General features: G+C 34.0%; 1 protein-coding gene across 1 annotated transcript; it reads right to left on the bottom strand.

Moving 5' to 3' along the window:
• Window positions 1–13059: 13059 nt before the first annotated feature.
• Window positions 13060–67872, bottom strand: LOC128553376 (GDP-L-fucose synthase-like; the record flags this gene model as incomplete). Its single annotated transcript, XM_053534515.1, has 7 exons — window positions 13060–13247; window positions 17407–17586; window positions 21118–21249; window positions 21487–21620; window positions 39683–39756; window positions 63062–63190; window positions 67758–67872. Coding segments are annotated over 7 exons (820 nt in total), but the record flags the coding sequence as incomplete, so codon positions are not given.
• Between the last annotated feature and the right edge of the window lie 4217 nt (window positions 67873–72089).

The raw sequence follows: 72089 nt of genomic DNA, 5'->3' as shown, positions 1-72089 counted from the left end.
AAAACGAACGCTTTGAAAAGACGCATGTTGCTTCTGTGTTACAAATAGATATGTAAGCAGGTACAAATGAAAGCATCCCCTGGAATTTCAGTTTCCTGATCTCAGTAAGTATAAGCTTTATCTGTTGTTACGAATGTCACTGGGAACGATGGCCAGTCGGGCTGTCTGCCTGCATTGCATTGTTGATCAAACTAGTAGAAACTTTCACATAAGCATTTTTATGTGAAAATAAATCGCCGTCCCGTTTTGTAATTCCAGTTGGAGTTGACTAAAAACAACTTTTGTGTCAACATGGAATAAAAAATGCAAGCATTAAAGGTTATCAAATGGACTCTTGCAATTCATAGATACTGATAATTATATCTATTGAATGATGTGAAAATTATGACGAATAAAATGACATGTGGGCAGGGATGACGACATCATTTAAGTGTCAGAACGCACCATACTCATTTCGTCGCGAAAATATGGTTATATTCGTTAAAATCTATCTCCTAAATTAAAATTTAATATAAATGCAGGGGTTTTCATAGGCCGTCACCGTTGTCAGGCCAATCCTCACCTCATTTTGATGGATTGTCTTCAAACTGACATACAGTAATGACATAAGTACGGAAGATTTTTATTTCAAGAGAGATTTTACCTGTCACAAAACTTCAAAAGCACATAAAGTGCAGTAATGGGATCTAAATAACACTTCCCAATTTTATTTCTACCAAAATGTCAAAACTACATCCACAGTATAATTTAAACCAAAGCTAGCTTTAACGTAAGCACTGTAGCCATCATTGTTTATTTTGAAAAACTAGTGTCCCATAACCTGTCCGCCGTTATTATGCTGAATTAGTGTTCTATAACCAGTCCGCTATTACGCAATCCTCCGTGTTAGAACTTGTTAAAAATGCACAATAATTCTTCTGTACAGTTTTGATAAAATATGTGAAAGTGACGTAACAGTCGCGTCGTTAAGCTTTTTAATTTTATTTTATTCTTTGGACTTTGTGACTGAACAAGTTCTGAACGATATATTTGCCACTAAACGTTTTAGTTTTTTTGGTTAAACAATCTGAAGAGTTTCTAGAATTTCAAATCTTGCTGTCAGTATAATATTCTCTAAGATTTATTGTAGACAAGTAAAATATTCATCATAAACGTCTCATCTCTTCACGTTAAAATAAACATAATGCATCTCGGCTTTACATTCAGTAGTCCTGTATTAAAGTATGAAAATAGAAAACTAACTGTAAATATGGATTTAAAATTATCCAAATCTCATAGATTAATCTAACTGAAATATAATAAATAATATCAGGGTATCAATATAATTTACATTATTTCGTATTAGAGTTGCCGAATATTCCATAATAATTATGTAACAGTGTATACATGTCTAATCTGTGGTAAAATGAAAGAAATGGTACTAGTTTGATTGAATGTTTGAAGATCGAATTTACAGACATACTCGATTTCTTTCCTAACAAATGACTACTTTGTTTTCAGAATGATTGATTTTGTACGAGCGCATGTCTATCCGTGCACGTGAACAGGCCTGGCTAGAGTAACAGAAAAACGGTGGACATGCAAAGATAGACCTTCCCGCGAGATGTTTATTGTTCTCTCATTTTTTTTTCATTTTGTTTTTCGAAATATATAGACCCTAGGCAAATCGGCTTTAATATTCCTTAATTAATATTGAATTTCTTTAAATGCACAGGATATAGGGCCTACTTGACGATAAATATATACAAATGACAGCTGTTATTTATGAATACAGAATAAAATATTGAAAGGAGGTTCGATCAAAAAGCAGAATTATCAGTTCATCAAGGATATCTTTCAGTGTTAAATGCGCGATAAATATACAAATTTCATCGTAAAATGTAGTTAAAACATCTAATTCTCATGTGTTTCCGCAACATTATAGTCTGTCAGCATACGTAACATATAGACCTTTAATTTTGAGATATCTAAAAAAATATATATTTTTTTTTTGTTCTTGTCGGACGATCTGGAGGCCAGTGCCTTTTCTAATTATTCGTTTAAGAATTGCGTTATTTTTTAAAATTTATTTTAGTCCCAAGATTGCATATAGTTACATTAAAAATAAAATAATTTAATTGTGTCAAATGTTTATTCACCCTTTAAATTTCCTTTTATATTACAATATTGCCTGGAGATAAGAAATATCCGGTCAGTGTTGTTTCAAGCTGGGTCATAAAAGTATGTTACCCCACTTACTACAAGTGATAGGTACTTTTATGGTTTTTGCGTTGTAATACATACATATCACTTTCCTTCTTCTGTCTTTATATCGTCTTTTTTTCTTTCTCTCTGGGATTTAGTTTTTATGACTTTTACACATATGTCAAAAATCTTATGACAGACAGAGGAATCAGTACAAACTATTACCTAGCCTTAGAATTAACAGTAATAAGTTATCGTAACGGACTTGTTAATAGACATTTACGGATTAAGTCTACGTGGACTGTGAACACCTAGGACGATCGATTTTTCAAGGGGACCGTCTCAACATGATAATTTTAATTTATGTTTGGTAGGAAAACATTTCTATAATGATGGTAAGGTCTGGCTTAATATGTCACTGCACAGGATAATATTTGGATTTGTCTGTCCGTCCGTCTGTTCGCCAGAGAAATGTTTTGTTATACATATCGCAAAAAGTATTTGATCTAGCGTCATAACACTTTCCCGAGATGTTCTTCAATATTATAAGTTGCGCATCTGCGACAGAGTTGAAAAGATGAGCTAGTCTGATCGCAATATATCCGTATTCCATCGTCGTCGTCGTCCAACATGAAAAAATCTAAACTGGGTCAGTTGGGATCAAAATGTAGGTCAGCAGGTAAATCATTGTGAAAACTGTAGAAAAACGTAATATCTTGCGTCCCCATTCCTTTGTTGTTATTATACGCCCGATGGGACGTATTTTGGGATACCACAGGTGTTCATCTGGCTGTCTGTCTGTTTGTCTGTCTGTCCGTCTGTCCGTAAACAATTTCGTGTCGACTCCGCTCCTTGAAGGATTTTAAACAAACTTGAAACAAATGTTATCCACATCAAGAGGACGTGCAGAGCGCCTGTATCAGGTGGTTTGCTTTAAGGTCAAGGTCACACTTAGGGGTCAAGGTCATATTACTTTGTTTCGTGTCCGTTCTGTAACTCTTGATCTGTATGAGGGATATTAAATAAACATTGCACAAATGTCCACCACATCGAGTCGACGTGCAGAGCGCATGTTTTGGATGGCTAGATACAAGGTCAAGGTCACACTAAGGGGTCAAAAGTCATATAACTTTGTTTCGAGTGCGATGTGTAACTGTTGAACTGCTTGAAGGATTTTAAAGAAACTTGGCACAAATGTTCACCACAATGAGACGACGTGCAGAGCGCATGGCTCGCTTCAAGGTCAAGGTCACACTTAGGGGTCAATGATCACATGACTTTGTTTATGTTGCTTTGCACTGCGGTGCTCTTGGTTTTATTTGGCATACCCATTTTTTGTTCACTTACAATATATTTTTATTGAATTACTTCCCTTTTATGTTACTATAAATAGTTTATTTTGTAACATTTTTATTATTGGCCGTAGGGAAAAAGCCGATACCACTTTTCTGTGGTACAACATGGATGGTACCTGCAAAGTTAAGGTGTATTTTGACATATCTGTACCTGGTAATGATTTTAGTGGACTTAGAGTTTTTCGGTGAATTTCTTCCCTTTGTTCGGGCTTCAACAGTAAAGTTCTTTGAATTTTTCTCCCATCCCCTGACATAATCCTTCGGGCGTATATTGCCCCGCTTGGCGGAGCACTTGTTATATCTGTATTATCCGCGTTAAAGACTTTGTATTCGTATAACTTTATTGTTTTAATTTGTCAGTAGTGGATGGATGAAGAGATGGACAGCTTTTTTTACTAGATAAATGAACGGAAGATAGGAAAATAATCAAAATAAAAAATCTTCCGATTTATACTGTATTATGGCATAAACATGAATTAAATGAAATTCATTTCTTGTGACAGTTTTCAGTTTATACACTCAATCCGTTAAGTTTTCTTCTACACACAAGGGATGCACAGACATGTACGTAGAAACTAGCCTTCAGACTGTTGGAAAGGTATTTCTAGATATGACCTATCGACTGACTTTATATCCCAGATAACTGTATTTTAATTTTTTATACATTAAAGAAGAGAAATGTTCTGTCTTTGGACTAAATTTCATAAAGAAAATATGGCATCTAGAGTAAGTATAACGTTTTCAAAAAAGGTAGATAATTAAAAAATGGGACGACCTAGATTATGGTTCCTTGTCCCTACACTCCTTCTCACTGACTTCTATCAGTTTGTAAAGTATGAAATCTATCTTGCATAGTATTCGATTTATGCCCCAAAGAAGGTTTAAAAATGGAGATTATTAAAAATGGGACCAACTACAGTTATGGCTCCTTGTCACTGCACTTCCTTTCAATGAGTTCTAACATTGTATAAAGTTACGACTTGGTATCTTCAATACTTATTTAGTTTATCATCCGGTCAAGAAGTGTCAAAAGGGAGATAATTCAAAGGTGTGACCACATAGAGTTATAATTTCTTGTCAAATCAGAGTTATGGGGATTGATTTTCCTTGTGTAGACTTCGATAGTAAATAACTATTTAAAGTTTCAAGTCAAAAGCTTTAATAGTAACAGAGATATTTGAAATTATCAAACATTTTAACAAAATGATCTAAGTTAAAACAGGGCATAATTCTGTCAAAATCCAAATCAGAGTTATGGGGATTGCTTTTCTTGGTGTAGATTTCGATAGTAAATAACTATTTTAAGTTTCAAGTCAATAGCTTCGATAGTAACAGAGATATTTGCCTTTATCAAAAACTTTAACCAAAAATTCTAAGTTAAAAACGGACATAATTCTAACAAAATTCAAATCAGAGTTGTTGGGATTGTTTCTACGCGTGTAGACTTAAATAGTAAATTAGTATTTTAAGATTCAAGTCAATAGCTTTGATAGTAACAAAGATATTTGACTTGATCAAAAAAATTAACAGAAAATTCTTAATTAAAAAGGGGCATAATTCTGTCAAAATCCAAATCAGAGTTATGGGGATTGCTTTTCTTGTTGTAGATTTGAATAGTAAATAATTATGTTAAGTCTCAAGTCAATAGCTTTGATCGTAACAGAGATATTTGACTTTATCAAAAACTTCAACCAAAAATTCTAAGTCAAAAAGGGGCACAATTCTATCAAAATTCAATCAGAGTTATGCGGATAGTTTCTCCTGGTGAAGCCTTTGATGGTAAATAACTATTTTAAGTTTCAAGTCAATAGCTTCGATAGTAACAGAGATATTTGCCTTTATCAAAAACTTGAACCAAAAGTTCTAAGTTAAAAAGGGACATAATTCTAAACAAAATTCAAATCAGAGTTATGGGGATTGTTTCTACGCATGTAGATTAAATAGTAAATTAGTATTTTAGATTCAAGTCAATAGCGTTGATAGTAACAAGATTATTTGACTTGATCAAAAAAATTAACAGAAAATTCTTAATTAAAAAGGGCATAATTCTGTAAAAATTCAATCAGGGTTATGGGGATTGATTTTCCTTGTGTAGACTTCGATACTAAATAAGTATTTTCTGTTTCAAGTCAATTGCTTCCATCAACAGAGATGTTTGACTTTATCAAACATTTTAACCAAAAATTCTAAGTTAAAAAGGGACATAATGCTATCAAAATTCAAACCAGAGTAACGCAGAATGATTTTCCTGGTGTAGACTTCGATAGTAAATCATTATTTTAAGTTTCAAGTTAGTAGCTTTGACAATAACAGAGATATTTGACTTTATAATAAAATTTAACAGAAAATTCTTAATTAAAAAGGGGCATAATTTTGTAAAAATTCAAATCAGAGTTATGAGGATTGTTCTTCCATGTGTAGACTTCGATAGTAAATAACCATTTTTAGTTTCATGTCAATAGCTTTGATAGTAACAGAGATATTTGACTTTATCACAAACTTTAATCAAAAATTCTAAGTTAAAAGGGGCATAATTCTATCAAAATTCAATCAGAGTTATGGGGATTATTTCTCCTGGTGTAGACTTCGATAGTAAATAAATATTATAAGTTTTAAGTCAATAGCTTTGATAGTAACAGAGATATTTGATTTTATCAAAAACTATAACCAAAAAATGCTAAATTAAAAAGGGGCATAATTCTGTAAAAATTCAATCCGAGTTATGGGGATTGTTCTTCCTTGTGTAGACTTTGATAGTAAATAAGTATTTTAAGTTTCAAGTCAATAGCTTTGACAGTAACAGAGATATTTGACTTTATCAAAAATTTTAACCTAACGGAGACGCCGACGCCGACGCCGACGCCGACGCCGGAGAGAGTGCAATAGCTCTACTTTTTCTTCGAAAAGTCGAGCTAAAACAGGCACATCCAAATTTATATCACCTACCGCATAGTGATGATATAATAACTCAAACCCTTTTACCGTTATAAACACTTTTTCATATCGCGCATAATATAATTAAACTATGTTGAGACGGTCCCCTTGAAAAATCTATCGCCTTAGGTGTCCACAGTCCACGTAGACTTAATCCGTAAATGTCTAATAGAGTTGCATATACTGAGTGAATAGCGAACAGTAAAGATTCGGGGCCCGGGTTTTTACGAAAAAATTTACGGTATCTTTTTTTTTTTACTGGGTTTGGGGGGAGCGCAATGGTAATGAGCGAAACCTAAAACGGTGCCCCCCCATTTTGTTTTTTTATTTATTTTTTGAAATCGTAGCGAAGAAAGTATGTACGTTTTTCACAATTGTTAAAAAACTTGGGAAGTTTCTTAAATAAGGGTCTTTACGAAAGTTTTTGGGGTGAAACTCAATCGTTTTCGTGTTTTGCGTTCAAATCGTTTGCCTCCAAGTGACGTTAATTAAATTTGACAAATTATATACTTTGGAGGAAAATTTTAAAAAAAACCAATTTTTTCCGAATTTTTTTGTACGTTACTTTTTAAATACTCATTTTTGGCTCTGTGAAAAAAGACGTTTGGGGTCATATTTGAATTTTTTAATGAATGAATGAATGATTGGGTTTTATGGCAAACCCGCAAAAAAAGGTTTATATCGCCGAAAAAAAAAGAAAATGGACACGCAATTAAAAAGCATATACAAAACTGTTAAAGTAAAAAATATAATATATGTGAAAAAAAATATTAGAAAACATAAAACGGAAAAAAGTTGGGAAAAAAAACAAAAAAAAAAAAATAAGGTTCAGATTTTATATAAAAGCCAATTTTTTTCAAAATTGAAAAATTTTGGGTGTCCAGGAATTTGCTAAACAACTCCTTTAAGGGATTAACATTATGTATGAATTGCGCGTGGATCGAGTCTACGCATCGTTAAAAATTTTTTTAACGAAGCGGGGCTTGAATGGTAAATTCGGTTGTTTTTTATTGTTCTAAAGTAAAAGTCAACCCGAGTATGACCAATTCGACAACGAGAAAGAACAACTTCCCTCCCGGAAAAGATCTTTTTCCCTTGTTGCCATTCACCAAAGTGGGTTTTAATTTCACGAAGTTTATTGAACGAAGCATTGTTCCATGAAGACTGCCTTTAGTTTAAAATGTATTTGTTTTATATTTGGCCTAAAATCGTATATGGTAATTTCAATTTGTTGTTGTAAAAAGTGATTTCTTTGGGGGGCATCGACCCTCATTTCCATAAATCCCGACAGGCTGGGAAACCCAACAAAATAAGTGGATTTCTTAAAAGATAGTTCTTTAAACCCTGGTGGGAATATTTTGAATAAAAAGGGTTTTCCGTATTTGGTTGTAAATTGATTGTAATACTGAAAGTGGTCGGAAAAGATGATAACTTTTCTTCATTATATTCTGAAAAAAAATTTAGGGCCAAATAAATAGCTTTTGCCCAGTAAAAAAAAAATTTGAGGTTTTTTGGGCAAACGTAATTTTAAAGATTCTACAGCTGAAAAATGGAGAAACAAGAACTGAAAAAATTTCCTAAAACGGAATATCAACTTTAAGTTGTAAAAATTTTCTAATGGTCATTGGAAAATCGTCGGTGTGGCTATTTAAAAAAACAGCTTAGTGTGAGCAATTACTTATTTTTGTGTCTGTATGGTCCTGAAAGTAATGTTTGTTTTAGTGTTAATATGTAACGTTTTCAAAATATGTTAGATTTTTTTTCATATTTCAAATATTATTTTTATTTTACAATAAATAATGTATATAAAATTGACTTGTTTGAATTTTTTTTAAATTAAAATTAAACCCTGATTCAAGTACATCGTTTAGTAAAACCGTCTGCCGTAATGCATTGATAAAATTTAATGACCAAAGCTATTAGTTTCGACCCCCACCCCCCCACCCTGTTGTACAACAACAACACCTAGGCGGAAAACGAAGACTTGTATTATTTGTTTGTTTACTTTAATGATAGGTAAAGCTGTCCCCCCCTTTTTAAAAATGTACAAAAGTTGGGAATGCAAAAGATCTTTTGTATGTATGTATTTTTCCGTTATTTAGGTTTTTAATAAAACAAAAATTTTTAAAAATTTCAGATCAAAAATCAGTTCAATAATATAAATTTTTTATAAACCAACCCCTTTTTTTTTTAAAACTTTAAAAATAAACGATACAACCGCTTTCTTTTTGTCTAGAAAAAGGCGTTTTTTTGTCATTTTATACCCCCTTTTTAAAGATAAAATTTTTGTAATTATTAACTCCTGATGCTTTTCCCGAGATTCCAGTTTTGATCGAATGAATGATCTTCTTTCCGCCTTGTTTTCTTTTAAAGAAGCTAGCCTCTGCTATAAGCTTTTTCGAATAAATTAAAATTTTTTTAAATCAAATTACTTAATAGGAAGAACCGTGTTTCGATTAATTGAAAATAATTTATGGTCTCTTTTTTATAAAAAGAATTATATTTAGAAAAAACGGGCAAATTCAGTTTTTTAAAAAATTTAAAACTACTAAAACAAATAAAAATTTTCCCCCTGTCTTCCCTTTCCCCCCATGCAAAAATGAAATTATCGAGTCGGTACTTCACCGATGTTACGCCCCCGGAAAAATGAACGGCGCAAACGTTTCCCCACTGATTGGGCGGAAAAATTATCTAAAAATCATGCATTAAAGATCCCCCTTAATTTTCGCTAAATTTTTGTTAATTTTGGGATTCATCAAGGGTTTTGATTCCCAGGCTAGGGTTTCATGGGCTATGGTTTTTTTATTTATCCTCTAAAATTTGTTAAATGCAACAATTATTATCACTTAAAGTTGCAGTAAAACTGTCCCCCATAAATTATGTACAGTTTATTTTCGTGGGTGGGTAAATCATGTAAAGCTTATTAGCTTTTTTGAAAAGGTTTTGTTATCGATTGTGTTTTTTTTCATAAAATCAATTTTGTCCTAATATTGGTCTTGCAGTCATTAATCTTGCAAAATTTTTCGAGCGTTTTCGTTATTTACGCAATATTGTATTTTAAAAGTTAATCCCTGTCACGGTGGGTTGACTTCCCCCCACGTTACCCCGGTTATCATTTTTTTTAAAGTAAAGTAATGAAGTTTTCGCTACCTGTTTTATTTTTATGAATTTTATTTTTTTCTCTTAAAGTATTTTTTTCAGTAAGCATGGCAGGGAAAATTTTTTTTTTTTTGTCCAGAAAATTTTTTAATAGTCCACTTTTTTTACAAGGTTGAATATATAACTTTTAAAAAAAAGAACCATAAATATCCGATACGTTTGACAAATAAGTGGTAAGTTTGCAAATAAAATTTTGGGGAAAAGGTATGGCAAAAACTCGAACCCACTACCCAGATATTGGCAGCTAAATGCTTTGTCCGCTCAGCAACCTGCACATGCGACAGTATAATATCAACTAAGAATTATATATGTAATATTTGTATCGCTATCTATGTTTGGACATTGAAAATAAATTTACGAAATATACGAAATATTCATGAGTGCTAGGTCAATACTAAAGGACACTACACCAACGAGAAATAAAATAGCCTTGAAACAGTGTATACTACGGTGGCACAGAGGGGACATAGGAAACATTTTATTTATCACGTGCGCACGTGTTAGCACCACATTCGCACATGTTAGCTACTACATGCGAATGTGTTGATTAACACGTGCGCACGTGATAACTATCTTAGCTAACACGTTCGCATGTGATAGCTATCACGTTCGCAGTTGTAAGCTGACACGTGTGAACATGAAAAATGACCAACGAAACTAGTCGAGATATCAGCCTTTTTTAAAAAAAAAAAAACAACAAAAAACAAAAAAAAAACAACACTTACTTCGTAAATTACAGGTAGCTATTAAATAACACTTCCTTATGAAAAACATCCATTTAGAGAAAAATGCAGATCTTTCACGCTTTTTCATTGGTCAGCTAACACGTGCGCACGTGAAACATATACGGGAAATATACGTCCCGTATTTTCGCAATATACGAATTTATGTATTCCCGTACACCAGACATATACGGGAAATATACGGTGTTGTATACGATCAGAATAGAATAACCCTTTTTAGAAATTCCCGTATTTCAATAATATACGGGGTATCGTATACTAAGAATTTCGTTTTTCATAGTATACCGAAATCCGTATTTTATTAGTATACGGACTTTTAAATATACAAGCCCCGTACACGCCCGTATTTTAGTTTTCCCGTATTTCTTCCCGTATATAGGTAATATACGGGATCCCGTACACTCCCGTATATTAACTCTCTTTTCGCAGTGTATTGGATAATAAAATGTGAAAAGATCCTTTGAAAGCAAAGAATGCAGTCAAGCAGAATAATAGCAGACTCGGTATGATTGAGTGTGTTCAAATCATTGTAAGTTATGTGTGCATCTATATCTTCTCTGCACATGGAATAAAAATAGTCAAATTTTTAAATAAAAAAGGAATTTCAGAGAAACCTAATTACAATAAAATAAGTCTAAGAGTATCTTATTTCAACTATATACAATACAACAAAATTTCTATGTAACCTCCGTAAGATAATATCTTCTCCGTAACAGAATAAAACAAGTGGTCGTCAAAAACACTTTTTTTTAAATATAAAGTTTTAAATATTACATAATGACGAGGACATTACTGGAACCGGAAGGAGTCATATAGTGCACAGTAACTAAACAAGGACAACATGAATTCTATCTCACTATCTCACCGTAACTGTATTGTGGGGGGTGGGCGGGAAATCAAAGCCTGTATCACTTTCCTACGGATAAGATAGTCAGAAAAATATATATTTCACGAATCTTTGTCAGATTTGTCATGTCTCTTTCGCCAAACTTGTTTGAAATTTGAAAGTTGCACTGGAATTTACGAACACGTTATCTCTTCCGTAACGGACTCGTTTAAAGAGGCAGACTTATTGTATGTTATGCATTGTTTTACATTCATTTCAAACTGGAAAGGCAGAGAAAACACATTCTAACACCGTAAAACCTAATCGCATGCACATCATGTATTAGAATTACTCTTTTGTATATATTTATGAACTTACCTCATTTACTGGAAATACTCTTCCGTCAATAATTTTCAAATTACACTTAAACGTCTTTGCAGATTAGCCTCTGCTTCCTTCGTGACTCATGTGAACGACCTTTTTTGGTGTGTGTTTTTTCGCATTTCAGTAGGCATTTAAAAACGGCTAAGATGTTATATTACGGAAGGGATAAGTTACGGAAGAGATAAAATTATTTGAATACCTGATACCCCTTAGACCCTTGATGGCGTGTACTGAAACCTAGCTTTCATACTGATGCATTCAAGGTATATGATACAGACATAGAGGGAAAACACCATTGTTATCATATTGGAAGAAGCCCCCGTTACGGAGGAGAAATTTTAAATCGCGACAAAATATAGATGAACTTGAAACGATTGTATCAGAAATATTTACTCATCAGAAAGTAACTAGGGAGTTGTTTTAATAAAGCAGAATAATTTGACGGCAGTTTGTATCACTTTTATCTCATCTATACCTGTTTCAAAATACTTTGTAAATATATTAGTTACGGTAGGTGAGACTGTTTTGGGCGACAGTAATATGTATGACCGTGATGAATGCATTTTGTGTTTATACTATTGAAAATGTCCTTCCGCTATTACAATAAACCCACTTTCAAAATACTGCATGTAGGTTTGGTGCACCGATGTACTCTTGTGCTATTAACAGAGTTAGTATTTGGTTCAGTATACTTGGCGACATAGCAGAAATGAGCAGAATGCTTATATTTTACATCCTACTGCACATAGAAAGTAGAAAAATAGATCGTCTGAAGGTATTAAAATATAAATCATACACCATTGCAAGAATGCAGGCGACAAGGGATTTTCTAAAATGGGTCAAATTTTTGGTTTCGACTGGTGGAATTTTTAAACAAATTTATTCAATTGTTTTTAACTAGAAAATTAAAATTAGTTTGTAAAGCTTTCAATTTTGTCTTTGAAAATTAAATATGTCTTTTTTGTTAAGACTGGACGAAAAATAAGCATGTGGGCAAGTTCTGAAAATCAAAGATATAAGGTCGTAAAAGGATATAAGATACAATTTGTACAGCTGTAGCCGGATTTTAGTCAATAACAGCAACAATTATTTTGCAACGAAAATAAAAAAAATTGAAATTACCGAAAACTTAGACAGCATTTTGCATGGTGGTAATCTTTAATGAATTGTTAAGTCATGGGAAAGATAAAACTCATTTGTTGATTAGGAAGCAAAATGATTGTCTTATTCGCTGTCCTATGGCTAAAGATATTCCTTTTGCTTTCAAAAACATAAATGAAAATACTCATTCTGGTGGTAAAATTGAACATATATGGGGACCCTTTCTTTGATATAGATTTCACATATATTTTTAATTATCTAACATATGAGCTCATTTCTTTACTTTTGCTGCAATGGTAGAATATAATTTTATTAAGAAAAGTACAGTGCTGCCCTTCAAACTTTTGTTTTGAAAATATAATGAAAACTCTCCTAACATTTCCTACTTCATATCGATAATGTCTACATCAATAATTTTACAGATTATAGGGATCCCAATATATACATTTCATCCTCAGTCCATAGATAACACAACAGCAATAAGTTCACTTGTATAAATGTGCTTCTATTTTCTTGCCTGATTGTAGTTTTTAATGAACCAGTCACATGTTTCTTTCACAGCTGAAAAACAAAAATCATCAGTGATCAATTTTAAATGGTGAAAACAAGTGAATGAGCGCAATACAAAGTCCCCTACTGGAAGGTAACTAATTGTCTTTACTGCAGTATAAAATAACGATGCAATATTTGTCAATGATGTTTTGTTTGCTTAGGATTTTACGCCATTTTTAAACAGTATTGTAGTTATGTAAAGGCAGTACATTAGCCTAACAAGTGGTCCTTGGTTCTGTACCAGTACAAGCCTATTCTCCGTAAGTAACCACCAAGTTCCTTTCATGAATCAGAAGTGAGGCGAAGGATTTCAGACACAATGTATATTATCAAATCGTTACGCCTCGACACCGCAATCCAATATGTGATGGCCCTATTGAGCTTTATAGATAGATAGATAGATAGATACACACTGATGAGCCATTCGCGGCGAAACTAGTTTGTGACTATTCTATCAAAATTTAGGAAAATCCAAGCGTATCTACAAGTTGTCATATATATATATATATATATATATATATATATATATATATATATATATATATATATATATTGTAGAATGCTTTTAACATCTATAAATATAAAAGAATATTTGATTTCCATTTGATAACATTTCTTGTAGTAAATGTTGGGACAATATTAAAGATTTAACAAATCATCATATTAGAGGGAACTTATTCTGAAGAAAATAAACAAACAAATAAATAATTTTAATTGGGTCCATATGTCACATGAGCTTATACGAGTAGGAAAATATATCTATCAACCTTGGACCTCTGACAGTGTCATTGACCTTTAAGTTAGGGATAAGGTAATATTAATCCCTTAATGAATGACATAATTTTTGACCACTTTCCAAGTGTGACCATGACCGTTAGTAAAGGATCTGGGTGTAACGCATGACATGTCGTCTTTTTATGGGGTATAGTTTTGAAAAGGTATATCAAAATCCCTTTAAGAATTGCGGAGTTACAGACCGGACAGGAAAATGCCCTGCTTGCCTTTGACCTCCAGGTGTGACATTAACCTTTCAGCAGGTTTCGCGCTCGAGACGTCAGCTTATCCAGGGAAATAGTTGTGTCATTTAAATTCTGTTTTGTATGACAACGTTATGGACCGTACAGGAAAAACAAACTATTGAAATTTGATTTCCAAGTGCGACCTTGACCCTTGAGTAAGGTATCTGGATTTTGCGCATGTCACGGGAATATGCCATGTGATATTATACTCTTTTGAGGGATGACAGAGTTCTGGACGGGACACGAAACATAACCTATCTATGCTATCTAATGCTAACATTTGACTGCCAAACGTGACATTGTCTTTTAAGCTAGGTGTCTGAAAGTTGTGCATAATATATCGGCTTATTTTTGGATACTTTTAAGATGAAATAATTATAAAATTGCTTCATTGATTGTTCAGTAAAAAAGAACGGACAGAAAAAAAAAAGTTGCAAGAATTTGACATCCAGGTGTGACCTTGACCTCTGACCTAGGCTTCTGTGTTTTGCTCCTGACACGTTGTCTCATCTTGGGAAACAGCTTCGCCCAGTAATATTAAGGTATGGCCAACGTAATAGTGTACCCCCTTTTTAAGAGTATTCAATTCCTACAATAAATCTACTTTGACTAAACATTTTCAGGGACCATAGGTTCAAGCCCAACGGGGACCAATTTTCGCCCCCCCCCCCTTATATTCCTTTCTTCTAGTAAGTGTTTACTTTTGTCAAGGCTTAATATTGATTTATTGTACAAAAGTGAAAAAAAATGATAAGTGATTTCTTGCTGTTCAAAGTGAATTTACCTCTGAACTAGAAGGGAGCAGAATTAGACATCTTAACAAATACTGCGTTATATACGGTAAAAGTTCTCTATTTTGCCTTTACTCTTTAGAATACATATTGTGGAAGAAATATAGGTAGGTGTTATTTTGAATGAAATTAGCAAAATTTAAAACAGTCAAAATAGCAAAACTGATAGATATAAAGTGGCACGGTAAAAGCTGTTTAAATTTTGCGTACCAAAAAAACAAAGACAAATATCAAACAGGGAATGCCACAGCACGCAGACGCGCACACCACAAACACACACACGCGCGCACAAACAAAGTCAACACACGAGGACAAAACGAACAACCAAAGGAACACAGTGGGGCACCGCCTTGGAACGGACAGTGGCAAAAACAACACTGGGGAGCTTAAACGGGTTTATGGTGCGCACCCAACCTCACTTTTAACGCCCCCCCCCCACCATGTTCCAAAGACACGGGACAGTGTAAATAAAAGTAATCCCCTCCAGGTGAATCTCTAACACACGTAATGGAAACAAAAAGGTATGGCATGTAAAACACAAAAATGCTCGTGTATAAATATATAAAAATCAAACCTTTAGAACCAAAAACGTATGTACACAATGCCTTTTCAGAAGACAGAGCAACAAGAGAAACACCCTTAAGGGCCCGACGAAACAGGCCAGAAGACAGATATCAAAACAGTTCAGTCCTGGTTAGATTTAAAACTGCTTATCATAGAGTCCTCCCCCTCTTCCGTCAGACACAATCAAAGAGGGAAGCGTAGTGTCCAACTGTAAACGGGTTGAACACTAAACATGCGGTATGTCTCAAAACGGTTGGGTCGTAACTTCTTTTAATAAAACGTTTTCTAATTTTACCAAATACATTTGGAAAATTACCATGACCCAATATCTTACGAAGTTTAGAAATACCTTCTCGCAGAAGTGTCTTTAAATTACTATTGAATTTTAAAACTAAATCAGAATTACGATAGTAAAATTTAGCAAAATATTTACGCAATTTGTAATAACGGTAGCCTTGCTGAAGAAGTTTACTTGTAATATATAGATTACGTTCATTGAAATGCTTGGCATGACTACACGCTCTGGCAAACCGAAATATTTGAGAAATATATACCCCATAAGATGCAGCCTGAGGTACATCCCCATCCAAATGAGGAAAATTTACAATACTAAAGTTAAAATTATCCCTCTTGTCATAAATTTTGGTATGTATAATATTGTCATAAATAGAGAGATGTAAATCTAAAAACGAAGCACCATTATCCGAATTGTTAGTTTTAATTAACTGAAGCTCCTTAGGATAAATAGTACCCACCAATTGACCAAAAAACGGATTATCCATATTAAGAATATCATCCAGATAACGTGATGTATTATTAAATGCAGTTATAATATCTGCCTGCGTATCTGGAGAAAGGCTCAACATAAAGTCTCTTTCATAACAATATAAAAACAAATCTGCGACAAGGGATGCACAATTTGTTCCCATGGGAATACCAACTACTTGTCTAAAAACTGCATTCCCAAACCTGATGTAAATGTTGTTCAATAAAAAGGAAAGGGCTTTACAAACCTCGTCACAGGTCCACATTGTATAATGTTTAATAATATTGCTAGTAAAAAAAGCTTTACAAGTCTCTCACTGGATACAGTATATTGCTGTGTAACATTGTTTTGAACATTTAAAATATTCACCATTATGTGGGTCATACCTTCAAATCCCTTGATGAATAAAAAAGTTATTGACCGGACACAAAATTGCTCACGGACTGAAAAGCGATAACCTATAGTACCCAAATGTTTTACTCATAATTTCAATGATTTTTCTTGCAAACTGTCACATGTGTACACAAAATAAGATGTGCAATAATCTCAGAAAATGCCTATATTTCATGAGTCTATGGTATGCTATTAAAGGATAAAGAACTGGATTTGTAACTCTAGCCAAGCTGTCAGAAAAAAAATCGAAAGTTATAACAGTGTCTAAAATATTTACAAAAACAAAGGGTCGACCTATTAAAAAGTAGCAAAGCTTATATCTCTTTATCACACAGAATATGCATCGCTGAAATAATAAAAATAATGATAAAATCTATGTATATACATCATTATGTACAATCGCATAACGCCCGACACCTTCTTCAGTGTATTGTTTTGGTAATATTCAGATATGATCTGCAAAATTAAGGTTGGCATTTATGGCTCTTTTTTTTTCGTTTACGATTGCAGTGTAGTGTCTGACTTGGTTTGTCCCTTTTGGGATTTTACCTAAAATCACAAGAGCTCTTTCAAAAAATTACTGGAACAGTATCATTGCTTGAACATGTAAAAATATCTGAATAACTGAGACTGACCTTCATCAAATGAAGTAAATTCAAAATTCGGAAGGTATCGTCTAAGCTTAGCATTCGATACTGTTTTTCTAAATTGACCGTCACTCTTGCTTGTGTCATAAATTACTTTCCCATTAAACTGCATATGTTTTATGATATAACAGGAAGCCTCCTTTATGCTGATTTCGTCCTTCTCTCCAACTGTAGAATAAAGGAAAGTATCAAAGTGAAAGAATCAACACTACTTTTGTTACACGACATATTTTGAAAACACCATTCCTTTTAACATCCAATCACACAATCGTGAAGGCTGGAAAGTATTGCTAAATATGTTTTTTTTTTCTAAAATTGAAAAAGTCAAAATAAAATATGTAAATTCTCTTTTGCATTTTCGGCTTAACAATAGAGCAGACATCTGGTTTAATTGCTTACGTTAAAGATATAAATATTTAAAGAATATATCATTGGTCGTCGGTGAAGATCGTAAAATCCCGACCCGAGGGCGCACCGCTCAAGTCGGTAACGAGGCTGAGCCGAGTTTCCTATTTGAGAGGTTTCGCCCCAGGATTAGGATTTCCGATCTCCACCGAAGACCAAATGATGGATTCTATTTCTCACTTACCATAACAGAAACAATAAAATGTGGAACTATTTTATGTCGCGCATTAAGTCATAACGTAATGAAGCCTAATTACGCATAGATTCGACTGTTTAGTGAGGTCAACAGTTAATTCGACCATTTTAAGAAAAAACAAAACAGCGTTTAACGTTTGAAATATGTAACAATCAAAAAGAAAACACGTCATGCTATGCAACAACAACTATGCTCTTGGGCGTCAGATATGAAATTGATGTGTTGAGTTATTTTTAGATTACACGGCATATAATACATGAAGATCTACAGCTGCAAACAACATAAACGAAGCTGAATGCTTTCACTGGTCAATGTGTGGCCTCTTTGGCTGGTCAGTATGCAGAGTAATATTGAATGTGCCACATATATTCGAATTTCCAAAATTGGAGCTCAGTGCACGGTTGTTTTCAATGTTAAACGAGGATGTTTCTTGCGACTGGGATATGTGTACTTGTGAGCTTCGCGTTGGTGTTGAATGGTGGAGATCTTCTGGCTGATTTAAACTGTAACTATTGATTCTAATAGATTCTCTATAAAGTCATGGCCACTTGATGACAATATTCTGGACATATTTTGCTGATGCCTGTAGTTGTTGAGAGAACGTGGATTTTTATGACCAGTTACATTGGCTGCTTGATCTTTTGGAACGTAATTGTTCAAAAGGTTCTGGAACAAATGCTTTCTGACACAAGTGTTTGTCAGACGTTTGTTTTTACAACTAGGTAAGTTGGCCTTTTCAGTCATTTTTGTCATAAGATTGTGTACTTTCTTTACTCCAATGGAATGTGAAATGAACCACCTTTCATGCTCTGCTTGTTGCTCACTGTTTGTTACTGTAGCTAAATAGAAGGGGTTGTCATCACTTTGCATTTCATATTAAGGTCGTTTGCTGGCATACTTCTTTTACATCATTACGGGGGACCTGTTTTTATGTCCGGTAGCATATATGATTGGATTTGTTGCCCTGACATTTCGAATGTCTTCACCAGTGCGCGTTTTTTGTTTGGCGTTCATAAATTTCAATATAGTTCTCGAAGTTCAAATCTCCCAGGATAAGTTTCTATGTTCAGCAGCATCATGTGTAAAATCTCAAACTTTTTACTAAAATAAAGGTATTAAATCGATATAATATTTTAATAAAATTTCAAGATTTTGTTGTTTGTAGCATCATCTCGGGCATGTGCAGTGACAAATCTTTATTTTGTTTCTAAAATAGCGTAATATTTATTTCTAAAGTCACTATATATTCATTGTAAAGATATTCTGTTATACCCAAGTGGAAACTGGCAGGTACTCGAAAATGCAGCTCTCTGATTGGTCAATTAGAACCCCTTATGTACTGTGATGTCATGATAAAGTTATGAATAGCATTTTATTGGAACATGGGGGAATTTTGAAAATATCTAGGAAAAAATTCTTTAATTCTACATGTGTTTTATGTTTCAAAATAAGCACGTCTGAAATGTAACTGGGTGAAGGAAATATCTTTATTGTCAATTAGAAAAATAAAAATTTAGACAATGATCGCAGTTTGCATTTTATAAGCTTAAAGTTAGTGATAAATTTAAACTGAATCCTACATTTGTATTGTCCAAGGTGATGTTTTTCGTAAAAAAAATGAGTACAGATAATTCAATCAGCTTGCATTTGTTTGTCATTATTTTTAGATAAAGTACTTTGCGCAAGAAAAGCTGCCAGTGGACCTAAGCTGCTAGTTTCCGTCTCCGACCTGTGTACGAAAACTTTTAAGAATGCACAGACAATTAGACAAGTCAATTTGACATAACACTGAAAACAGAATGAATATGGTAAAAGAAAGTATCTCACTATATATCTTACGTTCTTGTTGATTTTTATTAAGGACTACAACGAATAGCATTTTTGGTATTCGTATATTCAGTCAACATTTCGAACGAATAATTGAATATTCTGTCAAACTTTTATGTGTTTAACATACATCGACTCGTAGCAATTTTCTTTCGTTTTTCCCGGAAATTGTTTTGACATTGACCAAAAAAGACTGACCAATCGTTCGCATCTCTTGTTCAACTTTTGAGGAAAATGAACCACCAAATCCGTTATTTGCCTTCAGTTAGTTTATGAATCTTATTTCTCAATAGAATGTAGCCACTACATATGTAAAGATCACGGCACACAAGTTAATGCAGCCGACTGCTTGGCAGATGATCGCGTGAAATACTTCCAACCGAAATAACTCGTAGGTTGCAGTTTGACAGTAGAATAACGTGATAAATTGAAGTATATTTTCAATCAAATTAGGGCGATATGAAATATTTGGTTGAATACACTGTTTTTGTCTAAAAATTAAGTACTAAATTAAAATGTTAGCTTAACGAGATGCATTTACTCGTAACATTTTGAGAAAACTATTTTCATAGCCATATTGATTAGATGATACGATTTACTTACAAAAATAATAATTATGCATTGCATAGGACATGTTTTATAGACTTCTTGGAAGTTTCCTTATTCAAATATATCTTTGATGGCCTATAACTTAAATTCGAGTGATAAGATCAAGTGATGTTCGGTCTTTTTAATAATCAGCATTTTGCACCTATTGCGTCTGATAAAGATTACTTAAAGGACACTAATTAGCGGTGACCACTACTATAGGTACAATTTCATAGTGAAGGACAATTTCGGCACGCATATATACACAATGACAAGTCTTAGAATCATGGAAGTAATTTTCTCAAGGGTTTGGCTAAAAAATATAAAAACATTGTTGTACTTTCATTTTGCATGAATTTATTTGTCATGATCTAGATTTGTTCTCGAATATTTAAATAGTGAAACAGTATTCGAATATTTTCGTAATGAATGAATATTCGAATATTCATTGCCATCCCTAACTTTTACAGCATTTACTTTTATGCAAACATGCAAACAATCCAATTAGTATAAAATTCATACAGTTGTAACCATCAGAAAACAAGACTGGAGAATGGTATTAAACGATACATAATACATACCCTGTCTTCAAAGATTTTTCATAAATATTGAAAATAACCACTGCATTATAGTGAGTAAGCGGAGGATAAAAGAAATCATCATCTAAATTATGTAATGTGTACCTGATAAAATGATAGGTTCCACTTCGTTGTACTCTCTTAGTGCCCAGATGATAAGTTTCGCCAAGTCACGGGAATAAATGAATTGTCGTAAAGGTTTACCTGTCCCGTAGACGACTAAATCGGTGTTTTCACCTGAATACATTTTTACAAAGCAAACGCTTTATTATGTGGGATGTAATCAACTTATACTTCAAAACTCTAAAACTTTAATTTTTTAGGCACTTGCATGAGAACTACAAATTACTGTTTTGGAATTTTGTAAATTAACCATTTATATAGGAGTCAATCTATATTTTTTCTCAAATAATCTTTCATTGTATGTAAATCTTTTATCATATATCTTAAATAGCATGTGTAACACGAACTTACGTTGTGCCATATATGTTTTGTGTATTAATCCAGGTAAAACATGACCATCATCAACGCTGAAGTAATCGTTTGGTCCAAATACATTCGTGGAAATAATAGCAGTGAACATGTGACCATAGTCCTGATGAAAGCCCCTTTAAATATGGAAAAAATAGCAAAAGCAGAATATTTAGGCTAAGGCCCTTAAGAGATACTGGATTTAATTCGTCGAATTTATAGCTTTCTGCCGCTAGGACATTGTGTTTTTGCATTCATTACCGGGTATTGTCAAGCATATTTAAATTTTATAGCCTGTATTTTTAAAGCTTATTAACGTTTCCCATGTTGTTCAACCGTCTGCAAAGGATAGATTACGTTCGAAAATGATTTTATTTGGTCTATACAACAAAATATTGTTTGTGTCTTACGTACTATGCCTGTTGTTAACATTTAACATAGAGGGTAATCATCTGGCGTGCAAGGCATTATCCTACCACAAGCCGTTTAAACTTTACCGAATCTTAACACAACAGGTACACATGGACTATTTGAGCTAGTCATATAGCTCGCTATATATGATATAAAAATCTTAGAAATGATACACATACTTTTACACGACAGTTGAAAATTTAATACATATCTTACGAGGAAGGGAATTGAGCGTTGGCAGAGGTAATAGGGTAAGCCAACTTCGGAGCTGTATGTATAGATCTATCTTTCTGTATGAGGGGTGTATGGTGGTCCTCTTGAAAATTCTTAAATTTGTGCATGCCAAATCCTTAGTTCTAAAAGGATTGCTAAGAATGTAACGATATATTGAAATTCACTGTATAATTAGTCCGGCAATACGAGTAGTCTATCATAGGCCTGTTTTACGATACAGATATAATAGAATAAAAATAGGAACATTGAATGAAAACTTTCAGAAAATCAGTGTTAAATATAGTTAATAAACAAATTCATCTTTTATAAAAGCTTTGTAACTTGAAAGCGAAATTTCAAGAGCTTTCCATGTGTTGGAACATTGATTTGTTTTTGTCACATGAATGCTGACTTATGGTACTCAGTTTGTATCGCTATATGTACGGTATCGTTGCTTCTGTATCCCAATATAAATTGTATCGTGAAACTAGCCTTTCGTTAGGATTAAAGACTGAAAGTTAAGCGGTCAGTTAGTTAGTTAGATTTATATTATGTCATATTATCCTTGTAAAAAAGGATGTTTGAGAAGGGATTTTGTTAAATGGCCAGACCCTTTTAGGAAGTGGTTCCATCGATGATTGTTTCAAATATCAAGTGCCAAATACTAGTTAGCTTTTCAGGATGAAATTATCTATATAGTTTTATCAATATGATAGAAAAATTTATTCACTCACAACAAAAAGTGGTGCTCTCCTCCCCATCCCCTGCTCGTATGCCTATGTATTTAGTATATGTTACTGATCATACATTGAAATCTTTAATACTGCCAGTTAAAATGGCGCTCGCCTTCATCATCAGTGTTTAATAGTTCAAAAATATAAAAGGAAATGCTGATCTTCCTTAATTATGAAGAGATACTCTTCATTATTAAGGAAGAGCAGCATTTCACACACACACACACACACACACACACACACACACACACAGATATATATATATATATATATTTCAAAATGGCCGCCTCAAATTATGCTATTTTCCATTTTCTTACCAATCAAATTTCTGTAAAATGTACTCAATGCACTTTTGTTTCTTGGACTCCTATATTATTGAAATTATTTAATTATCAGCGAAGTGATTGCGGTTGGTTTGAACAATATTTTATTCATATATATTTACAACATGAAACGTTACATAGTTACAGCATGAAGGATTGAGTAGAAAGCCAAGCTTATTTGAAACTCTCTCCTTGCGTAATTTGGTATTTTAATTCGGTAACATTTTAACTGCACAATAAACAGTATTGTATGTAGACCGGTTAGACATAAAATGAAGGAAAATAAATATACGTGTATTCATTTAGTATTTAAAGCAAATGTAAAGACAAAAATATATCTATGAGATCGTACAGGAAAAAAGGACAGATAAGCAAGAAGCAAGAAAAGATAGGTTGTAGTGGTCACTTTAGAGCACTCTGTGATGTTTGACGGACTTATATCTTACTCATAAAGGGTCTGAATTAAGAAATTAATAAATTCTTGGACCCCTATATTATTGAAATTATTTAATTATCAGCGAAGTGATTGCGCGTATTACATGATATAAGTCAATATATGTGTTTGTTATTATCAGTATCTATCTATTTGATTTAATAAGAAGGGAGATGATTACAAAATGTGAGAGAAATATCCAGATATTTTAGAATATGATATACTATGCTTTATTCTAAAACTTTAGACTTTAATGAAATAAATAGCGCGATAGGTATTTCAACAACAACACGTATTATGTATAGTTTTTTTATCTCATCAACGTTTCGGCTAACGCCTTCATCAGGATAATACACATACAAATATAAACAACGGACGTGACGTAAAACTGATAACGTAACGTCAAATGGCGGGAAAACGTTAATCAAAATATCAAAATGCAAATACATATAATTATATACATATAATTAGTACAAGGTACTATCCCGGATATGAAAATACCCAAAATTTCCTATAGAAAGATTACATAAAAAAGCGGCGATAGGAAAAAACGGAATAGTACCCAGAGTATATGTGTAAATGTACAACTGCACATGCATAATATTCATGAATTTAATCTATTGTAAATAGCAGTTTTGAATTTAATCCTTCCGGACTTTTTGTTTTTAGTTTATGGATCCAGAAAGTTTCTTTACAGAGACGGTCAATATTATTTTTCACAATATCAATCGGCATAAATGAGAAGTCATTCATACAATGATTATTTGCATTAAAGTGTGTAGCAACATTGGAAGAGAATGCAGAGTCAATGAAATTACATATATCAAATTTGTGGCTGTTCATACGTTTGGAAACAGGTTGCATAGTTTGTCCAACATACTGCATGTTGCACTTTTTGCATGTTATTAAGTACACTACGTTTTTAGTTTGACAGTTCATGTTGTGACGTAAATTGAATGTCTCCTTTGTAACGTGACTCGTAAATGATGTCCCAGTATTAATACGCGGGCAATGTGAACAACGGTTTCTTTTACAACTTTCAGATGCACAAATGTTCGTACTGTTAGTCGTAAACTCTGAGCTTATCAAAAAGTCTTGCAGATTCTTAGGCCGATTATACGCTACAGTAGGTTTGTACGTATTATGCACAAAATTAACACCTTTGTTATTTGATAACTTCAAAAGATCCCAGTATTTATTAATTGAACGGCCAATATTTGGTAACGACGGATTATATACCACTGTGAATGGGAGTACATTTTTCTTGTCTCTGGTTGAGGAATTTAGTGCGTCACTTTGTGTCATATGTGATACTTTTTCAAAAGCTGCATCTATCACAGATTTAGGATAATATCTGTCTAAAAAGAAGTCACGTAATTCATGAAGTGATGAATCAAATGAATCGTCGTCCGATATAATTCTCCTATAACGTTTGGCCTGGCTGTAAGGAATTCCGTCCTTGCACATTTTCGGATGACATGAAGTGTAGTCGAGATACTGATGGTTGCTTGTTTCTTTCACATAAATATCTGTTTCAATTTGAAGCGAATCGCTTTTCGATACTTGAACATCCAAGAAGGAAACGGATTTATTCGATATGGTGTGAGTAAACTTAATATTCGGATGGAAACTATTTATTTCATTGATGAATGAATGCAGCTCGTCAAGCGAATGATCCCATATCATAAACACATCATCAAGAAACCTTAACCACAGTGTTGGTTTGATGTCCCGAGTTTGGAAGAAGTCATGTTCAAACTTGCCCATGAACAGGGAAGCATAGGTTGGTGCCATAGAACTACCCATGGCCGTGTTTAATTCTTTTCTTTTTTTTTTATGAAATAAATAGTAAATACCGGAGTGTAATTTTAAGATACATTGTTGTTATCATTCTTAAATGTTCATTTTGCGGTATTATACTTTAATCAAATGACGGCAATCTCAGAGCAATGCATGACTGACTGGCTAAAAGGCATTTCTTTACCTGTCAAAGCTGGACGTTGACTTTCAAATCACTTTTCCATCACGTATGTTTGAAACCCTTCAGGTGACATACAATTATTTCAGACAAGGTAGCAATAAATCTGGTTTACCGAAGACTACTGGTTCTACTAAGGCATCTGCCCATGCCTATAATGGTGGGCGAATGGGAGTTCCTTAACTATTCAAAGCAGTAAAATGCCATATTCCTAAATTGTGCTGGTTTGACATAAACCCTAGAACAAAATAAAACTTCATGGCCCAGTTCTGGAAGACAATCTTATGTTGTACATATATGTTTAAAGTTTTACACAGCGCAGAAGACTCGTGTGCCCTTCTGGCCATTATTTTGGGCATAGGCGGGAACCTGGTAGAACCGCTGACCTTCCGTAAGCAGGCTGGATGACTAACATGATAACCAAAGCAGATTGTCAAATATAAAACATTACTGTAGTATAAAATTTACATTTCTGTCCAATGTATTGGGTTATTCAGTGAATCATGAGTTTATGAACAATCTTAAAAATAAGGTTCTACATTTCCCTTGCTATTCTTGCATTAATTGTTCCAGTTTTTATTACAAGTAGTAAATTATTTACATATAACTGGATATTCAGTTGGTATGTCAATCACATCCTTTAAAAATATAATAGAAGTTCAACATTAACTGGAACAAGATGAATGAAATATGATTAAAAAGAGGACAAATGGCGTTAAATTTTGGATATAAAAATGTTAAACTCGATAATGCTCAGCCAGAGTCATTTTTAACTAGAAATGATAATATCTATACATAGGTGATTTCAAGGTGATACGTTTAAAACTAATAGATTTATTAAGTATTAAGAAAAAAAACATGTTTACTGATAGTCGGTGCACACCGCGCAACGTTATTAACTTCAGTTTCCGCAAATGTCATAACGCCGTTTTTACTCTTTTTGGAAGTAATTCCCACTGTGGGCAATACACTTCTTGCGGTGTTTTACTCATTTATCCATTTCTGAAAGATTTCAACGAACCTTTCTTCCTTAAACGATCTATTAAATGCATTCACTGTGCGTCTGATGTCACGGTCACGTTCAAACTTTATTCCACACATATAAGATTTCAACTGTGAAAAATATGAAAACTCCAAATCTTGAGAATATGCCGGGTGTCCCTAAATAGCTAATTCAAATTCTGTATATGATGCCAAATTGGAAGGAGCATTGTAATGATGATAAACTACATTTTCTAGATCGTCTGCCATCGATGGACGATTTTTCCGTATTGCATGCATCAGATCACCACCTAAATTGAAAATAACCAAAATTAGTAACATATTACATTCAATAAATGTTTTGACTGTGATGATGTGTTATTTTTATTACTATCATCATTAATTAATACTCTTATCATTATTATGATTATTACTAAAAAGATACCTTCGAATTGATTGGTTTCCCCTTCGGCACAGCATATCATGAACACCATGTACATTACTTTATCCATTGACTTCTACGCTTTAGCATTCTTGGGTTGCGTCACGGGAGTTTTCAACACGATCGATTCTGGCTTTATATTAAAAAAAAAACGTTACATCCATGCTAATGACTTCGCCCAAAAAGCGTTCATCTCTGCGATACCGCAACAATAACTTGCGTGATGCATTTACACGGTTGATATTATCTTCAGTTATCAGCAAACGAGGCACCTATCTTGCTGATATACGGTTCATTTGTAAACTGTCCGACATAATTGTGTGAGCCGCAAATTTTTCAAGCCCAACTTTCGACGCCACCTCGCAAACTGTCTAACGTCTGTCCTGGTCAATTACCTTTTTAACATTTTTTTCTATGACAGCCGTGCTATTTTTATTATGTCACCGTCTCTTTTAATCAATCGTCTAACCTTCCTTTAAACGTTTGTGCCACGTAAAGACAAGTGTCCTGAAAACATTTGCCTGACGTTGAGAACTTAATATCATTTCTAGTTTTGTCTGCGAAGGAGTCATACCGCGATCTATACAACGATTTATTAATACATTAGTAAAACCTATCTTAAGCAGCCAATCAAGGGAGTATGAAAAAATGACTGCTTAATGCAGGTTATTTAGTCTGTGTGAATAGCAAAATAACTTCAGCAGAATAGCAGACCAGCAGAATAGAAGAATAGCAGAATAACTCCAGCAGAATAGCAGAATAGCAGAACAGCATAATAACTCCGGACGAATAACAGAATAGCAGAACAGAAGAACAACTCCAGCAGAATATCAGAATAGCAGAATAACTCCAGCAGAATGGCAGAATAACAGAAAAGCATAATAACTCCAGCCCTATATTAGAAAAAGCAGAACAGCAGAATACTTCCAGCGGAATAAAAGAATAACAGAATAACACCAGCAGAGCAGCAGAACAGCAGATTAACTCCAGCAGAATAACAGAATAGCAGAAAAGCAGAATGACTCCTGCAGAATAGTAGAATAGCAAAAAAGCAGAATAACTCCAGCAGAATAACAAAATAGCAGAATAGAAGAATAACTCCAGCAGAATGTCAGAATAGCAAAACAGCAGAATAACTCCAGCAGAATAATAAAATAGCAGAACAGCAGAATAATTCCAGCAGAATAGCAGACAGCAGAATAACTCCAGCAAAATAACAGAATAGCAGAATGACTCCTGTAGAATAGTAGAATAGCAAAAAAGCAGAATAACTCCAGCAGAATAACAGAATAGCAGAATAGAAGAATAACTCCAGCGGAATGTCAGAATAGCAAAACATCAGAATCAGAACATCAGAACATCAGAACTCCAGCAGAATAAGAGAATAGCAGAATAATTCCAGCAGAATAGTAGAGAAGAACAGCAGAATAACTCCAGCAGAATAGAAGAATTTCTCCAGCAGTATAGCAGCATAGCAGAATAATTCCAGCAGAATAGCAGAATAACTCCAGCAGAATAGCAAAATAACTCAAACAGAATAACAGAATAGCAGAATAACTCCAGAAGCATTGCAGAAAATCTTCAGCAGAATAGAAGAATATTTCCAGCAGTATAGCAGCATAGCAGAATAATTCCAGCAGAATAGCAGAATAACTCCAGGAGAATAGCATAGTAACTCAAGCTGAAAGCAGAATGGCAGAATAACTCCAGCAGAATAGCAGAATAACACCAGCAGCATAGCAAAATAACTCTAGCAGAATAGCAGACTAACTCCAGCAGAATAGCAGAATAACTTATGCAGATAGCAGAATAGCAGAATAACTCCAGCAGTATTACAGATTAGCAGAGCAATATATAAAAAGTAAAAAAGTCTGAATGTTTTGATTTAGACTCGCATCTGCATACCAATAATCATCAGCGCTTAAGACTATTTTTGCAACATGAGTTATTATTCTGCATTTCTGCTATTCCGCCATTCTGCTGGAGTTATTTTGCTATTCTACTATTTTGCAGGAGTTATTCTGCTATTCTGTTTCTCTTTTATTCTGCTGGAGTTATTCTGATGTTCTGCTATTCTGCTAAAGTTAAATTGCTTTTGCGCCATTCGGCTGGAGTTATTCCGCTATTCTGCTGGAGTAATTCTGCTATACTGCTGTTCTGCCATTCTGCTGGATTTATTTTCCTATTCCGCCATTCTGCTGGAGTTTTTCTGCTTATCTACAAGTGTTCTTTTGCTATTCTACTTGAGTTATTCTGCTGTTCTGCTATTTTGCTTGAATTATTCCGCTATCCTGTGATTCTTCCATTATGCTGGAGTCATTCTGCTATTCTGCAATTCTACTAGAGTTATTCTGCTATTCTGCTGAAGTTATTCTGCTGTTCTGCTATTCTGTGATTTTTTCATTATGCCGGAGTTTTTCTGCTATTCTGCTATTCTGTAAATCTGCTGGAGTTACTCTGCTGTTCTGCTATGCTGTTGGAGCTATTCTTTTATTCTGTTATTCTGCTGGAAGTATTCCGCTATTCTGTTATTCCGCTTGAGTTACTTTACTGTTCGGTGATTCTTCTGGGTTATTCTGCTATTCTACTGGATTTATTCTGCTATTCTGCTGTTCTGTCATTCTGATGGAGTTGTTCTGCTATTCCGCCATTCTGCTGGAGTTTTTCTGTTATTCTGCCGGAGTTATTCTGCTGTTCTGCTATTCTGTGATTTTTTCATTATGCCGGAGTTTTTCTGCTATTCTGCTATTCTGTAAATCTGCTGGAGTTACTCTGCTGTTCTGCTATGCTGTTGGAGCTATTCTGTTATTCTGTTACTCTGCTGGAGTTATTCTGCTGTTCTTTTTTTCTGCTATTCTGCTGGAGTTATTCTGCTTTTCTGTTATTCTGCTGGAAGTATTCCGCTATTCTGTTATTCCGCTTGAGTTACTTTACTGTTCGGTGATTCTTCTGGGTTATTCTGCTATTCTACTGGATTTATTCTGCTATTCTGCTGTTCTGTCATTCTGATGGAGTTGTTCTGCTATTCCGCCATTCTGCTGGAGTTTTTCTGTTATTCTGCCGGAGTTATTTTGCTGTTCTGCTATTCTGCTGGAATCATTCCGCTACTCTGCTTTTCTGCGATTCTGCTGGAGATATTCTGCCATTTTGCTAGTCTGTTATTCTGCTGTTATTCTGCTGAAGTTACTCTGCTGTTATGCTATTCTGCTGGAGTTATACTGCTATTGTGCAAATCTGTTATTCTGCTGTTCTGCTATTCTGCTTGTGTTAGTCTGCTATTCTGCTATTCAGCTAACTTCACACAGACGATTATTTATAGAATTGATAACCATTTCTGGAAATAAGACACTGACTGCTTAAGAAAGGTTTGCTGTTTAATGGAGGTGACCCCTAAAGCTGGTTTAATGTAATTGTTTCACAGCGAACTTATATGACGTCGTCTATTATTTATAAAATACTCAAATATTGCTCAAATGATATGACAGATTTTTAACTTTAACTTCTATAGTCCTTTTGAATCTTATTTATTTCTTCCGGGGTAGAATTGACATTTTCATTGCAGATATGTGCATATTCTGATCCGTTTCAATGTGGTAGTCAAGAAGCTATTCATTGTTAATGTTAGTACATTCAGTGTTACCTCAAATGAAAATGATGTATCAAATGCAGAACCAGTTTTAGTTCCTTGAAAACCTAAAAGCCAATAGTGTGTTCTTTAAATTATGTTTACACTTAGTTCCATTATTTGCAGAATTGTGTGTACCTTATGTTGTTACGTTTGTCAGTCGCGTCAGGTGGTCTGTTTTGCGGTAAACTTTGTAGCAAGATTGAAATTATCAAGTAGATGACCTCTACAGCTTTTGTGGTGGATATGTCAAAATGTCAAGGGCACAGGGGCTTGAACATTGAATACATTATCAGCCTATTAAATTGAGAACCACTTGACTCACACCCTTCAAACTTGGAAGCATTTTTAGAGATATCAAGTAGAAGACTCTATCCTTCGAAACCGTTACTGTTCAATAACTACTTGACAAAAAGCCTTTTTACTGGCAAGATTTGGCTTAGAAAGTAAATGATTTCTATTGTTTATGAGGTCAGTAGATCAAACATCAAGACTACAGGGGCCACAAGCTTGAACACGGCTTTTGCCCAATAATGTTAGAACCACATGACCCCGAACCATCAACTCTGGCAGCACGATCGGGCTTGTAAAATAAATGACCGCTACTGTGTTTTGGATCTGTAGGCCAAAAGTCATGTTTACAGGGACTTGAACGGTGAAAACAATTTCTGCTCAATAACTTGAGAACCGCTTGAACTTGACAGCATGATCTATTGTTTAGGGGTCAGTAAGTCAATGTCGAGATAACATGGACCTGAACCTTCAAAACAGTGTCTGCATAACTATAAAGAGAACCTCTTTACCTAAAACATTCAAACCTGATAGCATGATTGCCCTTATAAAGTAGATGACCCAAATTGTTTCGAGGCTTTATAGATAAAAAGGTAAGGTCAAGAATCTTTGACCAAGAATCTTCAAACTTGATAGCATGATCGGGCTTATGAAGTAGATGACCCGTTAGATAATCAATGGTCAAGGTAACAGAGGTTTGACCCTTGAACACTGTTTCCCTTCTGTAACTAAGAATGACTTTGCCCAGTATCTTCAAAATCTAAAATTATCATTCATTATCATTGTTTCGGGTATTATTTGTTCATATCATTTATATTAAGAAGATTGTGACAAAGTGTATAGATACATTACAATTAGGGTCTAAGAAATGTTATAGCATAAGTGTACATCAAATGAAATGCAAACAAATGCTATTTGTTAATTTCTGTTTGTTTTTTCAAAAGATTACGTTTAAGAAAATGTTCCTGTCTTCATACTCATGGATTTCAGGTCAGACTTGTTAATAATTACTTGCAAAAGTTAGCATTAGCATTACTCAGTTTTGTCATAATAATGCATCAAATTGAATTAGCATTACATAGGATACATTAGCATTAGCATTACTTTTTGTGAATCATTGCATGTTATAATCGCTATTTGTTTGTTTTTCATTTAAGGTAGTTCTGCACGTTTGGATCGATTTTTTTCTACAATGTAGAATTTGATTAAACTTGGATTTTTCAAAACTTCAGAATATACCTACAAAAATTCGGGAAAAAAAACGTTAGGGTCGTGTGCTTGATTTTTGCTAGACTGATTTGAAAAAAAAATGGACCTCTCGCAATTTTTCATAATGGGAGCCTATGGGAAAATCATAACTTTCATAATATTTTCGCCAATAGAAATTTTTGTACAATGTAGATTTTGATGAAACGTCTCACAGCTATAAATCAAGACATGACCCAAAAAAGTTTCATTACTTGATTGCATGATGTTTCAATGTTTAATCCACTGCACACTGAGTAATGTTTACTAAAAAGACTTCATTAGCTTTAGCTAATCATTACTACCAGCCTGTTTCAGATTGAACTTGGTAATGTCGAAAAAAGCTAATGTTATTCCTTGTGCGATGACCAGAATCAGGCAGTAAACCTTACTAGTGCTTAAAGGTAATTGAATGTTTGTTTTGTAAAACGTGAAATATGGTTATCATACTTTATTGAAAAAGAACTCAATCTTTTTGTCAGCCAGTCAAATATGATTTTTGTTTGGCCATTACTGGTCCTTAGACTAGTTTCGATGACTATATGGATGTGCTTTTCCAATAGTTCATCCGAAGTTTGTGTCCGCTTTGTTACTTCCAATGGCGGATTTTGATATAACTTGATAAATATACTACCCACAATTAATGACCCACAGTGTGCAAGACCTTGACATGTACCTCAAAGGTCAAGGATATAAACCAAAGTACTCCGATTCATATGAAGAAAAAGCAAAACAAATCAAACCGTTTGGATTTCGCATAAAATCTTCTATAATGAAATTGACTTTAAATTCGATGGTATTAAAGAAAATTCAATTCCAGATACATCACCATGGACCCTCCATGCCCCTACAGTTCTTTTCGATTTGAAAACTGCCTTTAGAAAGTCTGAAACAAACCTCGAAATATTCAAGTCCAAATATCGTGAAATCAAGACAACTTACAAGGACTATTTTGCAATTTACACAGACGATTCAAAAGATGAATCAAAGGTTGGCTGTGCTGCTGTCACCCTCCTTCGTCAATCAGAATTACGTTTGCCAAATAATGCAATAATATTTTCAGCCGAGGCCAAAGCTATTGATTTAGCTCTAAATGTTATATAAAAAATAGTGAAGAAAAATGTATTATCTTTTCCGACTCGCTTTCTGTTTTACAGTCAATTCATAACCGAAATATGGAAAATCCATTCATTCAAAATATTCTTCTCAGGGTTTATGAACTATCTTTAGAAAAGTCTATCATATTTTGTTGGATTCCCAGTCATGTTGGTACTCATGGAAACGTGTATGCTGATATTGCAGCAAAGAAATCCCTTTCATTATCACAATCTAATTTGAAATAACCACATACCGAATTTAGGACCAATATAAACAAATACATTTTATCTAAATGGCAATCGTCATGGAACAATGCTTCATTCAATAAACTTCATGATATCAAATATACTCTAGAAGAATGGCAAGGGAACAGATATGTCCGCAGGGAGGAAGTTATTCTTTCTCGCTGCCGACTAGGTCATACCCGTTTGACTCATTCTTATCTTTTGAATAAAGAAGATCAACCCGAATGTGTACCATGTCAAACACCGCTAACTATTAAACATATTTTTGATCGACTCCGTGGACTTTGCTGCACAACGCAGTGCATATTATGACGTTCAATTTTTCAGTCGGAAATATTTTATCGTTTTAAAGCAGATAAGAATATATCAAAAGATCTAACATTTCATATTTTTATTTACATCTTGCAATATTATTATGTTTGCAACTGATATTTTAACGCATACGTATATGCATTTTTCAAAACTGATTTTAAATATGCTTTACATTTTTACATGGATATTTTTAGAGGTATGTTTTACATTATTCATAGTGTTCTTTACATTTTTACATGGATGTTTTTAGGTATGCTTTACATGTTTACATCAATGTTTATGTTTACAGTTGGCGTTTGCAATATGACTTCTTCTCGGCGATATATGACCATATTGTGTCTATTTGCCGTAAAATCCAACTCACTCACTACCATACTTGGCGGTCAAATATATCTATATCTACTTAACCACTGTCACTGTTGGCATCATATTTCGCACGGGGACGTGTTTTTACACAAGGGTAGGTACCGTGAAGTTCAAGGTTTCTTAATAGAATCACTTGTGTTTTTGATTTGCATTTAACATATTCCCTCATTTTTATATGATCAGAGTTTTAGCTCACTTGAGCACAAACTGCTTGATGTTTGCTGTTTTGTCTGCATCCATCCATTGTCAACAATTTGACTTTTAACACCCAACAAGTTTGACTATAAATAAATGAAACTTGGACTTGGTCAGAATGTTTTCCTCAATTAATTCTTAATCAAATTTGATAATAGATCATCCTTGTTAAACAATTTAGGTCACTAGATGACATAAAAAAAACGATAATTACTCTGCAGGCCACATTTTTTTACTGCATTTGCTTAAAACATAGTCAAAATATTGGCCTTTTTAAAGTTTTATTCAAGTTTGACACTTGGTCATGTGGAGTCAAAAACTCGGTCACTAGGTCAAGTCATTTGAAAAAAGTATTTTATTAGATCTACATGACTACTGGTCAAAATGTTTGTCTTGATCAAATCTATAGATATCTACGGTAAATCATAGAAATATCTTCTTGACTTTTTATATGCATTTTTACTCCAGCTTCATTAATTCTAGGTCAACTTCAAAACTTGATTCTGTAGAGACTAAACTATGTCACTAGGTCAAATCATTGAAAAAGCTTGTAAACGATATGAAGGTTGCATTTTCTACAGAATATTAATGTAACTGATCAGAATGATTGTAGTTATAAACTCTTTGATTAGATTTAGCGTGGGTTATTTTCAGGCTTGTTTATTTTTTTATTAAATTACAACGTTTTGCAGCAACTTAGGTCGTCATGGCCCTCTTGTTATTGTATAAGATACAAAAATGAGCTCATATAACATTCTTGGAAAATATTGATACTTTGATACATTTAAATGTGTTATAATGTAGGGGAACAATTCGATCCTCATTTCATTTAATTTGTATTGTATAGTGAAAAAGTTGAGGTCACCGTGTTTCTAAGGGATTTATTAAGAACAAAATAATTATGTAAATAGCTGGTGAATTTTTGTATTTTTTGTTGTTTTTTTTTTGTTTTAATTGATATTTTCTAGATAATACAAAGTGCTTTCTTGAATTTTTTTTTATTTCAATTATAACTTATCATTATATGTATCAATCAGGAAAATATCAAAACCAAACTTGATCTACTTTAATAGATATTTGAAATTACCTATCCCTACACCATTGTAAATCTTGCGTAAAATTTAGGCAAATATCAGCCAAAAATAAGAGTGATTTTATGTTTCGCAAAAAGTAGAATGTATTAGGTTAAATGGTACATTATTAGCCATATTTTAACTATTTAGCCTTAATTTTTGGCAACACATTTGGCAAAACTTTTGTTAGAAAGCAATATTCGAAGAAACATTTTTCAAAATGGCGAATATTCTAAAGAAACCGCTGGTAATTCCTTAATTCAGGAAATAAATAAGACAGAAAGTGTTTTTTTCTAGGTTTATTTTTTAGTGGGACCACATCATTTTCACAGAAATTATTTAGTTATATTTTAAATGAGTGAAAAAGGCAAAAACTAACACCGTCTTCAAAAATTCATACAATAATCTAACGTATACGGATACTGCATAGATACAATTCTAATAAGAAAACAGCAACATATAGTCATTAGCTTTGACAGGACTTATATGGAATTTAGCTCTGGTTGAGTAAAGAAATAAACAAGTATGTAGAATAGATAACAATTATTTTAATTGGCAACGTCTGTGTCAAGAAAATGCCCTGACATTTATTGCTGTTACTTCGTATCAATTTTGCCCACATTGTGGGAGTCATATGTGGCATAATATAACTAAATTTAGTTCTTTTCAGACAGTGGTGGCTGGAATCATGTTTTTGCATGAGCAATTGAGACTGTATATTCATTTCCGACGCCAATCAAGTAAACCTGAATTGTCGATGTTTTATTTTAAATCTATATGTAAAGGACTGCAATGGTGGTGGCCATGAAGACTGGTGCAGGGATGATAATAATGTTGGGAATGGAAACTGTTACAATCAAACCAAGTCTGCTAGTATTCTTCTTGGTTGCATTATTTGCTTCCAATGGACCATTTTACAGATTTTATTGTTTAAACAAAAATCGGTATAATTTAAAAAAGGTGATCCTTCCATACTGTTCCGATTTGTAAGATTATCATGAGTAATAGGGAATGCTTTTAGATTGAAGCACTTTTGAAATAAGTAAAAGTTAGAAAACAATGTTGCTCATGCATTTTTTCCTTCTATATGACCTTTATGATCAAAGCCAGAACATTTACCCTGTCTAAGTTTATTAATTCTGAACATGCTTAGTGGAATTAATTTTAATTAGTCTATATCTAACTGTGGTCTTATTAACACAATAGATTATATCACCTAAAGGTAAATGAGAAGATTAATTAATCATTTATATAGTACCCCAGTGTGCTCATTTTATTTTTAACCTTTATCAGATGATGACACTGTATATGTTTCAAACACAGATACAACCATCTCAAGTACAAAACCTAGTTATGGTAGATATTGCTTGTTGAAATTTAATAGAATGACAAAAGGGGGCTTAAGGGCGTTTTTTTATTCAAACTTCTTATACTGCCGAGATAACATGTACAAAAGTCACCCGTAATTTCCTTTCTTAACACATGGCATTTAAAGGGAATCTGGCCTATAATGGCATACCGTCGTGACAATGGACCCCATCAAAACAGAGATGTTGGATGTGATTTATATTCATACAGCGTAGAGCTTGATTCACAATCGATCTAAAATAAATATTTAAGGAGTAAGACCTATATTACTTGTAATATAACTTTGATAACCTGTTGATTGATATTACCCTCCCAAACAATGTTTTTGGTGCAGATAGAGTAGTCATTGTGCCTGTCTGTTGGATTTGTTGTCGCCTTTTGTGTGCCATCCGTCCGTTTGTCATGTTAGGACAAAAGCTACTGTACGCATTGCAGAAGGAAAGAATTCTATTTTGAAGAAATGTGTGCCTCATAAAAAGGACAGTGCGCATACACAAAGGTCCCGATCTTAAATGTTAAGCTTACACTTTAGGGCCAAATGTCAGTTTGGAGTTTATTGATGCCGTAATATTAACTTCATGGACACCAATGTCTACCATGATGATTCAGTGTATTTCGTGACCTATGTCAGTTGCTCAATAGTTAAGTTCACGCTTAGAGATCAAAGGTAAATAAAATGTATAATGAATTTTGTCAGGATCGAGATACATTCTCAACATTACCATTTTAGCCAAAAACAAGGGTATTGCATAGTATCCACTGTATAGTATAATATAACCCTATTCTCTTCAACTCAATTGTCACTTAGTTCTTTTGGTGTTCCTCATCTTCAGAATTAATCCTTTGAAATCAGAGACACTTTGATTTTCATGAGTGTCCACATGCCTTCTAGAGGATATTGTTGTAGAGTTCATGTTTCACTGTGAGTCCCTACACATTTATCTTGTTTTTACTTACTTTGACTAAAGGTCCAACAAACAGCAATATGGTAGCTATAAATAGCATTTAACATTAAGTATTGTTAGCTCACTTATTTGAAGATAGTTAGAGCTATTGAAGTCGCCCATTTGTCGACATCAGCTTGCAAAAACGGATTGAAACATCACACACTTACACTGCACAGGTTCCATAACGCTAGTTTGCTTTATTTAAAAGTTCTGTACCTTTCTCAACAGCAGTTTTTGTTTGTATTTATGCTGATGTATCATTACCCACTAATGGGAAAAGATTAAAAGTTTACACTCTTGTTGACTGTGCAGATTTGACATTTAATGCGCAGGTTTACCTGTACTTAGCATTATACAAAATAATGACCTCTTTTCGACTTAGCATTGTTTTGTATGTCAGCTAGTATCAAAGTGTCCACTAATAGGAATTAATTGAAACTTTACACATTTGTACACTAAGACAACATGACATACATTGAAGAGGTTTCATATCTCTGATTTGCATTTTTACAAAGAAAAAATCCCCTTTTTTCGACTTAAGTATCCATTCAATTGACATTGAGCGTTGCCTGCAGCTCTTCTTTTTATTTTAGGTACACAGATATGCAGACTTTTAAATGTGGATGACTCTGTTAGAGATTCATTTGACCCAAACTACAAGCCTGGTAATAAGAAAGTGTTATGAAAAATTAATGAATTTTGAAAACAAATGTTTGGCACAGGTAATCACAGTTTTCAATCTTTTATTGGAACATAGGTTAAGATAGTAAATAAGTTTAATCTGTCATGATATCTAAGGATGAATTATTTGCCCTAGGCTATGTCTTTCATAGTTTTCACCAGATATTTTATATAATTATGTTTGATAACAGGCAAATATCAATTAAATAAAAATAACGTGTGTTCTTTGTATTGATTTATAGCATTGTTGGATAATTAAAATACCAAAAGTTCAAACATTAAATATTAGTTTAATTATTATTGAACACTTTCAAGGTTTTTACTAAACATTCCTCGTACATGAATATCTACTTCTTTGCGTTGCATAAGGGCTCCAATATTCCACAGTATGTTCACTGATATAGCTAGCTACATGGCAGCAAAACACATACTAGTATAGCAAAATATATTTAATTTGAGATATTTCTATATTCATTTTATGCAGAAAAAAATGTAATACAGATATCCATGTACTTTTTAGCAAATGTTGTTATAATTGTTTGAGAAGGTCATATACTTATCAAATATAAAGATTACATTTAACTATTGTTTGTTATACTACTTTGGACGTCTGAAGTATAGCATATCAGTAGTTGTGAGGAAAAGAGCAATTATGTGCCCCTCAACGAAGAAAAGAAATCTCTCTGAAAAAGAACCAACAACGTTTCTTCATGGAAAAGGAATGTGAGGAGGAATTAAAAAAAACGGTAAAGGGGTAAATCTTACATTCTGCTAAAGCAAAATGGAACAAAAAAGATAAAAGCCTGAGTCCATTCTATAGGGAAAATGTATTGCACAGTGCATGTATAAATACACAGAGTCGTTTTAGGGACCTTCGTGACCCAATGGTTAAAGCTGCTGATTCCAAATTGCTTGCACCTCATTGATTTATATTAGCGCTTGGTTTCGGGAATAAACTTTCATCATGTTCAGTAGGTTGTTCTACCTAGTTGCCTGCCCATGATGAAATAATATCCGAAGAGGCACCTGTGGTCTTCCTCCGCTAACAAAATCTTGAAGTCGCAATATGATATATAATTGTGCCTGCATAGCGTTAAACCAAAAATTAAAAAAATTTAGATCGCGTCATTTTTCTTATAGATCCTAAGAAACAAATATTTTACAATGGGGTTTCTATGTACATCTTCTTATAATATTAAAGAAAGGTTTTGCATTAGAAATGGAAACGCATCACTTACTTGTTCAAAACATCAATCATTCTTTTCGCATAGGCATATCCATAATTACTGTCGTGAGGCGGACCATTATGAATCTGGAAAAGAAACAATCAAGTCAGTATTGATGTCTTGAAATCGTTTACGGATTTCACAAAATAAGCAAGTCTGTTTTGCCCTCTGAACCACAATTTTGATACTTAAGCTAGTTCTAATATGCTTGTTTCAGTTAAAACACACTTACGCTTAAATGACGTCACGTTGCCGTACGATGACGTCAATGTTTTGTTGCGCCCCAGAAAGAACGTTACTATATTTGTTCTAAAGTTTTAGATAAAGGGCATAAAAGAATTAAAATAATGTATAGAAAAATCGTGTTTTACTTAAATTAATACAGTCAAAATCGGTTATACGTCGACAGAATTATTCTCTCGGGCTCTCCCCTCGTGAAATTATTCCGCTTACGTATAACCTCTTTTCGTGTATTAGTAACGTTAAACACAGTTTTCTATACATTAATTCTTAAATAATGCAAACAATTAACGGATGTAAAATGAGCGGATTAAAAGATTTTCACCTGACAAACATTGATATAGTTAATAAAAATACCAGGTTTGACATTATTTTATCAATGTCCTGTAACTTTGATAGCGTATTCAATACATATAACTTCACTCACTATAATTGAAAAATTAGTATTATTTCAGCTTTCTAATATTTATTGTATCAGAAGGTTCTTACTATTTTGAGACTTATCGCATGTGTAGTGTTTCAGATACACTTTCTTCTTTGACTGTGTTTTACTATTATTACACGGTTGATATCAGCCTGATTTGTTAAATCTTGCTTTTGCAAATATTTTTAGCTGTATATTACGAATTGAAATGATACACACAGTAAAATGCAAACACTAGTTATGAACAAGAAAATTATAAATGGACCTTACTTGTTAATCTCGATGATTGTGTTCATTGACAATGCGGTCCTGTCCAATGTATTTTTTAAAAAAGAACGTTTAATAAAATCTGCCACTTCCGTGTACTGTACCCGGTGAAATGCAGTTTTATCCAACACTTAACACTTACCTGCTGCGCCAAAATGAAACGTCATGCAGCTCTGGTAAGTCCTAGTTCTTACAAGGGACTTTTTACTTTTTATGTCCAGAGCGCTCTGAATGAGGTAGCCAATTTGAGATTACCTCTGCACGGTAAGTTTGCTAAGATATAAAATACACCCAAGATGGAAAGGTATGCAATATGATAAAATGGTCGCTTAAAATTTATCTATTTAAATTTCTTCTGGCAAATAAATTAACTGTTATCCGCGTTACACCTTATAGCGGATAACTATTGTCCTATCGTAGCTGTATTACAAAACATGTAGAACGAGTTTTAGTATAGCCGAGGGGGGCGTGGTTTTATGCTATATAAATAGAAGTAATAAGGAGAAGATTAAGTTCTAGCGAGACCTTTCTAGAGCCACTTTCTTCTTTTCAAAAATCCAGGTTGTTTACAATTTAAGAACAAAAAAATGCATATGTATTATTATTATGCGGAGTTTCGATTTTTAAGTGTAGAGAATGAATTCCAAATAGAAGAAGTAAGCATCAGAATGTTTAGATATAACTTATGCATATAAAATTTCATTTACGCAATTAAGCATTCTTCAATTTATTTTGGTATTCATCTGAATGTTTCGATCATATCAAGTTCATTTTTCATTTAATACCAGACAAACGCATATAAGGAATAGGGATAATTAAGGAAGTCGGGGTGGAGACACCTCTCTGTTAGGATATCACTACCTACTCCCTCCTCCTCCGAATTTAGATAAATAATTAAAGGATGAGGGTAGAAAAGATATATAAATAGAAGTTAGGGGTTTGGCAGCTGGCTCGCAGTTCCCGACTTTCCTTTACAATAGTCATGTCACCAAAATGAAATAGGTTCAATGAAAATTATAACGTTGTGTAACAAAATAAATTGATTGATGTTATAAACTTACAGTAAAGAATCTTTTTTAAGAATACAACAGGTATGTTGTATCACGAGGAAATTAAATGACAATGTATTGTTAAACTATAGAATCTGACTCTAGATAAATTATTCTCGCACCATGCACAAAAGAGTTTAGTAAGAAAGCTGAGAAAGAAAAAAAAAAACAGTTTTCACAAATGTACATTTGGGTTCCATGAAGCAACAGAGACGTAAAGGCAAACTTTGACGAGAAAAAATAACAACATTATACTACATTATTTTAATAAAATGTGATTTTCTCCATTGTCTCTTTTTGTTTTAACTTTTTATTTATTTGATTTTAAATACTCTTTCCCGTTCGTCTTTTAATGTTTGATAAATAAAAACTAAAAAAAAAAACAAACGCAATATACGTCTTAATATATAAATATGTTTACATTTAGTCTGGCAGCGACTCAAAACCTGTGAGTTGATACCATATTAACAAATGTATATGCCATGATTTTCACACAAAAATTCAAAAGCGAAAAATCAAGTTAAAAACTCTGTCAGTAGGACTCAGTAGCATTGATAAACATATTAGTAATGCAACAGGATCTTTTATATAACAATAACATATCCTATAGTAGAAATGTGATAACAAACAAGTTTTGTCTACATGTGGGGTGGTCACATTTCATTCTTTCATATCAACAATTAAAGTCCATTTTGTGTCCAATCTGTAACTAAATGTCAACGTAGGTTGATTTTCACCTGATTTCTTTTGTTTTATTAGCTCACCTGGGCACGAAGGGGAGCTATTATAGTCAGGGCTTGTCCGTCGTCCGTCGTGCGTTGTCAGTCAACACTTTCCTTTAAACAACATCTCCTCCTAAACAACCAGACCAATTTTGATGAAACTTCACAGGGCTATCCTTAAGATCGTCTTCTTTAATCATTATTGAAGAATTGAATTCCATACAGAACTCTTCTTGCCTAAAACCACAGGGTCTAGAGCATATAGCATCATCTAGTGGTCCTCTATTAATATTGTTCAAATTATTCCCCTATTATCAATTATGGTCCCGTCCTGGGGGTCACGTGGTTTATATAGACTTATATACGAAAAATCTTCTCGTACAAAACCACATGGCCTTTTGTGGTAATATTTGGTATGTGGCATCGTAAAAACTTGTCCCACTATGTCGGGGTGGGGGGGGGGGGGGGGAAAGGGGGCACATTGTTTAAATGACTTGTATAGGGAAAAAACTTTAAAAAGTCCCAGAACTTATATTTTTAGTATGTGGCATGCTCTAGTAGCTCTCAAGATTGTTCTATTGATGACCCTGGGGTCAATATATGCCCCGCCTGGGGGTCACTTGTTTAACAGTGACTTACAAAGGAGAACATTTAAAAATCTTCCTTTCCATAATAAGGCCAAGACCTTAGATATTAGGTGTTTAGTATAGTCTAGTTGTTAACTATCAAATTTGTTCTTCAACTAATGACCATGGGATAAAAATTGACTGCGCCCAGGGGCAACAGTTTTTACATTGGCTTTTATTGGGAAAAACTTTTAAAAATATTTTCTGAAACCATAGATCCCTGAGCTTAGATATTTGGTATGCGGCACGCTTTACCAAGATTGTTTCAATCTTGACCCTAGTGACAATTTAGGAAACGCCCGGGTGGTCGCTTGTGTTACATACACTTATTTGTTTTTGAAACAATGGCAAAGAAATTTGGACCAAACCTATAATGTTTGATACAGATTTATATATTCATGTAGAAAGTCTTAAGTGTGACCTACTTATTCGTTTTTGAAGTTACAGTATAGAAATTTTGACCACATGTATAATATTTGATACAAATTTCAATACTTATCTTGAATAGTCTCTGTCATGACCTACTGACCTATTTGCTTGTTTTTGAAGGTACAACACAGAAATTTGGACCATATTTATAACTTTTGATACAAATTTCAATCCTCATCTTTAATATTCTTTACCCTGACCTACTGACCTATTTTCTTGTTCTTGAAGCTACAGCAAAGATATTTGGACCACCTGTATGTTTGATACAAATTTCAATCCTCATGTTGAATAGTCTTTATTACCCCCATCGCCACATCCCATCCCTTTCCCTTTCATTTATACTTATGCTGCCTCTCTCCTTTAACTATGAGTACGTTATCATGCCCACCATAATTTTGACCACCGGTCGTCCTTTGGAGGTGCCCTACTGTTGTGCGTGTTTGTTATGTGTGCTGTCCCACAGTGTTGTTTCTTTCTTATTTTTCTGTTTATTAGTCCCCTACTGGTTGAAAAACAAGTTTCGGGGACTATAGGAATGCGCTTTTCCGTCCGTCCGTCATTCTTCCGTCCTTCTGTCCGTCCTTCCGTCCTTCTGTCCGTCCGCAATTTTGTGTCCGGTCCATAACTGTCATTCATCAAAGGATTTTAATATTACTTGGCAAAAATGTTCCTCCTGATAAGACGATGTGTCATGCGCAAATTTAAGACCCCTAGCTCAAAGGTCAAGGTCACAATTAGAGGTCAAATGTCAACAGGGCTTTTTTCCTCTACGGTCCATAACTCTGCCACCCATGAAGGGATTTTAAAATTACTTGGCACAAATGTTTCTCATGATCAGATGACGTGTAATGTGCAAAACCCGGACCCCTAGCTCAAAGATCAAGGTCACGTTTGGAGGTCAAATGTCAAACAAATGTCAACAAGGCTTTTTCCTGTCCAGTCAATAACTCTGCCAGCCATAGAGGGATTTGAATAATATTTGGCACAAAAGTTTCCCATGATGAGGTAACGTGTCTTGCGCAAAACCCAGACCCCTAGCTCAAAGGTCAAGGTCACAGTTAGAGGACAATTGTCAACATGGCTTTTTTCCTGTCCGGTCAATAACTCTGCCATCCATGAAGGGATTACAATATTATTCTGCACAAATGTTCCCCATGATTAGGCGACGTGTCATGCGCAAAACCCGAACTCCTACCTCAATGGTCAAGGTCACAATCTGAGGTTAAATGTCAACAGGTTTTTTTCCCCTGTCCGGTCCATTACTCTGCCATCCATGAAGTAGGCATTGTAACTGAAAATACAAACTTCAAGTAGGAGCTATCTATATATTAGATGTATGTGAAGTTAACTGCATCAAAATACAAGGACTGAAAAAATATTGAAATATCAATTCCTGAAAAAGAGTTATTTGAGCTGAAAAAAATGATCCCGGATGAAATATTTGGAAAAAATGGAGACAACTCCGCAAAGACTTTATGATAGGCTTAGGTGACTATTGACCTAGAACGTCATGCAAACTATGCAGTTTTTACCTCTAATCATGAAAAAAGCATGAATACTTGCCACATGGATTAGCAACCTGAATACAAAACTATGTAAAGATCAAATAATTGATTGCCCTGGGGAGAGGAGGACATTTTTTGTGGTGAAATTTGTCAACAAACAGACGATTTTTTTACAAGTAAAAACCCACAGAATTTCATAAGGTGAAATATTTTGAAAATGCTACTGCTGGAAAGAGAACAATCTCAACTTTCCATACATATGCGTCAAAGTATGGGAAAAATATCTAGAAATATGAGAAAATTTAAGAAATCAATTTCAAAACTGTTAGATGCATAACTGTGTAATCATACATGGCATTTATCATAGATAGGTTACTTTTCCTTTGCACTGATATAACATGGACAGGATTAGGATTACGAAACGGTGATCAATCAACAATTTCACTATATTAACGGATTGTTTCCCTTGTGTAAAGAAGGCTTAGGGTAAGTCTCTACATGAAGGGATTTTAATATTACTTGGCAATAATGTACCTCATAATAAGGCAATGTGTCAGGAACAATTGTCAGACCCCTACCTCAAAAGTCAAGGTCACACCTGGCAGTCACATGTTAACAAGGCATGAACATGGTCCTTTTCGTGTCTGGTCGATCATTCTGTCAGCCATCAAGGGTTTACAATATAATTGGCATAAATCAAGTGCAACACTCAGAACCCTAGCTTAAAGGTCAAGGTCACACTTAAAGAACAAAGGTCAATATTTCAATAGGACTTTTTTTCTGTTTGGTGTATAATTTTGTCATGCAAAGTAGGATTTAAATATTAGTAGGCACAAATATTCCCCTGGATGAGACAACGTAACATGCGCAAAACCAGGGTCCATACCTGAAAGGTCAATGTCACACTTGGAAAGGTCAGATACAAGAATGACTTTGTCCGGAGCATTTCTTCTTCATGCATGGAGGGATTTTGATTTAACACAGTTGTACACCATCATGTAACGGATTGTCAGGCGCAGGTCCTTTTAGAATTACTTCCCCTTTTTGTTACTATAAATAGCTTATATTGTAACTTTTTCATTACTAGTCATAGAGAAAAATTGAGACCACTTTTCTGTAGTACAACATGCATGTTACATCCAATTTTGAGGTGTATTTTGACCTATCTCTTCCTGGTAGGTATTTTGTGTGGACATTGTTTTTTCTTTAAGATTAACTTTCCTTAGTTGTTACTATAAATAACTTATATTGTAACTTTTTTTATAATTGACTGTAGGGAAAAACCAAGACCACTTTTCTGTGGTACAACATAGATGCTACTTTCAAATTTTAGGTGTATTTTAAGGTATCTCAAAATAGTAAGGAGTTTTTTTGTGGACTTAGAAAAACAACGAATTGCAATAATGCTAACTGGCCATAGGGAAAAAATGAGACCACTTTTCTGTGGTACAACATGCATGTTACATCTGATTTTTAGGTGTATTATGACCTAACTCTTCCTGGTAAAGATTTTTGTGTGGACTTAGAGAACTCTCTTTGTTGATATTATAATTTTTAATATTATAACTTTTATATTTGACCAACAAAATTCCATATGAAAATGCAGGTACTAGTGTAAAGAAATTTCTTGTAATGGGCGTATATTATTATTTTTATTATGCCAGATTTGTTGAGCGCCCTTTTCATATGAAATATACATTCAAGAGCGCTTTACAATTAGACATGTGACATATCACAGATATGTAGTAAAATCACAAAAACATAGATATGCAATATTAAGACTAAAACTGAAACTGAATAACTTGATTAAATACCCATTTTGCGGTGTACATAATAACAAAAATAATTATTATAAAGGTATTACTAATCACAGTGATAACAATTACAGCCCTTTTTAACTTACAGTCATGACTGCACCCCTCCCCTTGAGGTCATTTTACCCTTATTGCCAATACCAGTGCTTAATTTAAAGCATCTGGTACGCCCAGACGGGCTGCATATAGAGGTTCAACTTCCCAGCCCCAACCTACTTCCCCCCCCCCCCCCCCCCCCCCATTCATGGTGCCATCATATACTGTAATTGAAAGAAATACCACACACTTCAATATCACAGTTCCATTTAACAAGTGTGAGACTTTGTCATCTGAAAAACAATTATCTCTCATATTCTTGAATGAAAAAGTGTGTTTTCAGTGATGTTTTAAATGAACAATATGATGTTGAATCCCTTATTCTTGGAGAGAGTGCGTTCCAAAGCTTTGCTCTATTGTGACATTCTGTATTTTCCTCAATGATACTGACCAATTTCAACTGTAGGTCTTTGTATATGCAAATTTTAATTCAAGTGTTTTATTATAACATATAGTACGATATTAGTCCACTACTGGTTTAAAACCAGGAGTGCGCTTTTCCGTCTGTTATTCTGTCATTGAGTCAAATGTTCAATTTAAACGTCAGATATACTTGGTCTTTTTTCTTTGTTTTTCTTCTTCATTTTCATTGTTCCGTCCATCTTTCAATATGGCAGCATTTTGTATTGGCTTTTATCTTGTACTTCATCGAATAATTTTCAAAGAAGTTGATATGTCACGCAAGATGTTGTTAACCATCTGATGTGGATCTCAAGATGTAAACAGGTAAGTCATTACTAAATAAAATGTTTTTTTATGGCTAATATTGTCTTTCCAAAATTGCTATTGTGTCTGTTATAACTGATAATGACTCGTATTCAGTAATTGTTTGAACAACTAGTTGTAACTGCCTACTCGTGGCTGTACCGTCGACAGAAGATGTGTGTGCAGGATGTCAAAACATATAACCTCAAAACATTACTTCCATTTTTGTTATAGCAGTTTTGTAATGTGCTTTAACCTTTACTGCATTCATAGAAGGTTTTCATATTGGCCTAAATTTTTCCCTGTAGAATTTGGGGTTCCACATATATTACAAATCAAATTTTTGTTCGAGTTTCCACAAGTAAATCCAACGAATGATGTGGCACAAGATGAACGAAATAAAATAACAACAACATAATATTTCTAATCAAAAGTTATCTTTTTGGCATTTTCCATCGTTATTTGTTACCAGGTATACTAGACTTTATTGGTACCTGGTTACTTTTTATTTTTATATTTTTATTATCCTTTTATATTGGTCACTTGAAAACCTGTATTAGCTCGAAAACTGTATTAGCTGTAGGTATTCTTCTTTTATTGTAACCAGCATGACGTCTTTTTCAGTCAAACCTTAAAATGCTAACTGTAGATACACACTGGTGCTAGTATTTTATTTCAGCAAGTTCTTCTGCACTCAAGTCATCTGGCTGAAGTCACAACACACCTAGTAAGCATGTATCCTATCCTTCCCTCCTCTATTTCAGATCATGGAAAACTCTTCTGCTAAACAACAACTCAGTATGGATGAAAATATAAACGATTGTTCCCTTGTGTATCCTCTTTACAGTGACAGTCAGTTACCAAGCACCTGTTCCAGTGCAGACAGCACCCCACAGACAGATTCTGAGTTAACACCACAGAATTGTTCCAGTGCAGACAGCACACCACAGAAAATATCATCGCTAACAGCTGGTCCCTGTTCAACCCCACATAGAAATTCTTCATCTACAGCTCAACCAAGTCCAAAGAAGAGGAAGTTTGAGATGTTGAATGAAGAAATTGAGACACGCATGTCAGACCTGGATCTTTACACTAGCTCAGCCATTTACTACTTTACCAAACATGACATAAAGTCTGGAACGGAAAGAATGGGAAAAGCCAGAAGGCTTCTCAAGAGTCACTCAATGAATAGCCTATCTATTGTGAAGGACGTGCAGATTGAAATGATTGCTAAAAATCAGTCCATTTCATGTCTGACCCAGAGGGAAAAGTTCCTGATGAAGAAAAATGTGGCACTTGAAAAAAAGGTGAGGAACAGTTAGACCAAGTGAAAGCAGAGCAGGATTTTCTTTTTAGTGATGAATACTTCCCACAGTCACACAGAGGCTGTCCCAACATGGATAAGGATGGTGAGAAGGACACTGATAAAGGTGATGGTCAAGACAGCCAAAGATGTGATGACCAAGACTGTAAAGAGTGATATATATATTTAAAGTCAATAACTGACAGCATTAAGATAACACATTCTCATCATGATAAACTTACAAAAGTATTGGCTTACATGCAACTGTTAAAAAGTTACCCCATATAAGTTTCATTTTCAGTGTGTTTCAGGGTACACTTGTAGTTTAATGGACATAGTATGTTGCCTTGTATTCATTATGTTTGAATATTTCATGCTGTCTTTTTTCTCTTTCTTTATGATTTTATCTTTTATTCTGCATAACTTGTATGTACATATTCGGTCAAGATAAACCAGGTATAAAAGTATTGTGCAGCAACCTTGTAGCATCACATCAGAGCAAATGATATATTTTTGTACTTTCTTCTTTAGCACTTTCATGGTAATAGTCTGCAACCATTCATGTATACATCTATATTTGCAAATTCCAAAGGATTCCATTTAATCTTCTCATTGAGAAGTACAGTGTACAAAAAGCCTTTTTCCGAACTTAATGGAACTTTTGAAATGATTTTAAACATCAAGATGTTCAAAATAAATATGTCTTTTTGCCACCGTTTAACATTTGCATTGGTAATGAGATAGCTATGCCTGACAAGCCACTTCATTATCTTTAATACGGAAGAAATTTCATTATCTTTAATACGAAATACTTCATTTACTTTTAATCATTTGTGAGTTTTAGTAACATTTGATCTTTACAAATATATAATAAAGTATCCTTTTATTAATACTTACCATTATGTTGCACAAACACTGACATTCAATATAATTGAAATAGTCTGTGCAATTTAGAGTTAAATACATGTGCTTTAATCCAATTACAGACCTTCTTTTTTACCAGTAATTGTATATCTTATGTTGTTTCTTTTCCTTATATTTTCCCTACTGCTATGGGGTTTAATTATGCGTTAATGTGTTATTTGATTTATTTCTTGATTCTTTTGTTTTGTACTAGTTGATCTGCAAGAATTTGTAAAATAGGATAAGACTGTATGTTGATGACTTAAAAATTAATGCATACAAACATCTGTAAGAGTTTATGCTTTAAGATTAAGCCACTGTCTAAACAACCTATAGTTAAGCCATAAGAATAGGTTATACCATTTATGTTACAATTTTTATTGTTCATAATTATGTTGTTAGTATTTGATTCTGAAATTTTGTTATTAATAAAAAAAATCCACATTATACGAAACTGTGACCTATGATGGATAGACGATACAAGGAGAGAGAGAGAGCGAAAACGTAAAAGACAAGCAAGGGACAGCAGTACAATATCACAGGATAAATCAAATCATTCATCATCTAATACAAGGGGCTCACTGTGGAGCAAAATAAGTCTTAGTGGCATGTAAAAAGGTTGTCTTTTCAAACAGTGTTAATAATTCATAATCAGGAATTAATTGTATTAATCTTAATGTTTACTTTTATTTGATACAAGTCTGTTATAGCTTTTCTCTGTACTCTTTCCTTATAAAATTCTAACATAGTTATATCAGATTAATTTTTACAATTATAAATCATGAATTCAAAATGTCATTGAAAAGTGCTACACATATATTCTCAATTCTCATGTATTTCAGACTAATGCTTCAACATCTGAAACGTGTCCCCACTCTCTAGATAAGAGCTGCCTGCTATCACAGAAAAAACTGAAACTGTCACTTAACAATAGGGACTCGCCTAGGAGTAATGTAGGAAGTAGCGGGATGTAAATAGGTTGCCATTTCTAATAGTGTTGAATATTCATAATAGAGTATTAATTGTATTAATCTTAATCATTTCTTAATGCTTGATACAAGTGTTTCTCATACTTTTTCTGTGCTCTTTCCTTTCTTTATAAAAAAATCTTACTTGTCTTGGAGTAAATTCTGCGATTAAATGTCACTGAAATATGCTACATACACATCCTTGTATGTATTTCAGACTAATGCTTCAGTGTCTCCAACTTGTCCCCTATCGAGAAATCTCGCATTGAGCAAGGAACACTCAGCTTTGCCTATAACACCAGAAAGCAGTACAACAACAAACAGGTAAAAAAGTTCAGTTACATGTTGACATTATGAATGCTGAGGGATTCTTCTATGTTTAAAGATGAAACACTACCATGAAAGCTCCTCAGCTTGCTAATTGATCTCGGTATCATTAATTTTGAGTTTATGCAAAACTTTCGCTTCTATGGTGAGCTTTTCATTGTTGCATTACTCTAATCAATCCAACATTTTATTTGATTTTCCTACTATCTATTTTACCAGAGCAATATAATATATGTTGCTCATTATCACTATGCATTCAAAATTGTCAAACAAGTACCCACTAGAATATCACTTCTTTATAAACAAGTTGGCCTTGAATCTTCTGGTCACACATAATCATGCATTTACATTACAAAAACTGGTTCTAAACTTTGTTTAGTAAATGTAAGTTTTTACCTTTTCAGAGTCAAGTTTTTACCTCAGGACCGATAGTTTCTTACTCCAGAGATTTACAACTACTCGATCCTAGTCATTTCATAGATATAAAAGCAGACAGTTTGTTTAAAACAATACTTGATATACATGTTTTAGACTAATTCAGTGTTTTACTAAGTAGACAGTTCAGTGTTTCAACCATCATATCTTTACGCAAGCAGAAAGGAGAAAATCTACAAGTGTCAGATAAAGTGTCATGCAATGTGTTTGCAGTACAGTTTCCCTATATCAATGGACATTATGTTGTGACTTGTCAAAGAGGAAACACAATTACTATTTATGACTCATTGACAAATTTACAAAGAACTGACAGTCTTCTGCCTCAGATTGCATAATTATATAGATACTGTCCGTCATCCTCCATTGTACTAAAATACATTGTTCCACAACATCAAGGATTTTCCAATGACTGTGGGCTTTTTGCACTGTTTAATGCATACAAGCTATTGAGTGAAAAACAGCCAGAGCAATACAAGGTTCTACAGATTGAAGTGCGGATACATTTGAGAAAATGTTTTGTTGATAATCCTATTTCAGACTTTCCATTAGACAATCTGTTAGATTCTTATTTTCATGATCAGGAGGTTCGAGCTAAAACGAAGAAACAAGAAACAAATAGCAATAATTTAAATGGGCCTTTATACCGCATACAAAATGATACGAAATGCAAAAGACAAATGAGAGGTAATATGTCCGAAAAGAAAGAACAAGATGTTCATTTACTTGATCGAGAGCGAAAGAGGAAGGAAAGAGAGAATATAAGCGATTCGAAAAAACAGAAGGTTAAAGAGACTGATGTTACTCGCAAGAAATTATTTCATGACAAAAATGAGTGACTCTGAAAAGCAGCAGGCTAAAGCGACAGATGTAATGCGGTAGAAATCATAACGTGAGAACATGACATACCCTACAAAACAGCAGGCTAAAGACACTGACAATACTCGCAAGAAATCATTACGTAACAAAATGAGTGATGCTGGAAAGCAGATAGTTAACTAGAGCTATCACTAAAGGTGATGAATGTACACCCCGCATGCACTGACACAGTAAATTGCAATTTGACACACACACAAGATTGCATAATTATGTGGACTGTATGTATATAGACTGTATGTATACAGTATAGTAGCAGAAAACAAAGTCCCATAACTATGCAGAATATTTATCTAAAAGAACGTAACATGCACCATGCACAACTAGGGTTGGTACTGATCACTTGTGTGAAGTTTCATTAAATTGTGTGCAAGGGTTCGGAAGATTAGGCGCGCACAAGATTGCACATGCAGACTGTATGTACATAGTATGTTTACAAGAAACAAAGTCCCATAACTCTGCAATTTTTGTTGTTGAAAGAACCTAACATGCCCCATGTACAACTAGTGTTGTTACTGATCACTTGTGTGAAGTTTCATTAAATTGTGTCAATTGATGAGGAGAGATGGTGCGCACAAGATTGCGTCTATGTATATAGTATAGTAACAAGAAACAAAGTCCCATAACTCTGCAAATTTTTTTTTCTGAAAGAACCTAACATGCCCCTTGCACAACTACTGTTGTTACTGATCAGTTGTGTGAAGTTTCATTAAGTTGTGTCAATGGGATGAGGAGAGATGGTGCGCACAAGATTGTGTCTATGTATATAGTATAGTAACAAAAAACAAAGTCCCATAACTCTGCAATTTTTTTTCTGAAAGAACCTAACATGCCCCATGCACAACTACTGTTGTTACTGATCACTTGTGTGAAGTTTCATTAAATTGTGTCAAGGGGAGGAGGAGAGATGTTGTGCACAAAATTTTGTCTATGTATATAGTATAGTAACAAAAAACAAAGTCCCATAACTCTGCAATTTATTTTTCTGAAAGAACCTAGCATGCCCCATGCACAACTACTGTTGTTACTGATCACTTGAGTGAAGTTTCATTAAATTGTGTCAAGGGGATGAGGAGAGATGGTGTGCACAAGATTGTGTCTACGGACAGACAGGCGGACGTTCTAACGAAACGGTATTTATGTGACACCCCCATTGTTCTCTCTATTGTTCTATCAGTCACAAAAAAAGAAAAAAGTCACATAAACAGAACGGAATGAATGACATCAAAGAGAACGTACCGTTATGAAGTCACTTAACCATCATTTCGCGGGCACGAACAGACAGACAGACGGACGGACGGACGGACAGACAGACAGACAACCTGAAACCAGTATACCCCCCCCCCCACCCACCTTACAACTTTGTTGTCGGGGGGTACAAAATGCAAATACCAAAATGCAGAAGTTACTTAGAGACCAACTCATTGATTAAAAAAAAAAGCATCAGGCTAAAGAAGCAGATATTCTTCGCAAGAAATCATTGTGGGACCAAATGAGTGACGCTGAAAAACAGATACTTAAAAACGCAAATACAAAATCACAGAAGTTACTAAGAAAACGACTCAGCGAATTAAAAAAACAGCAGGCTAAAACTGCAGATCTTGGTCGCAAAAAATCATTACGGGATGAAATGAGTGATGAAAAGCAGAAACTTAAAAACGCTAATACAAAAACACAGACGTTACTAAGAGACAGACTCAGTGGATTAAAAAACAGCAGTCTAAACAAGCAGATATTAGTCGCAAAAAGGCATTACGTGACAAAATGAGCGAGTCTGAAAAACAGAAAGCAAAAGAAAGAGATATTAAACGGAAACATGACACACAAAAAACATTTTGCCCTCTGATTCAAAACAAGTAAACAGAAATAGAGACATAGATTTAGTTCTACAGACTTTCTTCAATTCAATTAAGGAAGGGCCAGTTATTTGTTGTTGTAGTAGTAGAGTTCTGTACAAGACCTCAGTTACTCTTCAAATATGAAAAAAAATGAAAAAGAGTCCGTCATTTTTTAAATGTTTTGGGAAAAGCAAATTGGCAAATCAGAACTGGATTTGCGTAACTTGTAATGGCCATTTGAAACGTCAGAAAATGCCACCACAGGCAAAAGCCAACAACCTAGAAGTTGATATTCTACCTTCTGAATTACAAGGACTTGGTAATTTAGAGAGGCAACTTATATGTAAAATCAAACCATTTATGAAGATAGTTGCCCTACCAAAAGGCTCTAAACATCGCCTTAAAGGATAGGTTGTTCTAGTTATGTAAGATACAGAGCAGATTGCAGCTTCTTAACCTAGACAAACATCGGATGCACAAATCATAGCATTGAATCTGAAACGACGTCTGTCTGCTCAATCAGCATATTCAAGACAGTATATAAGACCTAGTATAGTAAATAAGGCTTTTAAATATCTTCATAAAACAAACCTTATTGTTAACAACAGTGAGTGGGCTATATTGAGTGAAAGTAAGGATAAAGTGTTCTGAGATAAGCACAAGAAAAGGAAGATGAATCCGATGACGAAGAAGAAAATGCTGTTACAAGTGCTGAAGAAAGGAATTTGCGACAGTGTGACTTTTGGAGAAGTAATTGATTTAGAAGATGAAGTAGAGAATGATAATCCTTTAAATTACAAACGATCATTGAACTCAGTAACATGTGTATATCCAGAGCAGGGTCCAATACTAAAAAGTAATGAAGTACTCAATATAGCTCCAGCAGAAGGTAAAATTCCAACATCCATTTTTCAACAGCCAAACTGGGAAACATTAGCGTTTCCTACACTTTTCCAAAGTGGTAAAAACACCTTTCAAGAAGACCAACAAACAAAGATTACGCCAAAGAAGTATGTAAGTTGTAGACTTTTGTCTTTATTCACCCCTTTTGCAGAGAGTGTAGAGTACACTTTTCAGTGCCTTCATTTGATTAAGAAAACAAATGTACAAGACACAGTATCCATGTCTCTGAAAAAAGCAGGCTCTCAGATTTGACTGCTGGAGAAATTCAGAATCCAGAACGACTCAAACTTTGTTCAAAGATGATGAAATGTTTTCATCATTCAAAAATGTCAGGGGATCACCCCAGTATTGGCATGAAATGCAGTATGACATGTTAGCAAAAGTTCGCCGTTTTGGTTCTTTCACAGGTTTTTTAACAGGCTCTTGTGCTGATTTCCATTGACCAGAGTTAGTGAGGATTGTTATTATGCAGTATGGGGAAATCCTTGACTTGCACTTTATAGAATATGAAATGGATTCAAGAACAAAACGAAATTGGCTTGCAAGAAATCCTGTGACTGTTGCCAGACATATAGATTTCATCTTCAGAAAGGTATGGAAACATGTGATATTGTCTGGCCTTCACCCCATAGGTCAAGTACTGAACTATGATATCCGCAAGCAGATGCAGAGCAGAGGATCTGCACATTTTCACTCTGCAGTTCATGTTCTAGGAGTCCCTCTTCCCAATAAAGAAACAGATGAAGAAGTTGTTGCATTCATAGTCAAATACATTTCATGTACTGTTCCTACCGAACTTGCTGACCAAGGTCTGCGTGAATTGGTATTGTCACGACAAACAAACTCTCAATCGCACTAGGACTTATAAAAAAAAAAGGAACTGAACTGTAGATTTCATTTCCCCAAATCTCCATCTATACATACAATCATTGCAAGAACAGTTGATCCTGCAGAGAAACAGAAACTTCAACATGCTCGAGAAATCATATCTGTAGTGATGGAAACTATGCAGCAAACTGGAACAGACATTTCATATACTGAACTTCTTAAACAAGCACATATATCTGAAAATGACTACCAATCTGCTCCACATATAGCATTAAAAAACAACAGTTTTGATGAAAAGAAGCCCAAATGAGACAAATGTGAATCCATACAACTCTGTGATTTTGTAAGCTCTCCGTACTTACAGGGGCATTCAGTATATAACAGATGTTTGGGCATGTGTTGCCTATATAACATCATATATGTGGAAACCAGAGAGGAACATACCAAACTTAATGAGAAATGCCCGCAAAGATGCCAGTTCTGTGAAAAATAAGCTTAAATTAATCGGCAATGTTTTCTTAAAATCAAGAGAAGTTTCTCAACAAGAAGCAATAGCAAGAATACTTGAAAATTGAAATGCATGAAAATGCTCCACTAAGAAGACTTTTCTATGTGAAATTTGATGATTGTAAGATAGGTACACAGAAAAAAAGGAAAAGCAAATACAAACATTTAGTTCCAGAACAAACTGTTACAGCTACTTTAAGTTATATTTCCCTGCAATTTGAAAGAACACAGTTTCCCGGTACATAAGCCTGGGGTATCACAACACATAAGCACAAGGAAGCACTTTTACGTACGTGATAGCTGACATGACTCTGGGTGAAAAACAAACTACTACTCAACCAGGTCAGATATACTCTATGCTAAGTCGAGCTAAATCAAAAAAAAAAAAAAGGTATCAAGGTACATTTTGTAATTACATTTGAACCATCGAAAATAAAAGTAAATGCTCATGCTTTGGTAGAAATGGAAAAATTGAAGCCAGAAACTCTGGATGTGTGCCCGATACATGTTAGAAACGATACAAGCTATATCACAGTTACAACTCTGAATGTTCGATCCCTTAGTGTTCACCATACCGACATTCTTGCTGAGGAAAATATTGAGCAATCTGATATTGTCTGCTTCACAGAGACTCATGTACCCGACTGCCAGTTATATGATATTACAGGAATGATGTGTATCTCAAACTCGGCCAAGCACGGTTGTGCTATCTACTCCAGACTGCCTGTGATGTATACTCTGGATTTGCTTGCAACCACTGTCATAGAATCTGTTGCAACTGTGACAATAAATACAATCTTAGTATGTCTGTATATCCCTCCCATACAAAATGGCAACTTGTAAAACCATAGATACTTCAAATTATCCAGTATTACAAAGACCAGGTCTCATTTATTCACTGTCAAAACATCATAGTGTGTGGAGACTTCAACCTTTACTATAACAAACTTCTCACTCTGGAAAAAATTCTCAATGAAAATGCCTTTCATCAGATGATCTCAGCACCTACGCATAAACTTGGTGCCATCCTTGACCTCTGTATCACAAATTACACGGAAATGACAGTTCAAAACTACCCTGTGTACTTCTCTGACCATCATATTATTACAGTACAGATTCCAAGGGACAGTTATACTTCCAACATGAGAAAAAAATCTGGACAGTTCATAATTATTTACCTTGACTCATCTTCCCATCCAGAAATGACTGAATTCTTTTATCTACCCCAGTTCCCCAGTTAATGACCTTGGGTGCAAGAAACCTACACACAAACTGGTAATTTTCTATCATTTGCTGTATTTACTTTATACAATGTTTTAATGAATACTTACTTATCATGGTATTATTTCATTCATGCGCGGATGTTTAAATAACTTTGTATGAATATTCAACGTAATAATCCCATATGTCATATGAACCCATTGTATTACTTCCCTTTATCATCATGTAGTATTTGATTATATGTTGTCTCTTATTTTCTCTCTGATTAATAGATTTGATGTTATATATCCAAATTTTAATACAAACAGTTTGTGTTATAACATATTGTATATACAGGACAATTATGTACATCATTGACAGACATTATATCATTAGATTATTCTGTAGCTGAGATAATTATAGTCACCTTCCAGTAGGGGACTTTGTATTGCATGGCAATACTTCATTCATTTGTTTATCTGGGTATGGTAGTTGTGGGCATGTGTTTTGGGTGTTTTGTATATGCGTGTCTGAGACGTTGTAGGAATACTGTGTTAAAGGTTTTCCTTGTTGAATATTCATCCATGTTCCACCTTCCCTCTGCATCCGATCCTTTTATCTACCCCTTACCACCCAAACCCCATTCTTTCTGTAATTTGCATACGTTTATAACGTACTTATTATTGGGTTTTTGAAGAAATCTGTCTACAATATTTTTTTCCGTTGCAGCTTCTTTTTGTTCTTTGCCTAATTTGCGATGCATGGCTCTATGGCTGTTTTTGTGGTGATCTGTGCTTCCGGGAAATCTACCCTTACGTGTTATCTTTTATCCTTATCCACTGACCTACTTTGTTGTTTTTTTAGTTTACAGCAAAGAAATTTGGACTACATGTATATATATTGATAAAGATTTTAAAACTTATATTGAATAGTCTTAATTTTGACTTTCTGACCTACTTTCTTGTTGTTTTTTTTTTTAGATACAGTATTGAAGTTTGGACCACGTGTATAACTTTTGATTTCAACACACATCTTTGATATTCTTAACCCTTACCTACTGACCTACATTCTTACAACAAATATACTTGAACCACTTGCATAATTTGTAAACATATTTTAATAGTTGTCTTGATCAATCTGTACCATGACCTACTCACCTATTTTTTTTCTTCTGGAAGCTTGAGCAATGAAATTTGTTCAAGCAAGCAACTAAACTCATATTAGCGATATAGAGCCATCATGGCCCTCTTGTTTCTACAATTATGACAAAGACACATTATTCATAGTTCAGAGAGCAACTTTTAAATATAAACTGATTTCCTATGTTTGCTTCAGAAATATGTACTAATTATATCGAGTATGACAAAAGTGATAAGATTACATTTATGTTAATCGTTTGGAACATCTTAATGAAACAGAAATATTGCTAATTTATTATCTGTTACTTTGGGAGCATGTAGTGAAAGGTCGCCCGTACTTCAGTGCTCTTAAATGTCTGGACCCTTTGGATCATAGAGGTCATTCAATATATATATTGTCGAAAAAGCGATATCTTTTGAAATTGAATCCTTAGTGGAGCCATTGGAGCAGGTAGCTCCCATGGAAGTAAATCATATATTATCATTTCATGTTTTTCATGTTTCTCATGCTTTTGTTGAGACAATTAGCAATGTTGCCGCCAAAAGGCATACTTTTTAAATTTGTAATATAGTTAGTTGCTTACAATGGATTAGTAGGGAAAACAGGAATGTATTTGGATTTAAATTGAATTATAACAAAAAAAAAAGGAATATACTTAATAAATACCTTAGTAAACAGTGAAATTTATGGTTATAATTCATCCTGTCATCCTTATTATATCTAATGAATATATAGTAACAAGTTCCAAAGGAAAATTAAATAATCTTCAATGTGGCATGGACAAGATATATTTTTGTCTAACATAAAGACAAGTCCACCACATATACATATATTGTTGCTGAAAAATATGGATAATATAGCGGGAACAAAGATTGAAGGAAATGCCTTTTTGGTATTACACAGTTTAATTGAATAAAATTACAACTTAAATATCAACCAGTTTGACCATTAATATGGATCTTCAGGAGAATTTTAATGACGTCGTCGTGAGGCAACGACCTTATCAAGGCTAAACACCGCTAAATCCAGCTGTTCTTTATTTTATATAAAATCCACTTATTACGGTTTTTCAACATTTTCTAGCATATCAAATTTTCAGAGACTTAAATTCCCATAAAGAACTAGATCGCTACTTTTGAAAAACAAAAAGAAAAGGGGGCGTTAACTTTTATATAGGAAAACTACAGTTCGTTAAATACAACCCGCTGAATTTACTACTTTTCGCTTCTTTCAATTTCTCTTTTCGAGATATTAAATTCTTACGCCGCCAGTATTACCTAGCATGCGATAGGAACATGCCGATTTTGATGAAATGCAAAGTGATACATACTGAAACACAGTAGGCTAAAAGTATACACGTTGCACTAGGAAAGGAAAAAAGATTAGTACTATTTATATTTGGACTACTTGTGACTAGACCTGCGGAGGCTTACATTCTATTTGGTAGTGATCAGCCTCAATAATGACAACGCTTATGTAAATAACGAATATTGTAAAATTATCGTTTGCATCATTGAAAAAATAAAATGAAATAATGCATAAATTCCGTAATTGTAGATTCTGCAAATATTTACAGAAGTTTGTGTGTTTGTTTGTTTTGGGTTTAACGCCGTTTTTCAACAGTATTTTAGTCATGTAACGGCGGGCAGTTAACACAGCCAGTGTTCCTGGATTCTGTACCAGTACAAACTTGTTCTCCGCAAGTAATTGCCAACTTCCTCACATGAATCCGAGGTGGAGGACTAATGATTTCAGACACAATGTCGATTATCAAATAGTCACGCTTGAGGATCGGACTCGCGACCCCGCGATCCGTAGACCGACGCTCTACCTACTGAGCTAAGCGTGCTGGTATTTACAGAAGTACTAATTGTTATTTAGCATTCAGAGACGGTTTGAATAGTTCAATGAAATACGTTTCTTTCATCTTCCGAAGGGTATTTTTATTTTCGTTCGGCTTATAAAATTGAAATAAGTTGAATTTTGCTGTACCGCATTGCCATGTCTGCTTGTCTTATATTTTGATTATGTAGTGTTATTCTGTTTCTTAGATTGAAGGTTTCTCTTATTTAATCATCTTTACAACCAGAGCAGCGTATTACATATATCACATTCTTAATTTCACTAGTTGCTGAAAATTTCATTTTGAAATATTAGCCATTTCTAAATTTATATGTGTTCCCTTCTAGAAGATGAGGGCATAGTCCACAGTTCCCTCTGCCGCATTTCGGAATTCTGTAATATTGTTTTTCGTCGTCAAATTTAGTTAAGACCCAATACAATAAGACCTGGAACCAGTTCTTGATGCAAAGTACCTTGGTGACAATATATCCTCAGATCTTAATTGGAATAAACACATCAATTTAGTCACGTCCAAAGCTACCCGGACACTTAACTTCATCAAGCGAAATATCCCATGCAAAAACCCAAACTATCGAAAAGTAGCTTATAAAGCCCAAGTCAGGCCACAGCTGGAATGAGCTAGCTGTGTTTGGAACCCTTATACCCAACAAAACATCCACCAGAACAAAATTCAGCTGAGGGCAACGCGATGGGTTAATCATGACTACTCCCCTTACAGCAGTGTCACAAACATGCTATGTCAGCTGAGATGGCGTACCGTTGACGATAGGAGATCTGATTCACGCCTCCTTGTGTTCTACAAAATACTGAATGGTTTAGTTGCTATACCACTCCCTCCCTATGTCAGCCCCCCATCCCTTCTAACAAGACATATGCATCCCCACTTCTATACTCAGATCCTCACTCCCTGTAATTACTATAAGTACTCTTTCTTTCCAGCCACCATAATGCTTTGGAATTCCCTTCCAGTACAACTTGTGCAAGCCCCCACCTGAACCAGTTTAAGCAGGGTGTGACCAAACTTGCACACAATGCTTAACATGATAGACCTGTTTTTAAACTGCTTTTATTTGTAAATCCTTCTTGTTTTAAACACTTTCAACTTTACACATGCTTGCAATACACATCGTGTATTACTTTTATCCTCCTATCTATTCTACTTTTAAATTTTTTGTACAGGCGCACAGCTGCACATAATACTCGTAAAGAGGAGTGCTGCAGTATAAACAGATAGATAATACATGTCAGAAAAAGGCCCAGTAAGTGAAAAATGACCCTGCAATTATTGAATGAATCTCACTGGAGACCAAATTAGTTGTTATATATATATATATATATTAGAGAATTCCGCTTGAGCCGGTGCTAGGTAGTGTGTGATGTGTTGCACTTTCCATTACCTTTTATAACCATACTCCATCAAAATGAGCCTGCTTTTATTTTACCTTGTTCTAAATGATCGTATCAATTTTATTTCCAGAGAAACTTTCCAAATGTATTGTTTATCCTAGACTCTTTATATATATATTGGGCAAATCTCAACCGTTTCATTTGATAAAAGAAAGTTTCCAGGGTAACATAAATACAAACACCTTTTACGCATCATGTTTATTACATGCTGAATACATAATGTACATAGTTAAACTGATGATATTACGACGCAATGTTACGAACTGTGAAAAGATTGTTCAACTACCGGAAAATATTTTATTCATCTTAAATAGCATAGTTTAGTACATCAAAGACATAAATTAAATAGGTACGTTTAACTGAATTTGAACGAATGAAAATTTTGGGTGGAGGTGTGATTAGATGGAGGCGGAGATGGGTAGATATGTACTTTTCGTTGATTAATCTGACAGGTTAGGAAAATTCAAGTTAGAAAATCTTTGTATCAATGTGCTTTGCTATTTTTGTTTTGAATGCATCTTATTAACCTTGAATATTCACTATTAGAAAATGGTTAGGATGTGCAAATCTATTCCCAATAGAGTATAGCAGTATCAGTCCTCTGTAAATTGCATAAGACGGCATGGAAGGCAGCATTAATGTTAATAAATATTATACAAAAAAAAAGAAAAACAAAGAAACAGAGCAATACTCTCGGGCGATTTCGTTGTTGGAAAAGTTAAAGTATTTATTCGGAGATATTGAATATTTAGGATTTGATAGTTAGGCAACTTCATCTGCAGAGGTAATCTAATTCTTCATCACTCAGAGCACACTAAACATGAGAAGAACAAGTGTAGTCTTAAATGCACAATGGAACGGCTGTTACACAGCGGAATATCTATAAGATCATCAAACGACACGTTATTGCTTTAAATGGTGTGAAATCGGTGTAAAAATACAATGCAGCATGATGAACGTAAAAAGTAATAAATTGTTGTGTTTAGAACAATACAGCTTATCATAACTTTTTACAGTACCATTGTCTCGTCGATTGGATATTTAATATCATCTGGAAAGACACAGGTTGACAAACAAGACACCACTTTCTTCACATCAAAGGCATTGCAGCAGCTGAGGACACTGTCATTAATCAAAATGTTTTTTCTCTGGAAAAAGATTTAAGGGCTATATATACCTCCTGTCTTTTGTTTGCTTCTTATGTTTGTTTGCCCTATGGCTTTGTTTTGGGTATTTTGTGCTTTCTGGAAATCTACAGATACCTTTATTTCTTAAGAGCACCTAAATGTCGCAATAACGAAAATTATATTTAAAAACTTTTTCTTTCTTCTGTTACTTTTAAAATAACAAATGACAAAATGTCACCAAGAGAAGCCACATTTGAAAAACGTAGCACCCGTTTTGCAATTTCACTGCTGAAGGTTCTATTTGTAATATAATGAAATTACAGGATCATTGTTTTGTTCCTGAATAAGCTTTATCGTTAATAGTGAGTTATGACCTTGGTCATTGAACAGAAAACGATCAGCCTATTTCTACAAGTATGTTAGTTGAGCAGACAGATTTCAAGAAACAGAATTATCGTCTCAGAATTAAATGTTTTATTCATAAAAGTATCAGACAAATCTATGTCTGACACCAGGTAATTCTCAATGGCTTTCTTAGCCATAGAACGGGTAAATACACAAGAAGGGTAACCTTCAAATGGTAAATCAGGTCTAATACCGGTAGTCACAGGGCCTGTAACCAAATCTAAGGTTAAATAAACATTATGGAGGGCTATCAAAATAGCTGCTGGTATGTATACTGTACCAAAAATATAAAACAAAATTAAATAAATAGAGGATATTTGTTTGTTTTCAGTAAATATGTGAAATTGTTTTCACTTCGAGGTGTGATATATTCCATATTCACGAAAAACAAACAATTCTCTTTTCAATTTATGCTTAATTACGTCGAGATGTGTATTTTGCAATAAATTTTAATCTCAGCGCGGGAAACAGGCGCGCATAAACAGACCTGACGCCAGACATGTTGTGGCGTTAGAAAGACGCACACAACATAAAGTTCCATTATATTTTTTTTGCTGCATAACGTTATGAAATTCTCATTTGGTAAAATAATATGAATCGAGACATATACTATAATGAATAAAGTACGATTACAATTTACATCCTGTTTTAAACAAATAATTTAAAATTCATACACAATGTACAAGTAGATCGGAGCTATATCTCTCACAGTGTGAAAATATAGATTTCATTTTTTCACAGTGAGAGTGATGCGTTATAAAATAGAATAGAAATAGAATACAGTATTTCATTAGTAAGCATAAAATGAAACAAGAATAATCATTTAGAATTTAACTGAAAAGTCTCTAAGTAATAGAAAGAGCATTGAAACTCGAGGGTAAATGATTTGTACGAGGGGGCATAGCCCCCGAGTATAAATCGTTTACCCGAGAGTTTTAATGTTCTTTCTGTTTTGTATCATAGCCATCCAAATATGGCGTTCCACATTGCCATATACAGCAGTTCAGTGAGTACTTAAAATCCTTGCTTTACAAATGTGTAAAGGCCAGGTAAAATAAACCAATGGGAGAGCAGAAAATCAATAAAGTACACTTCACTGTCTACTATTCCAGACACGCTGGCATACTTTCCTATCCAACAGTGCGGTAACTAGAGTGCGGGTATTAAATACCTGCACACTTCTAGTTACTGCACCCAGTACTCAGTGTATACGATTTACCTGCACCAAATTTGTTAAGAAAAAACACCGAGCTATGATACAAATATGAATAAAAAGTATTGCAAGCGATGGTTTATCCCGGACGAGCCCCACATTTCTGTTACGTAAAGGGTAAAAATTTCAGTAAGTAAAAGTAACAGAAAAACAAACCAGCAACTATTAACAAAAGCAACATTTTATTCATGAACGTAAAAATTCAAATACCTTTAACAACGTCAAATAGACATTACCGGATTAAGTCTACGTGGACTGTGGACACCTGAGGCGATAGATTTTTCAAGGGGACCGTCTCAACATAGTTTAATTATATTATGCGCGATATGAAAAAGAGTTTATAACGGCAATAGGGTTTGAGTTATTATATCATCAATATGCGGTAGGTGATATAAAATTTGGATTTGCCTGTTTTTAGCTCGACTTTTCGAAGAAAAAGTAGAACTATTGCATTCACTCCGGCGTCGGCGTTGGCGTCTCCGTTGGTTAAAATTTTTGATAAAGTCAAATATCTCTGTTGCTGTCAAAGCTATTGACTTGAAACTTAAAATACTTATTTACTATCAAAGTCTACACAAGGAAGAACAATCCCCATAACTCTGATTGAATTTTTACAGAATTATGCCTCTTTCTAATCTAGCATTTTTGGTTATAGTTTTTGATAAAGTCAAATATCTCTCTTGCTATCAAAGCTATTGACTTGAAACTTATAATAGTTATTTACTATCGAAGTCTACACCAGGAAAAATAATCCCCATAACTCTGATTGAATTTTGATAGAATTATGCCCCTTTTAACTTAGAATTTATGGTTAAAGTTTTTATAAAGTCAAATATCTCTGTTACTATCACAGCTATTGACTTGAAACTTAAAATAATTATTAATGATCGAAGTCCACACCAGGAAAAACAATCTGCGTTACTCTGATTTGAATTTTGATAGAATTATGCCTCTTTTCAAGTTAGAATTTTTTATTAAAATTTTTGATAAAGTCAAATATCTCTGTTACTATCAAAGCTATTGACTTGAAACTTAACATACTTATTTACTATAAACGTCTACACCAGGAGAAATAATCCCTATAACTCTGATTTGAATTTTGACAGAAGTATGCCCCTTTTTAACTTAGAATTTTTGGTTAAAGTTCTTGATAAAGTCAAATATATCTGTTACTACCAAAGCTATTGACCTGAAACTTAAAATACTTATTTACTATCAAAGTCTACACCGGGAGAAACAATCCCTATAACTCTGATTTGAATTTTGATAGAATAATGCCCCCTTTTAAATTAGAATTTTTGGTTAATGTTTTTGATAAAGTCAAATGTCTCTGTTACTATCAAAGCTATTGACTTTAAGCTTAATATAGTTATTTACTATCGATGTCTACACCAGGAAAAACAATCCTCATAACTGTGATTTGAATTTTGACAGAGTTATGTCCCTTTTTAACTTAGAATTTTTGGTAAAAGTTTTCGATATATTTTTTTTTATTTAACGTCTCGCCGACACATGATAGGTCATATGGCGACTTTCCAGCTTTAATGGTGGAGAAAGACCCCAGGTGCCCCTCCGTGCATTATTTAACCACGAGCGGGCACCTGGGTAGAACCACCGACCTTCCGTAAGCCAGCTGGATGAAGAATTCAACGCCCCGAGTAAGGCTCGAACCCACATCGATGAGGGGCAAGTGATTTGAAGTCAGCAACCTTAACCACTCGGCCACGGAGGCCCCCAAAGGTTTTGATAAAGTCAAATATCAGAGGATGGGAGCAAAATTTAAAGAACTTTACTGTTGAAGTCCTAAGGAAAATGACAACAAAGGGAAGAAATTCCCCGAAAAACTCTTAGTCCATTAAAATTATTAACAGGTACAGATGTGTCAAAATACACCTTAACTTTGCAGGTACCATCCATGTTGTACCAAAGAAAAGTGGTCTCGGTTTTTACCTACGGCTAATAATAAAAAGGTTACAAAATAACCTATTTCTAGTAACATAAAAGGGAAGTAATTCAATAAAAAAGATATTGTAAGTGAACAAAAAAATGAATCTGCCAAATAAAAACAAGAGCACCGCAATGCAAAGCAAGATAAACACAAAACAAAGTCATGTGACCTTTAACCTCTAAGTGTGACCTTTACCTTGAAACGAGCTATGTGCTCTGCACGGCGTCTCAATGTGGTGAACATTTGTGCCAAGTTTTTTTTAAATCCTTCAAGCAGTTTAAGAGATACACATCGCACTCGAAACAAAGTTATATGACCTTTGACCCCTTAGACCCAGTTAAGATTTATTTTCATTTCGGACGACGACGACGATGGAATACGGATACATTGCGAACAGATAAGCTCATCTTTGCAACTTTGTCGCAGATGCGCAACTTATAATATTGAAGAACCTTTCGGGAAAGTGTTATGACGCTAGATCAAATACTTTTTGCGATATGCATAACAAAACACCTCTCTGGCGAACAGACAGACGGACAGACAAATCCAAATTTTTTCCTGTGCGGTAACATAATAAGCCAGACCTTACCATCATTATTGGAATGTTTTCCTACCACAAATAAATTAAAATTATCATGTTGAGACGGTCCCCTTGAAAAATCGGTCGTCTTATGTGTTCACAGTCCACGTAGATTTAATTCGTAAATGTTTAATAGCAGTAAAACACCCTATAGCTTACTATCTAATATATCATGGAAGGTTCCAGAATTTTCATGTAACACTAGGAATAAAAAGAACATTCTGGAAAAATCAAGGACAATTCTTTCTAAAGCTAATTTTAACACACTGTTAATCAGTATTAGGTAGCATATTCTGGAACATAGTAGAAAATAAAAGAACTTATTTACATGATGTCTCAAAACTAAATCAGTAAACAATGATTGTCAATAAAGTAAAACCAATTTAAGGGTAATGACATATACATAACAAACAATCTTACAATTATACATTGCGATACTTACAAAGATGTCCGTATTAAATGCAAGATTATGGAAAAGACCGCCTACTACAGCGGCCAAGTGAATCACATGTGTTGGTTGATATTTATCGAACAGTTCTTCTGTCTGCCTTCTGTTGCTGTAACGAAGTACATTCTGATGAATTATATATTCCTACTAAACATCTAATAGTTCTATAGCAAGGTAGCAAAGTTGTATTCTGAAATAATTATTTGCCTGTTTTAATAAAATCAATAAAAAACAGATCCCTTGGAAGCATATAATGCAACCAAGTAAATTAACAGCAGACTCTGATTGAATCTGTTCATAAAAGGTAGTGGAACGTGAAAAAAACTCTCACCTCCCTAGCGCCGGTTTAAGCGAAGAAATTCAACTACATAAAATGGAATGGACCAGAAAATATAACAACACCGAATCCAAGTACGTGGATACTTTTTACGGCCGCCTCAATGCACTTAAGGATTGCCATTGTGATAGTCAATAATATCTGTAAAAAGATCCTTTGCGAACATAGAATGCAAAAAAAAATGTAATGACAGATTCCATTAAATGGTGTCTGTTCATGAGAGTAGTTGAAAGTAAAGCACGTTTGAGTAGTATGACCGGTGTAATTTTACACAAGTGCAGATCAACAAATGACCTTAAAACAGGTCGGTTTTGAGGTCAGCGATGTTGTTTTTTATTTATAATAATGGACCGGTCCGTTATTTAGGCAGTGTTATTTAGTACGATATTGGTTCTTACCTACATAAGGCAAGGTAAATAGTTCTGATTTCATTTATCAGCAGACGAGTCTTTAAATTGAACCTCCAGCCGTGAAAATCAAACTGTATTTATATATTCCAATAATAAACATATGAATTGTACAAGCGTCTGTGCCACCGTTATGCAAATGCTATTATCACCATTTGTTTGTGCGCTTCGGTAAATTAAATACACAAATACTGCAATACCCATTTATACATGTCTTTCCATAGGTAAAAGGTCCTTCTAAATTTTAACTGCATAGCGAGTTGTCGCACATTCATATATTGGCTAAATATTCATCACATAAAAGGGCGTGTATTCTTATTTCAAAGAAAAAATATTTTGATCTGTTTTGGATTCCTTCAGGTTAGTTAAAGCTATCAATTAAAGACAAAAATATCGTTCGATATATGGCTCGTGGCTTTTCAACTAACTAACTAATTAACTAACTAACTAAACTTTATGCTCCAATAACCAGCGTCCATTGTCTTTGTATAGCTCTCGTGTGTATATAATGACTGCGGATTACACGAAAAAGTGATGTTCAGTTTTCAAAAGAACGGAAGCAAGTTTGCGACAACTTTGTAATTGCGAAAACTTACTTCAAAGGTTCATAGTCGCATGCAAAAGGTTAAATTACATTCCCTGCTATTTACTTTCCTATACTTCTCACACAGGAATTAAGTATCTATAGATCAAGTAAAATAAACGTCATACTTTCGTAATGTACCATAGCCGACATGGAAAGGTATTTAGCAACAACGGAACGGAATCTTGAAAGCAAAGACAGAGAACTAAAAATAATACAAACAAATATGGAACCAGTCAACAATAGGACAATACATGCTTCAACATGAAATTGAATGGTTTTTCAACCCTCCATACCCCTGCCATAGGGGCGGTGCTTAGGAGAGACTGATTCAGTCTAGCGTTCTATTTTAAAGACCATCGCTAGACAGCAACTGAAGAAGAACTTTTGACGTAAACGACGAAAGCTGACAGGATAATGAATGATCGACCAAAAAAACAAGTGAGTAGGGATCAAACGGATCCTATAACATTCACACCTAACATGTAACTATTGTTTAAAGACACTTCAAGCAAGAGGAAATTTCAAGAAATCTGATACATACTCTAAATAATGGTTGAGACAAATACAATATTTGTCCGATTTATTCTGGTGAAGATGGATTCGCGAGTACTTTCCTAAACTCTAGTTACATCCGAAAAGTGCATAGAGTGAAATCTGATCTACGTGAAAGCAATGTCGTACTTTTTGTTGAAATTAACTTGCCATTAGGACAGTGGTCACTGGGCAGGGTGACCAAACAATATTTTGGTCGGGATGGGCATGTTTGAAGCATTCTGATACGAAGACTGTGTCTTTTAGAGATTTATTAGTAATGTTTACAGTCCATGACTATGCAAAATTCAGATTAAGCTTAACGTATATATTATTAAGATTTTCAAGAAACGAAAGTAATTTGATTATTGTTTTAAGTTATGACATTTTTTTCATTTATCATAAATTAGTCTTTTATTGTAATCTGTATCTACATGTTTAAAGACACATGCAACACTAATTGAATTTTAATTAGCAATAAGACAGTAAAAATGATGGTTTATGAATCGCTAGTATATAGACATGTTTTATTAGTAAGAGTTGCTAACAAATGTACATGTATTTGATGAAATGACGTCCGGTATAGGTCTGACGTCGTTTCCGCCCGTTAGCTTTTTTATGTTTGTATGAAAGCTGTTTTGTATGAATTTCGTGTACGTTTGTTTGAATATCTGTTTTTAAATTCATTGCAGAAATTTGCCATTTACGACATTGAGAGGAATACGTGATTGTCAGAAAATAAATGATAGAAGAAGCCGCATATCTCGCTTGTGTACGAGTTAGAAGCCCGAGTCCCCTACATTTGTATTTGGTCGCGAAATGGCATAATTCTTGTACCAGTATTCTACAATGTGGCGTTTCAGTATTCTCCATGAGCCTTTTCTTATCGTAAATGTTATTAAAAGGAAAGGGATTAAGTATCCGCTCCAAGCGTTTTCTGATTGCTTTATTTCATTAAAGTACACGGTGGGTGATTTAGTCAATGTCTTTATAATAAAATTTATGAAATGTACTTCCAAATTTTGTAGAAAATTTAAGATTTTCTCTCAATGACATATTTTCAAACATATCGGAATAACTTCATTAGTGGTACTAGAAATGTAATTGCTGGATACCTAGGTTCCGTTAGAAGTTTCTATATAGATATATAGAGAATAACAGGCTACTGTCATTTTATATCAATGTAATCAGGTTGTGGGTGAGGTTAACCGAACACCTTCCACCAATATATGCCGAGCCTTCTAACATTGATATCAAAAGACAGTTGTCTGTTATTCTATTTATCAGGTAACTAATACAACCTGCCTAGAACATCATATGTTCTCATCTCTTAGTTCGTAAAAAATGACTTCTAAAGCAAGAAATAAATAAATTCATATTTTACGGATTTGAAATTTCATCCGCCCCTAAAATATCTGAAGGCAATGATACTGCAGCAATATTTAATTCAACTTCGACAATGTTTATTGACTTGCTGATATTCTTATGTAAAAAAAATACTAAATATGAAATTAACTCGTACATGATGTACCTGCGTAAAATAAAAGAAAGAGTCATCCTCTTTATTAAATCAGAACATGCTTTATTTCCACATTATAAAATATTTGACTCAGACAACTACATGTCCGAAGCGCTGAAAATCTCACTTCCAGTACCAGACTCAGTCAAAGAGACTTTAAAGTTTAATCACTAAATTAACACTGTACAAACAATTATAATTAACACGAACGCTTTTGCTACTAGATCCACTTAATAAAAAACTGGATGCCTTAAATTAGGCATAAATCAAGAATAAGTACAGATTCAAGTGTATTGTAAACATTTCCAAGAATCGTTCCATGTAAAAATTTTGATATCATGATGAACGTTACGTAAAGACGTCATTAGGTGCTATTGCCTGTGCGATAAATGCGGAAACAAGCACATTTAAGGAAATTACTAGTTGAGATTACAGAAGTTTATTTTTTAGTAGAATCCAAAATTCAAGATTCGACTAGAAGTCTAGCTAGTTCTAAAGCAGAGGTTCCATGTCTTAAAAATGTGTAATATGTTTTAGTGTTCGTTTTCCTTAAATGTTTTTTACACAATATTTTAACTTGGTATATAATAAAACTACATTGATACTTAATCATGTCCAAATATACATCTAAAAAATGTACAATGTTTTCCTATTAAAGAACTGTATATATCTTTTTGGAGTTGATACTAAATGAATGAGGGAATGCGGCTTCCAAATCTTTAAACTGCCCTAGCGATTCTGTCAATTATTTCGTTTTAAACAAAAATAACTTGATTTATTATACTAAAGTAATATCTCATTTCTAGTTACTACAAACATTTGAAATAATTTACACATATATTAGCTAATATTTTAACCTATTTCTCGTTCATTTATCTACCAGGCAGGACTTAAGAAACGTCCTCCCTGACAACACCTGGAAGTTTTCAAACATCGGTTCTTGATC

This window comes from Mercenaria mercenaria, unplaced genomic scaffold (assembly GCF_021730395.1).
Source record: "Mercenaria mercenaria strain notata unplaced genomic scaffold, MADL_Memer_1 contig_3757, whole genome shotgun sequence".
In the NCBI taxonomy this organism is placed as follows: Eukaryota; Metazoa; Mollusca; class Bivalvia; order Venerida; family Veneridae; genus Mercenaria; species Mercenaria mercenaria.
The sequence above is the reverse complement of the archived record's forward strand: the minus strand, read 5'-3'. Positions and strand labels throughout refer to the sequence as shown.